The 72,089-nt window shown below is 39.3% G+C and overlaps 2 protein-coding genes and 1 long non-coding RNA gene across 6 annotated transcripts; 2 read left to right on the top strand and 1 right to left on the bottom strand.

Moving 5' to 3' along the window:
- Nucleotides 1–43,133: 43,133 nt before the first annotated feature.
- On the top strand, nt 43,134–44,782 carry LOC145059401 (uncharacterized). Its single transcript, XR_013686761.1, has 2 exons — nt 43,134–43,742; nt 44,599–44,782. It is a non-coding gene; the product is annotated as an uncharacterized LOC145059401 (long non-coding RNA).
- Nucleotides 44,783–50,210: 5,428 nt separating this feature from the next.
- Nucleotides 50,211–54,097, top strand: SFR2 (Glycosyl hydrolase superfamily protein). 4 transcript variants are annotated; one of them, XM_079005650.1, is made up of 10 exons: nt 50,212–50,526; nt 51,144–51,456; nt 51,541–51,679; nt 51,855–52,021; nt 52,112–52,333; nt 52,405–52,573; nt 52,712–52,945; nt 53,032–53,181; nt 53,399–53,528; nt 53,743–54,097. In XM_079005650.1, the coding sequence occupies exons 1-10, from the start codon at nt 50,337–50,339 to the stop codon at nt 53,934–53,936; spliced, it is 1,908 nt and encodes a 635-aa protein (XP_078861776.1). In that variant the 5' UTR covers nt 50,212–50,336; the 3' UTR covers nt 53,937–54,097. The 4 variants fall into 4 exon arrangements, with proteins under 4 accessions (XP_078861774.1, XP_078861773.1, XP_078861776.1 ...); XM_079005649.1 differs by having other exon boundaries at nt 50,213–50,526; nt 51,141–51,456; XM_079005648.1 differs by having other exon boundaries at nt 50,211–50,526; nt 52,405–52,945.
- A 13,336-nt stretch (nt 54,098–67,433) lies between these two features.
- LOC145059400 (protein AGENET DOMAIN (AGD)-CONTAINING P1-like) lies at nt 67,434–69,700 on the bottom strand. The gene is made up of 4 exons (XM_079007250.1): nt 69,093–69,700; nt 68,254–68,742; nt 67,681–68,147; nt 67,434–67,490 (listed from the first exon to the last, which is right to left on the bottom strand). Exons 1-4 carry the CDS (start codon nt 69,552–69,554, stop codon nt 67,442–67,444), a joined length of 1,467 nt encoding a protein of 488 aa, XP_078863376.1. The 5' UTR covers nt 69,555–69,700; the 3' UTR covers nt 67,434–67,441.
- Between the last annotated feature and the right edge of the window lie 2,389 nt (nt 69,701–72,089).

Genomic DNA, 72,089 nt, shown 5'->3' with positions numbered 1-72,089 from the left:
ACCTGAAACACATATCACATAAATGGTAAGCATAAATGCTTAGTGAGTTCCCCAAAATGCCACATAAGCACATACGCCACTCAAGGCTAAAGCTCTACAAGACCTTCCGGTCCATGTGTCTCAGGGGACTTCCGTCCCATAGTCCTGGTAGACCTTCCGGTCCCACTTCTCTGAACTTTCGTTCCGTACCATCTTGACCTTCCGGCCCATATATTGTTGACCTTCCGGTCCATATCATAATACTCATAACATAACATAGCACATACATATCATATAACAGCATGCATCATATACTCATCATAACACATAAGACCTTCCGGTCATACATAATTACCACTCTAGGTAAAGTATAGTGAGAAGACTCACCTCGTACGATGTCGGATAACCTCTCGTGCTTGATAACTCAACCTAGACTCCTCCTATCAACATAACAACATCTCTAATCAATACTTTCTCTTGTCCTCATTTCTAAAGAATGGGTAGAAGACCATTCTACCCCTCCCTGATCTCTCTTGAACCAGCTTAATCAAAACCCTAAGGTCAACTGAAGTCAACCCTAGTCAACAGTCAAACTTTGACCAAAATCGTTGAGTGCACTTGTGTGACTCGGCGAGTCCAGGCATGTCCTCTTAATCCTAATAAATCCTCACTCGACTCGTCGAGTTAACCTTTCACTCGACGGGTTACCACTGGTTACGTATCGCGGGGCAACCCGACTCGACTCGTCGAGTCCCCTTATGGACTCGGCGAGTTCCCTCCATGGCAACACTCAAAAGACCTTCTGAGGTCAGATCTGCTTCTCTAACCTATAGAACTGACCTTCCAATACACAATAATCATGTAAAGGTCCAACCTTTACACTCATGCAACACTCATAGGGCTTCTTTTGGTGAAATAGCTTATAAAATGGCAACCTAGGTTCATATCTGCAAAGGAATAGCATAAAGTAGGATAGATAGGACTCTCTGTACCTCTTAAGGTCCAGATCTAAGTAGAATTCCACCTTGGGACCTCATATGCTTCGATTCCAAGCTAAAGAAGGCATAAGAAAACCTTATATTCAAGTAGATCACCATATACACGAGAATGGGCATAGAGTTATACCTCTAGTAGCCTCTTCTGACCAAATGGTAGTAGATATGAGCTCCTAAATTTGCCTAGCTTGCCCTCCTTCCTTCTTTCTTGCAAAATCACACTAGAAATGAAGAAAAATGGCTTCTTTTCTCACTCACAATGCTCTCAGATTCTCTGGTGCTCTCAAGGGTGAAGGTGGCTGCAAATGAGGGCCATAAGATCCCTTAAATAGGGTATAGGCCCGAGGATTTAGGGGTTTTATCCACAGCATGGACTCGTTGAGTCAACTTGCCGACTCGTCGAGTCCATTCCTTAAATCCAGTCAGCAATCGCGATCCTACTCGACGAGTATAACAATGTAAATTTTCAAAACAATTTTTCATTTTTAAATCATATTTTCAATCATCAAAACAATATCAAACAAATTGTATCTAATGTCATGATAACAATCAAATCCCAGAATCTCAAAAGATCTCAAATACATAAATCCCCTCAGTGTGTACGGATCATGCCGGCGCCTTCCCACGGTCCTTGCTAGTACCTGAAACACCCAACACAACAACTGTCAGCATAAATGCTTAGTGAGTTCCCTAAAATATTACATACAACACATACCCCTTTCCAGGCCATAACTCTGTGGGACCTTCCAGTCCAAGTGTCTTAGGGGACTTCCGTCCCAAATCCCGGTATACCTTCCGGTCCTACCCGTATCGACCTTCCGGTCCGTAACCTCCTGACCTTCCGGTCCATGTCCTCTTGACCTTCCGGTCCATATCATCTTGACCTTCCGGTCCTTATCATACATAGCATACATAACGCGTACATATCACATATCAGCATATAGCACATACATCTCATAGCATATAAGACCTTCCGGTCACACATAGGTACCCTTCCAGGTACAGTATAGTGAGAAGACTCACCTCGGCTATCTCGGATAATCTCCCACATGTATACACTGATCTAGCCTCCTCCTAAACACATAAACAATTATCTCAAATCAATAACGGCTCTCCAGGCTAGACTAGTCTCTTTCATGTCCTCTAAGAAGGCTAAAAGACCATTTTACCCTTCAAATGGTCCACAAGTCCAATTGTTGACCAAACCCAAAAATTCAACAAAAGTCAACGATCAAACTGTGACCAGACTCGTCGAGTGCACTCGTGTGACTCGGTGAGTCCATGCATGTCCTCTTCGCCCCTGGTCCTCACTCGACTCGCTGAGTCAACCCTACACTCAACGGGTTATCACAGGTCGCGAATCATGGGGCAACCCGACTCGACTCGTAGAGTCCCTTATGGACTCGGCGAGTTCCTCCCATGAAAACACTCAAATGATTTTTTGAGGTCAGATCTGCTTCACCAACCAGTAGATCTAACCTTCTAACACTCGAAAGTCACGTAAAGGTTCAAGCTATACTTTCATGCAATGCTTATAAGACCAAAAATGGAGAAATAACCTTTAAAATGGGGTTCTACTCTCAAGGCTCACATGAAACCTCATAAAGTTGTAAGCTTGGGACCTTTTGGACCTCTCAAGGTCCATATCTATCGTCTATACCCAAAGGGACATCATATGCTTCACAATCTAACTCAAAATTGTGCAAAGAAAACCCTAGATTCAAGGAATCTATCAAATACATGAAATGGGAAGGAACTTGTACCTCAAAACGTGAATCTCAGTGTGAACAACACAAATCCAAGCTCCACAAGCGATCTAGCTTGGATTTTCCCATTCCTTCTTGCAAGATCACACCAAAGGATGAAGAATTAGCCTCCAAAATGCTCTCTAAGATCTCTTTGCTCTCTATGGTTTTCACAGGGGAGTAGTGGACGCAAATGACGGCCATAAGGGCCTTTAAATAGGGCTAAGGCCCTGAGATTTAGGGTTTCACTTTACAGCGCGGACTCGCCGAGTCCACACATCGACTCGTCGAGTCCGGTCATTAATCCAGACAAGAATTCGCGATCCTACTCGGCCAGTCTGAGCGTCTACTCGCCGAGTCCCTCCATAAAACTCAAGATGAATAATTAAAATAAGATACCTAGGAATCTGGATGTTACAATGAGTCTAGGAATCAACTCGTCAAGTCCCTCTTCTTGTCACAAACTAAATAATTAAAATATGATACCTGGAATTCTGGATGTTACACCATGTATGACAACAACGTTTGGAATTTGGTTGATAATGCACCAGGTCATAAGACAGTTGGGTGCAAATGGATCTTCAAAAAGAAGACAGACATGGATGGAAAGGTACACACATTCAAGGCTCGACTGGTTGCAAAAGGTTTCACACAAACCCTGGGGGTTGACTATGATGAGACCTTCTTGTCAGTAGCTAAGATTAAATCTATTAGGATATTGCTCGCCATAGCTGCCTTTCATGACTATTAAATCTGGCAGATGCATGTCAGGACTGCTTTCCTTAATGGGAAGTTGGCTAAGGATGTTTATATGAATCAACAGAGGGTTTTTTTGATGCAAAGTTTCCTAATAGAGTGTGCAAGATGGAGAAATACATTTATGGATTGAAACAAGCATCTCGTAGCTGGAATCTTTGCTTCCATGAGAAAGTCAAAGAGTTTGGTTATCTAGGAGTGAAGATGATTTATGCATGTATATCAAGGCTTGGGGGAATAGTAACTTTTCTGGTGTTATATGTCAATGACATATTACTCATTGGTAACAATGTTCCAACCTTGAAAGATGTTAAGTCTTGGCTTGGAAAGTGTTTTGCCATGAAAGACCTTGGAGAAGCTGCCTATATTCTTGGGATTAGAATATTAAGAGATAGAAAGAAGAGACTAATTGGACTTAGTCAGAGCACGTACTTGGACAAGGTACTAAATAGGTTTAGTATGGAAAATTCCAAGAAGGGAGAGCTACCTATCCAAAGCAATACCAAATTGAGTAAGACTCAATGCCCGAGTACAAATGAGGAAATAGCTGACATGAGTCGTGTACCTTATGCTTCCACTGTCGGATTGATCATGTATGCTATGATATGTACTCGCCCTGATGTGGCCTTTTCTTTGAGCATGGTGAATCGCTATCAGGGAAATCTAGGTATAGCTCATTGGATAGCGGTCAAGAACATACTCAAGTATTTGTGAAGAATAAAGGATTGGGTCCTTGTACTTTGTGGCAATGATACCTTGAGAGTAGATGGTTACAGTGATGTCGGCTTTCAAAAAGATAGAGACAACTTCCATTCTCAATCTGGTTGGGTATTTCTACTGAATGGAGGAGCAGTTACTTGGAAAAGTTCCAACTAAGATACGGTGGCTGATTCTACTTGTGAATCAGAGTACATAGCAATGAGTGAAGCGTCGAAAGAAGCATCTTGTGAAACATCCCAAAAATACAACCCAAAATTTTTTGTTTTAAATAATAATAAAAGTCATAACACTGAATATCATATAACAAAAACCATACGTTGGGTAACTCAAAAGCCATAATAAAAGTGTCGTATCAAAAACTGTATCAAATCATATCTAAGTATTTGAACAAAACTCCCAGGAATAAAGTTGAACTTGTGGTGTGTGCGATGCCATCATCCCGAGCTCTTCCCTTTACTTGCGGAAGTACCTGAAACCAAAACTGAAACTGTAAGCACAAAGCTTAGTGAGTTCCCCCAAACTACCACATACCATACAAACATATAAACAACTACTGGGCCCCGCCCACTACATCGGACCGAAGTCCGGAACTAACCAGGGCCTTTCTCTCTACATCGGACCGAAGTCCGGAACTAACTGCATCGGACCGAAGTCCGGAACTAACTGCATAGGACCGAAGTCCAGAACTGACTCCATCAGACCGAAGTCCAGAACTTCTGAACATAACATAGCATACACGTATCAACTAGCATAACAACATAGACTACATATTGAGTCGGGCCAAACCCGAAACACATAACACACAAAACCTGTCTCAGCCACGAAGACATCAAACATACTAACTACTGCATCAGACCGAAGTCTAAAAACTACTGTTAACTAAACGGGTCGGCTGTAACGCCCGGGTTTCAGGGCTAAGCATATTTGTCAATGTAATTGTCTAGGTCAACTATTGTAACTCTTTTTGAAGTAATAAAGATGAAATATTTGAGTATTATGTGAATTATGTGTGTTTATGTGTTTATTGTTTAATTATAAATGTATAATTAATAAAGAATAAAAATAAGCGTCAAAATTAAAGTGTGAGATAAGTCCGATATCTTTACATAAAGTTGTAGTGGTCGAAACAAGGATTCCGGCGATATAAGGAATGCCGAAATCCAAGTTATAACGAAGAAGTTATGACCTGTCGAAGTTTCACAACGGAACCGGCGCGACACCGGGAAGCGTAAATAGTGAACTTACGATAGAGCGACTTTTAGCCTTAGAAATCTAAATGAAAGTCGTAGAATATGTTAAACTAAGAGTGTCCATAAAAAGAACGCCCAAATCTGACTTCGTATGAAGAAGTTATGAGATTTTAAACAAACCAATCATGTCCCGGCCTGTTAAAAATATAACTTTAAAAATAAAGTCAAAATTAGTTGATGGAGTCTAAACGAAAGTTGTAGAGTACGTCTCCACCTACGCGTGGATATAAAGAACGTCAAAAACGAAGTTCGTATGAACGAGTTACAAATTATAATAGCATATTTACGTATTAAAATAAAGTATAAATCATGTATACGTACACATATATATACATATGTATATATTATTAGAAAGGTATCGACGATGCGGTCATTATAAGACTAATGTTGAGTTCTTTCGACATTAGTTTAGTACAAATATCATTAAATCCATTTAAAATAGTATTATAGAAGGGTGTTTAGTTGTTTATATAACTAAAAGGTCATTAAGTAATTATGGAGGGTAGTTTTTGAAAATTCAATTAGTATAAATAAGAGCCCTGGGCTCTCATATTTCTTGCACCATTCTCTTGATTCAAGAGTCTTTCTCTCCTTATCCCCCGAGCATTTCGGTCCCTCGTGATTCGACTTCTCTTTCTGTAGTTTAGTATAGTAAGGTGAGCGCTGAAGCGCTGCACGAATCTTTCTTAGAAGGATTCAGCGACGAAGTTCTGCCCCTGCAGAGCCCGACTCCTAGCTAAAACCCCCTTGTAAGTAAGTTATGCTTACCTTATTTTAATATAGCTTATATTTAAAATTAGTATTGTTATTATGAACTTATAATAAATATTTGAGCTATTATTATAACTTATATAAGTGTCGTTATAATATTTTTTTAACTACTCGCGGTACGGGGAATCTGGTTTAAAGGGCCGCATAGGGTTGTTGGATTTCAGAAGTGCTATATGCCAAAATGGTCCTGCCCTCCGGTGTTTTATGCCTGGCCCCTGTCTGTACATAGTGGTTGGAAAATATTGTTTAACACTTATATAATAATAATAATACTAAGACTAATAGTTGGTCACGGTAAATATTAGACTAAAATTTAGCGGTAATAATGCTAGGTTTCGTCGAAGGAAAATAGAATCGTTAGAAGCAAGCGCTGCCCGATTTTGGAATCATCACTTTAACAAGTGAGTGCATAGTTTTTTTCAGCTTACACATAGATATGAAGTATTTTATATAAATTACGTGCTATGTGTGCATATTATCCGAATACTTGCTATCTATGCCGGATGAACATTGTTATACATGTTTTCAATGATTTAAACTGTATATGTATTTTATATCTATGAAAATGTTGGGGTAATACATGGTTAGATGTAATAGGTGATGTGTGATAAAATGATGAGAGCCCTCGATGTTGGTGTTGTTGATTCTGTCATCCAGCGGAGTATGGATGACGACCACGGACTCTTCTAGACAATCCATTGGAACACTAGCAAGCTCGCAACCTGTAGGTGTTTGTGAACGATGTGTTCACCGGTGTACTCCATCCCCCACATGGTTGCCTTTAGGACATTTATTGTTGAGGAATCCCCTTAGTAGTAGTGTCCGTCCCGATAATGATCCTTAGGCTAGGTCCCTTATGATAGGTGTTTAGGGACGTAAAGTGAGGATAACGGGAACGGGTAATCGGGTTATTGTTGATTGATGAAATTAATAAACTTATTTATTGTGGGTTGAAAACCCTATGTGCTCACCAGGCTCCCAAGCCTGACCCACTCAGTTTTATGTATTACAGGTAGTGGCGCTTAAGCATAGATATGATGTTTGGACGAAGGATTACGGATATAGGCTTGTAGATATGAAATAATGTAGTAAGGCTTATATTGTACTGTTTATGCTTTTGATCTGTATGAACATGACATCCCAAGTCTTTTAATGAAATACATTTCTATGGAAATGCTTTTGATAAATCTTTATCATATTTTGTTTTGGGACAAATTCCGTAACACTTTTATTTAAAATGTTACTCTGATTTTTAAACAAAGCATAAACAAAATCGGTCTTTTCTGGCCGTGATTTTGGGGATGTCATAGTTGGTATCAGAGCATTAGTTTAAGCGAACTAGGAATTTGTAGGATTTCTAGACTTAAACTTAGAATGCTAAGCGATGATTGTGAGGTGTGAGCACTAGCTTATTTTAGGAATTGTGCGTAAAATGCTTTTATGTGCTAAATGCTTTGTGCCTGATATGCTACTATTCGTTCGGATCTATGGTCTGTTGCCAACCGGATCTGGAAACCTTATGTGTTTAGGATTCTAAACGTACGACTAAGATATTAGAACTAGCATGTAAACGTTTTGGAGTGATAAGGACGATTTAAACGTCTAACCTAAATAAAGATCTAAATTCACCTTATTCGGTGTATAGATCAAGATGGCAAGGACCCGTAGCAGAAACGTGAACGCAAATGGAGATACGAACCAACCCCCAGTGGTTCAGCAAATACCTGTTGTTGAAGAAGTTGCACCTGAGCCAGTCACCATGGCTAGAGTTCAAGCCATGATTCAGGCTATGCTAGCTGAACAAAAAGAAGAAATGAGACGGATGCTCCATGAAAATAGGGACGAACCTACCATACATGTTGAACCAACGGAGCCAGTTCCCGAGCAATCTGAGAAAGGGAACTACAGCCGCCAAGTGAGTCAAGTAGGGACTCAAGGTGAGCGAAGGGATGTCCCAGAAGGGAGAAACAACAAGGATGGGTGGATGTACAAAAATTTCTTGGGTGCGAAACTACCAAGTCTCTCAGGATGCCCAAAGCCTATTGAGACTATGGATTGGATCTCCGAGATGGAAATGGTGTTTGAGAGCTGCGACTGTAGCAAGAAGCAGAAGATTGTCTTCGCTGTGAGAAAATTGAAAACTGGAGTCTTGAGCTGGTGGAAGCTATTGGCAGATACAATGCCACGAGGAGAAGCTCTGAAAATGTCATGGGATGAGTTTTTGGAACAACTGAAGACGCAGTACTGTTCAGAGATAGATCTGATTGATCTGAACAATGAATTCCAAAATTTGAAGAAGGGGAGAATGAGCATCGATGACTATGTTGTTGCATTTACGGAAAATATGAAGCTGTTTCCATACCTAGTGCCAACCGAACTTTCCAAAATTGATAAGTTCGCAAACGGACTGTCGGCTGACTTTGGCCCAACAGTTAAGATGGCAACCACTCTGAAATCAGTCGTTCGAGCAGCTAAGAATGTGGAGACCCAACAAAAGAAAAGAGGTCTGGAAAGGGCTGAGGTTGGTGAGAAACGGAAGTTCGATGGATCCTCGAAGTCCAACAAGAAGAGTAGATTCTCGAAGTCTGGTTCGAGAGGAGGAGGATCAGAAGCGAAGTGATGTGACAAGTGCAAGAAGAAGCACTCTGGAAAGTGTGACGGAGGGGTCACTTGTTTCAAATGCGGAAAGCTTGGGCACTACGCCAACGAATGCACGTTCTTTAAGAAGGTCTGTTATGAGTGCAACGAGGAGGGGCACATTTCAAAGGATTGCCCGAAGAAGAAGGAGGCAGGAAGACCCAACATACCACCAAAGCCGAAGGCGAGAGCCTTCCAGATGACGCTCGAGGTTGCGAAGGAGGCAGCAGACATCGTTTCAGGTACCTTTCTTGTAAATGGTTTGCCTGCAAATATACTATTTGATTCGGGAGCCAACTACTCCTTTGTGTCGCATAAATTCGGAGGGAAATTAGCATTACCTGTAGAAAAACTAGATAATGCCCTGATTGTAGAAGTTGCCAGTGGAAAATTCGTACCTGTTAGTAATCGTATTAGGAACATCGTCATCGACCTAAACGGAAACGAATTCCACAAAGAGCTATTACCCATAGAGTTAAACGGTTTCGACATCGTTTTGGGTATGGATTGGCTTAGCGCCAACGATGCTGAGATTCAATGCCGAAAGAAGATAGTAAGGGTGAACCCACCCCGAAAGGAATCATTCATGGTGTACGGGGACAAACGCATAGTGAATTCTGGAATCATCTCCCTGATGAAAGCCAGGAAATGTTTGTCCAAAGGATGTGCATCATACTTGGCATTCGTAATCGATGCTAAGAAAGAGAACAAAGAGGTGCAGAATATACCGGTTGTGTGTGATTGTCCGGAAGTCTTTCTCGAAGATCTTCCCGGATTACCACCTGATAGACAAGTGTAATTTCGTATAGACTTGTTAGCAGGAACAACACCGATAGCAAAGGCACCTTACCGATTGGCACCGACGGAGATGAAGGAGCTTATGATGCAACTTCAGGAGCTGTTGGACAATGGTTTCATTCGACCTAGTTCATCACCCTACGGAGCTCCGGTGTTATTCGTGAAGAAGAAGGACGGAAGTATGAGAATGTGCATAGACTACCGAGAGCTGAATAAGGCAACGGTGAAGAACAAGTATCCATTGCCGAGGATTGATGACCTATTCGATCAGCTGCAAGGTTCGAGCTACTTCTCAAAGATCGATCTTAGTTCGGGATATCATCAGCTCAAAGTGAGAGATCAAGATATCGAGAAGACTGCATTCAGAACGAGATATGGACACTACGAGTTCTTGGTTATGTCGTTTGGACTAACCAATGCTCCAGCAGCATTCATGGATTTGATGAACAGGGTTTGTAAACCATTCCTCGATAAATCTGTGATAGTGTTCATCGACGACATTCTCATCTACTCGAAAATCCAAGAGGATCATGGCAAGCATCTACGGGAAGTGTTGGAAGTGTTAAAGAAGGATAAGCTTTACGCTAAGTTCTCCAAGTGTGATTTTTGGATCCGAGAAGTCCAATTCTTGGGTCATGTGGTTAACCAAGAAGGGATAATGGTTGACCCAGCAAAAATCGAAGCTGTAATGAAGTGGGAACGTCCAAAGAGTCCCACGGAGATCCGAAGCTTTCTAGGATTAGCCGGATATTATCGACGATTTATCCAAGGCTTTTCTTTGATAGCTGCTCCATTGACAGCTTTGACCCACAAAGGAGCCACATATATATGGAGTGAGAAACACGAAGAGGCGTTCGAGAAGCTAAAGAAGAAGTTATGCGAAGCACCGATACTTTCTCTACCCGATGGAGTTGAAGACTTCGCGGTATACAGTGACGCATCTGGAGTCAGGTTGGGTTGTGTTCTGACCCAAAGAGAAAAGGTGATAGCATACGCATCTCGACAATTGAAAGAGCACAAAAAGAACTATCCCACTCATGATTTGGAGTTGGCAGCGGCAGTATTTGCCTTAAAAATATGGAGGCATTACCTCTACGGCATGAAGTGCAAGCTCTTCACTGATCATAAGAGTCTCCAGTATCTCTTTAACTAGAAGGAGTTGAACATGAGGCAACGACGCTGGCTAGAACTACTCAAGGACTACGACTGTGAGATACTTTACCACCCAGGTAAAGCAAATATTGTTGTTGATGCTCTCAGTCGGAAAGTCAATCTTGAAAGGAAAAGGCCAAGAGCATTAAGAATTGAAGTCATCTTGACGATTGTGGAAAGTATCAGGAAAGCTCAAGAAGAAGCTTTAGAGAAAAATGACCGAAAGGAAGAACATTTGGGCAAAACGTTAGTGTTCGGTACAAACAATCGAGGACTAAAGGTATTCCAAGATCGAATTTGGGTACCTAAGATGGGAGGAATAAGAGATCTTCTGATGGAAGAAGCCCACAAGACCATGTACTCGATTCATCCCAGTAGCACTAAAATGTATAGCGACCTAAAACCCTACTACGGGTGGCCGACGATGAAGCTCGATGTTGCGAAGTATGTGGCCGAGTGCATGACATGTGCGAGAGTTAAGGCACAACATCAGAAACTGTATGGGAGTTTAGAACCTTTACCTGTACCTATGGGTAAATGGGAAGACATCACCATGGATTTTGTGACTAAACTGCCCAGGACGAAGAACGGGCACGACATGATTTGGGTAGTCGTGGATCGTTTCACCAAGAGTGCACACTTCATAGCAGCCAACGAGAAGTGGTCTATGGATAAGCTCGCAAATGGTTACGTGAAGGAAATTGTAAGACTTCACGGTGTTCCTCTTACGATTGTATCAGATCATGATAGTCGCTTCACGTCGAGGTTTTGGAGGAGTCTACAAGAGGAGTAGGGTACAAAGTTGTGTTTGAGTACTACTTACCATCCGCAAACTGATGGCCAGAGTGAAAGAACGATTCAGACACTGGAAGATATGCTGAGAGTATGTACCCTCGAGTTCCAAGGGAACTGGGACGAGCACTTACCTCTGGTAGAATTTTCGTACAACAACAGTTTCCACTCGAGCATCAAGATGGCACCTTACCAAGCTTTGTATGGACAGAAGTGGCGTACGCCGTCTTGTTGGCTTGAAGCTGGAGTGAAGCAGTTTATGGGCCCCGAGATAGTCCATGAGACTGCTGAAAAGTTGAAGGTGATTAGGGAAAGAATGTTAGCAGCTCAGGATCGTCAGAAGAGCTATGCTGACAAGAAAAGACGACCGATGACCTTCGAAGTTGGGGATTCGGTTTTACTTAAAGTCTCACCATGGAAGGGACTTATAAGATTCGGGAAACGAGGAAAGTTGATTCCAAGGTTTATTGGACCCTTCAAAGTTCTTCAGAAGACTGGGAACCAAGCTTACAAGCTGGAATTGCCCGAAGAACTCAATGGTATTCATAACACCTTCCATGTGTGTTATTTGAGGAAATTCACGGGAGATGTTCCCGAAATAATTCCAATCTCATAGTTAAATATGGAAGAGAATAAAAGGCTGATCGAAGAGCCCGAGGCAATTGTTGACCGTAAGACTAAGAAGTTACGACGCAAGATGGTCGACTTAGTGCTAGTCCGATGGAAACAATCGAATGGGTCGAATCTCACTTGGGAAACAGAGGATGACATGATGAGTCGCTATCCACATCTGTTTGCTGATGCATGATTCCAGGACAAAATCATCCTAAGGGGGAGAGAATTGTAACGCCCGGGTTTCAGGGCTAAGCATATTTGTCAATGTAATAGTCTAGGTCAACTATTGTAACTCTTTTTGAAGTAATAAAGATGAAATATTTGAGTATTATGTGAATTATGTGTGTTTATGTGTTTATTGTTTAATTATAAATGTATAATTAATAAAGAATAAAAATAAGTGTCAAAATTAAAGTGTGAGATAAGCCCGATATCTTTACATAAAGTTGTAGTGGTCGAAACAAGGATTCCGGCGATATAAGGAATGCCGAAATCCGAGTTATAACGAAGAAGTTATGACCCGTCGAAGTTTCACGACAGAACCGGCGCGACACCGGGAAGCGTAAATAGTGAACTTACGATAGAGCGACTTTTACCCTTAGAAATCTAAATGAAAGTCGTAGAATATGTTAAACTGAGAGTGTCCATAAAAAGAACGTCCAAATCTGACTTCGTATGAAGAAGTTATGAGATTTTAAACAAACCAATCATGTCCCGGCCTGTTAAAAATATAACTTTAAAAATAAAGTCAAAATTAGCCGATGGAGTCTAAACGAAAGTTGTAGAGTACGTCTCCACCTACGCGTGGATATAAAGAACGTCAAAAATGGAGTTCGTATGAACGAGTTACAAATTATAATAGCATATTTACGTATTAAAATAAAGTATAAATCATGTATACGTACACATATATATACATATGTATATATTATTAGAAAGGTATCGACGATGCGGTCATTATAAGACTAATGTTGAGTTCTTCCGACATTAGTTTAGTACAAATATCATTAAATCCATTTAAAATAGTATTATAGAAGGGTGTTTAGTTGTTTATATAACTAAAAGGTCATTAAGTAATTATGGAGGGTAGTTTTTGAAAATTCAATTAGTATAAATAAGAGCCTTGGGCTCTCATATTTCTTGCACCATTCTCTTGATTCAAGAGTCTTTCTCTCCTTATCCCCCGAGCATTTCGGTCCCTCGTGATTCGACTTCTCTTTCTGTAGTTTAGTATAGTAAGGTGAGCGCTGAAGCGCTGCACGAATCTTTCTTAGAAAGATTCAGCGACGAAGTTCTGCCCCTGCAGAGCCCGACTCCTAGCTAAAACTCCCTTGTAAGTAAGTTATGCTTACCTTATTTTAATATAGCTTATATTTAAAATTAGTATTGTTATTATGAACTTATAATAAATATTTGAGCTATTATTATAACTTACATAAGTGTCGTTATAATATTTTTTAACTACTCGCGGTACGGGGAATCTGTTTAAAGGGCCGCATAGGGTTGTTGGATTTCAAAAGTGTTATATGCCAAAATGGTCCTGCCCTCCGGTGTTTTATGTATGGCCTCTGTCTGTACATAGTGGTTGGAAAATATTGTTTAACGCTTATATAATAATAATAATAATAATAATAATAAGACTAATAGTTGGTCACGGTAAATATTAGACTAAAATTTAGCGATAATAATGCTAGGTTTCGTCGAAGGAAAATAGAATCGTTAGAAGCAAGCGCTGCCTGATTTTGGAATCATCACTTTAACAAGTGAGTGCATAGTTACTTTCAGCTTACACATAGATATGAAGTATTTTATATAAATTACGTGATATGTGTGCATATTATCTGAATACTTGCTATCTATGCCGGATGAACATTGTTATACATGTTTTCAATGATTTAAACTGTATATGTATTTTATATCTACGAAAATGTTGGGGTAATACATGGGTAGATTTAATAGGTGATGTGTGATAAAATGATGAGAGGCCTCGATGTTGGTGTTGTTGATTCTGTCATCCAGTGGAGTATGGATGACGACCACGGACTCTTCTAGACAGTCCATTGGAACACTAGCAGGCTCGCAACCTGTAGGTGTTTGTGAACGATGTGTTCACCGGTGTACTCCATCCCCCACATGGTTGCCTTTAGGACATTTATTGCTGAGGAATCCCCTTAGCAGTAGTGTCCGTCCCGATAATTATCCTTAGGCTAGGTCCCTTATGATAGGTGTTTAGGGACGTAAAGTAAGGATAACGGGAATGGATAATCGGGTTATTCTTGATTGATGAAATTAATAAACTTATTTATTGTGGGTTGAAAAACCTATGTGCTCACCAGGCTCCCAAGCCTGACCCACTCAGTTTTATGTATTACAGGTAGTGGCGCTTGAGCATAGATATGATGTTTGGACGAGGGATTACGGATATAGGCATGTAGATATGAAATAATGTAGTAAGGCTTATATTGTACTGTTTATGCTTTTGATCTGTACGAACATGACATCCCAAGTCTTTTAATGAAATACATTTCTATGGAAATGATTTTGATAAATCTTTATCATATTTTGTTTTGGGACAAATTCCGCAACACTTTTATTTAAAATGTTACTCTGATTTTTAAACAAATCATAAACAAAATCGGTCTTTTCTGGCCGTGATTTTGAGGATGTCACATCGGCATTGTGGCCTTAGACCCGTTCCTACTGGAAGGAAACTCACCTCGTACGCTGGCTGGTAAATGAACTACTCTGGAAACTGTCTGCTGCTCCGGTATCTCCCCGACTACAATTTCCATAACACACTAAATCAAATACTGATAACTATATTGAGGGTAAAATGACTATTTTACCCCTGGTCAAAGTCAATCCTATTGGTCAAAGTCAACATACAGTTGACCTGACTCGTCGAGTCCTCACCCTCACTTCCTTGCTTATGCTCGCTACTACTCGTCGAGTTTGGCATAGACTCGACGAGTTCCTCTTCGATGCTATCACTTAGTCAATATGCATCCGACTCGCTGAGTTGTATGAACAACTCGTCGAGTCCTCCGTCAACATATGAACACTCTGGATGTGACTCGCCGGGTTGTATGAACAACTCGTCGAGTCTGATCTTGAGGTATGAAGATTGCCTTGGACTCGCCAAGTCAGGGCATTGACTCGCCGAGTCCCTACATGAATGAGTCTGCCAATCAACTCACTGAGTCCTCCTCACACTCACTAGTTCCACTCGTATAACTCAATAGGGGAAACTTCGGGGACTCGCGACTCAACTCGTCGAGTCCGAAGAATGACTCGCCGAGTCGCATGCATGCAATTACTATTCAGATGATTCTTCTCAAAACCAACGCATCCAACCGACAGATCTGGGTTCCTAAGGCTTGGTTTGCACGTAAAGATTCCATCTTTACGTGCACATAGACTTCTAAAGAGTTTTAAAGGCTTAAAATGCATGAATAAGGTTAGATCTAGGGCTTATATGCAACAAGGTTCAATAAAGGCATTAGATCTGGGTTTTAGGATAGAAATGATGGGTTTTGGTCATAAGAACATCCTATGTGCTCATACAAACCCTAATGCTTGGATCTAGGTTTCTCTATTGTACATGCAAGTTATCCAAGACTATAAACCCTAGATCTAGAATATGATAACCAATATAACATATAATTAGGGTTTAGATCATACCTTGATTGTTATATAGCAATAACAATCCCAAATCCTCCTTGTATTGACTTTAGAAAGCTTAGAGTCACAAATGTCACTCCTCTAATGGTTCACAAACACCAAGAGCAACAGGATGGAGAGGAGAGAGGAAGGAGGCTGCCCTAAAACGTGTGAAACCCTAGAAGGATGCTTAGACACGTTTTTGGGTCATAAGGGATGTATATGAACGACCCAAAGATCAAACAACTTATCAAACAATGACAGAAAATAAGAACAATAAAGATTCACAAAGAAAAACTTTTCACTAAGAATGATAATCTCACAAAGATATTATCGTATGCACAAAGCGGCAATTAGGGTTTATGAAAACGCGTAACTTATTACAAACTGATACAAAAGATTATATACTACTATTCTAGACAATCCCTATAAATCAGGGATATGCCAGCTAACTAATTTACGCTAACTATGGAAACAAGATAAATACAAAAACTATTACAACGTGCTGAATAAAGATATATACTGATCAACTGAGATGCTGATGTTGATGCTGACGCTGAGTCATGCGCTGACGCTGATAGACTAATTTCAAACATCATCGTATTTCAAGGTTTGACCTTACAATCTCCCCCAATATGATGATGTTCAAAACCTACTAGATTAGAACACCTCTAGACTAGAATTCTTCATACTCAGCTTCAGCTTGTACTTTTACTGGCCAGTAGGGACTGTCCAGCAGCTCCTGTCTTCTATTCAGCAATTCCATAGCAATTAGAATATGAAATTCTCCAGAAAGATCTTGATGGCTCATGCACATTTGTCTTAAGCCAACGAGATGAGTTCTTGGAGTCCTTGGAATCTCAGCAGTTCACTGAAAACACATTTTTCTGTTTTTGTCGAGATAGAACATTCCGCGTTCAGGAACAGAGATAAACCGATCTTGAACAGGCTCAACACCAATGGGAAGAGAGTTGTTTAATTCAATAGCACCAAAATTCAGAACCAACACATATTCACCATCAACCTGAAACCTGGTTCTTCTCTTTCTTGGAATTGAAGAGCTTGAGCCTTGCTGCTGAGGACGTTCTTGGGGAACTAGGTCTAAACGCTGAACTTTCTTAATCAGCAAGTGGAGAGCTAAACGCTGAACTTTATTAATCAGCAAGTGGAGAGCACAAGTCAATTCTGATGAATGAGCTGAAGTTTGCTTGGATGCCAGCTCGAGCAATTCCATCCACTCAGAGAGACCATATTTAATCAGCTCATACCTCTTGACAACTTCAGTGTATGGGTGTTGAGGACCTTGACGAGTGATCAGTAAAGTGAGAACTTTCTCATTACGAGGCTTTGATGCTTTGACTTTAATGATCTTATCACTGCTCACTCTTCGTTTATGAACATCTTGAAATCTCTTCCGATCAATCCTGTCGAGAACACTATCAATCTTAGACTTACTGCTGCTAGGAGGAGGCTGAGAAGATTTAGATTTGGACTGATATTCTAAGAATTTCTGCATCTGAGCTTCAAAGGATCCTTTGGCCTGAATTTTATGGTGAATGAGAGATTCATCAGCTTGAGCAATATTCTTCAGAAGCTGAGCTTTATTGGCTTCATCAAGAATTTGCTTAACTTGATCAGGAGACATGTTCCATTCAGCTGCCAAATTGGATATGTTGACAATAGACTTAGGTTTCTTGCTGGGAGAAGGATTGTCAGCGTGTGAATCAGAACATACAGTATCAGCTACTTTACGCTTTCGAGATAGAGGAAGAAGATCCTTACTAACAACATCGGAGTCTTCACCTTGAACTGGTACTGTGGGATCAATGAAATTCATGTCCAACATCTGACACTCATCATCTTGTTCTTCTTCATCATTAGGCTCACTATTTTCAGTAGATTTTTCAGTTTCAGCTTCTATTTGTTTCTCAGACACGTGCACAGGCTGTGGTAGCTCGGTCTGTTTCAGCACGTTCCCCTCAGATACATTCTTAACAGAATCAGTTTCTCCCCCTTTTTGAGCATCATCATCATTTGGGCCAGGGGTAGGAGTTGACAGAATAACTCCTTTCAGTTGTTGAACATCAGCTTCAATATGAAGGAGACGCTGACTCATGTCTCGAGTCAGTGTAAGAAGCTCATTAAAGGCTGAGGATGGGATTTGGATGAACTGAGTACCTGAAAGCTTTTGTGATTGATGCTGCTCCCCCTGAGAAGGGTTCTCCCCCTGAGATGGTTGCTCCCCCTGAGCAGATGGCTCCCCATGAGCAGATGGTTCCCCATGAACCGAGTGAAGTTTTTCAGTGACAGAGATGGTATGGTGAGAAAGCTGAGGAGAGATTTGACCATCTCTTGGACTAGGATCATCTGCAATGTCAGCATTAGTTTCGTTTATATCATCAGCTCCTTCGTCAGTGTCAGCGTTCAATGATGGAACTATATAAGGATGTGCGATCCACCCTCGCATTCGATCAGAAATGTCGAGGTCATTGGCTAGAGGATCATCTTGGTACATTCGAACTGACATTCGTGGACATGGGATGGGGTTTCCAGAGTGTGAGTAATAGGCCTCAGTGAAAAATTTGTCCAGAACAAGAGCAATCCAACGAGGAAATGGAACATGATCAGCTCTTACATTGGCACGAAGAAGTTGAACAAGCTGATCAAAGAAGAAGGCCCCATAATCAAGACGTTTGTTGATAAGAAGAGAACATGCCACTTGTTGCTCAAAAGCACTCAGTTGATCACCACTACAAGATTTGTGGCCCACGCACTTGCAAAGTGCTCCGGTGAAGAACTTCCATCCTGGAGTCATACACTGACACAGAATGAGATTTGATCGAGTACCAGCTTTGGATTGATCGTATCCCAATTGATCGAAAAGGCGTCGACAGCGTTCAATGGATGGGAGCTCAGAGAAAGGTTCAAAGATTGGCAACCTGAGAGCAGCACTAAGAAGATCAGCAGTGATGAATACTAAGTGACGGCCACGCCCAACGGTGCCGAAGATAGCGTTGTTGTCGTTATTGACTGATGCAGAGTAGTAGAAATCGCATATTTGTTCTGGAAAGAACTCTGATGGAACCTCACTGATAGCGTATCGAAGTCTGCAAGAAACTAGAAAGTTAACAAAATCTTCGAGTCCAAGACCTCGATGAACATCTGGTATATCAGGGTTGAAAACGACATTAGTGGCTTTGATGTATATGGGAAGAGGAGGAGAGTTTGGAGCAGGGATTACTCTTCGTGAAGTGGATGAGAAGGTAAATAGAGTTGCCGCCATTGAAGAAGGTTTGGATTCTAGGGTTTTGAAAAGAAACGAAGGAAATTTGGATAATGGAAGGAAGGCTTGAAAGAGAAGGGAGAGAGGTTTAAATATGGGACAAAACGGGTTTTAAAAGGTAATGATTATCTTCTTTAAAAATAACTGCGTATCGTAACAAACTGTCAAATCAGAAAAATAGCCGTTGGGTAAAAAGAGTCGTTGAACTGAAGATGAAACGACAATCAGTGTCTGCGGAAGCGCTGAGATCAGTGTTACGAAAGTTTCATGCTGAAAGATGGTTTACCGTCAATTCAAGGTACAACTTGCTTGTTTAAGGTTAGCAAGGTGGTTGGTGCGTGTGATAGATACTAGTTTGATTATCTAACCATCGGCACAGAGTGTTGTGTCTTTATCAGTGAGTGGTTCGTCTTATTGAATCATTAGACACTGAGTGAGAAGAAGGTGAAGAGAAGATTGTTGTGTGTGATAGACCTTGGTGTTTTGGTCTAACCATCGGCAAAGACTATTAGACTCTCATCAGCGTGTGTTTTGTCACACTGAATCACAGAATCAGTGTAAGATTGGTAAGAAAGGATAGTTGCGTGTGATAGACCTTGGTGCTTTAGTCTAACCATCGGCAAAGAGTTTCAAGTTGTTATCAGTGTATGGTTTAATACAGTGAATCATTCAACTTTAGTTTAGAAGATTTGTAGAAGAGATAGAGATAAGAGATCAAACCAAGTACTCAGCATGAGAATATCATCAGAATATCATCATCAGTAAAATATACATCAGCTTATAATACAATAGCAAACATTAGCAAAATTAATTACAAAGTAATCATTCCAAGTTCTCCAATAATGTGAGCAGTTGTTTGAGTGTCCAGGGCCTTGGTGAAAATATCAGCTAGTTGATCTGAAGTCTTGACATGTTCAAGAACAACCTTGCCCTTCTCAACATTATCCCTGATGAAGTGATGTCTGATCTCGATATGCTTTGTCTTTGAGTGCTGAACAAGGTTCTGTGTGATTTGAATGGCACTGGTGTTATCACAGTATATGGGAGTCTTAGTGAATTTGAGCCCATAGTCTAGAAGCCGATTCTGAATCCATAAGAGTTGAGCACAGCATCTTCCAGCTGCAACATACTCAGCTTCTGCAGTCAAAATAGCTACTGATGTTTGCTTCTTGCTAGACCAGCTGATAAGACGATTTCCAAGGAAATGACATCCACCTGATGTACTCTTCTTGTCTAAGTTGCATCCTGCATAGTCTGAATCAGTGTATCCAAAAAGTTCAAATGCTGAGTCACGAGGATACCATAGTGCCAAGTTCTGAGTGCCCTTCAAGTATCGAAAAATGCGCTTTACTGCCATGAGATGAGACTCCTTGGGACTAGCTTGGAATCGAGCACAGAGAACAGTTCCAAACATGATATCAGGATGACTTGCAGTGAGATACAGAAGAGATCCAATCATTCCTCGATAAAGAGAGTGATTGACATCAGCGCCAGTAGGGTCAGCGTGTAGCTTACCAGTCTTGGACATCGAAGTGGAGGCCGGTTTGCAATCACTGAGAGAGTACTTAACAAGCAGGTCAGTAATATATTTACTTTGACAAATTGAAATACCTGATTTTTGTTGCTGAACTTCAAGACCTAAGAAAAAGGTCATCTTCCCCATCATGCTCATTTCGAACCTTTGAGACATGATCTCAGCGAATTCCTTGCTCAGTTTCTCACTTGGAGAGCCAAAGATGATGTCATCGACATAGATTTGAACAAGTATCATGTCTGAGCCTTTGTTTTTGATGAAAAGAGTGTTATCGATTGCTCCTCGTCTGTATCCATTTTCAAGAAGATACGAAGTCAGCGTCTCATACCAAGCCTGGGAGCTTGCTTCAGTCCATAAACAGCTTTGTCTAGTCGGTACACATAATCCGGGTGATCTTTGTCTACAAATCCTGGGGGCTGACTGAGAAATACTTCTTCTTCTAACACACCATGAAGAAATGTTGTTTTGACATCCATCTGATAGACAATGAAATTCATGTAGGATGCATATGCGAGAAACAGTCTGATTGCTTCAATACGGGCAACTGGAGCAAAAGTTTCCCCATAGTCAATAGATTCAATTTGAGTGAACCCCTGAGCAACAAGTCTTGCTTTGTTGCGAGTAATAATACCATCTTTATCAACCTTGTTGCGATAGACCCAGCGTGTTCCGGTGATGGTCTTTCCTGATGGTCTGGGAACAAGAGTCCAAACCTTGTGCCTTTCGAACTCATTCAGCTCGTCTTGCATGGATTTAATCCAGTCAGCGTCTTGAAGAGCTAGGTGTATCTTGTCAGGTAAGATCATTGAAACGAAATTAACATACATGCAAAAATTATTAGATACACGAGATCTGGTTCGGACACTATCATGAAGATTCCCAATAATTTGATCAACAGGGTGATCTCGATGTTCAGGAGCTGATACTGATTCCAATGGATTTGACGCTGAAGTGTTGTTACTAAGAGGGTCATCAATTGCAGTAGACCCTTCAGCTTCAAGGGTTTCATCAGCATCAGACAAATGAGTTGTCGAGCTGACCATAGTACCTTGATTTACAGAACTTTGGACTGGAACAATGGGATCAGGAATAATAGCTTCTTCTTCAGGGTGAGAAACTTCATCATATGGGCAAGAGAGCAGCTCATGAAAGATAGAAGAGGAATAAGCTACCTTTTCATCAGTGAATGATTCTTCATCAAACTTTACATGAATGGATTCCTCAATGCACTGCCTGTTCACATGAAAAACACGAAAAGCCTTTGAAATATATGAGTATCCAACAAAAATACCTTTGTCATCCTTAGGCTCAAATTTAGATCTAGAATCGCGTTGATTGAGAATATAGCAAACACATCCAAACACGTGAAAGAAGGATACGTCTGGCTTTCGACCTTTCATCATCTCATATGGTGTCTTCTTGTGAATTTTGTGAATTAGAGAGCGATTCTGAGTATAACATGTTGTATTAACAGCTTCAGCCCAAAAAGACATAGGAAGACCAGCATGTATCATTAAGGTTCTTCCTGCTTCAATCAGAGTTCGATTTCCTCGTTCAGCAACTCTGTTTTGTTGAGGAGTGTGAGGAGCTGAGAAGTTCTGCCTAATGCCTTTAAAATCACAAAAGTCTTCAAGAATTGAATTTCGGAACTCAGTACCATGATCACTCCTTAGCTGCTTAACTTTGAGACCAGTCAGTGTCTCATTTTGACGAATCAGTGAGATAATTTCCTATGCAGCATGACCTTTCTTTTTCAAGAAAACCACCCATGTAAATCGAGTAAACTCATCTACAACCACCAGAGTATACTTATTTCCTCCTAGGGAACGAACATGAATAGGACCAAACAAGTCCATGTGAAGTAAATGAAGAGGAACGGATATGCTCGAACATGACTTGGGCTTGAACGAAGACTTTGTTTGCTTTCCTTGTTCACACGCTGAACAGACTTTATCTTTGACAAAACTGAATTTTGAAAGACCTCTGACCAGATCTTGATTGGATATCTAAGACAGATTTTTAAAATTCAAATGTGAGAACCTTTTGTGCCAAATCCAGCTGAGATTGGTTTGAGATTTGGTAAAGAAGCATTGCATCAGTGCCTTGTCACTTGAGAACATGTCGAGAACATATATATCATCCTTTCTGTTTGCTGAGAGTACGATGTTCTTGTCAGTGTTGATGACTCTACCTTCCTTCTTTGAAAAATGAACTTCATAATCAGCATCACACAATTGACTGATTGAGATAAGGTTATGTTTGAGCCCCTTTACATATGAAACATTCTGAAACACCACATTGTTGCATTTGATGTGCCAATATCCTTTAGTGAACCCCCTTCCATTGTCTCCGTATGTAACTGCAGGACCACTTTTCTTGACATAGTCTTCCAGGAGAGACTTGGATCCTGTCATATGTCTTGAGCAACCAATGTCTAAGTACCAAAGATTTTCTTGACCCTGCAGTGCTGAGAAACTAGTTAGAACACACTGACCCATTGTAAAATGGGTCATTCATAAAGTTATTCGATAATAAATTATAACACTCTTTAGGAAGACAGTTTAAAGAATTTGACTTAAGAGTCCATTTTTCATTTCTAACTTTGATGTTATCAGCTCTTAAAGATGTTTTATCAAATGAGCATTCACTGATCTTATGAGAGGTATCACCACATCTGTAACAAACTCTAGTACCAAAGTTCTTCTTGGTAAGCATATTTCTAGACTTAACACATTTAGATTTATAAGATCCACCAAGTGAACTTTGAGTCCTTTTGTTTGTCATTGAATTATGACTGAATTCAGTGTCAGGTAAATTATGATCAGTGATAGATGAGGAGTTGACATCAGTATCTGATTTGGACTTATTCACAGAAGCATTACAATCAGGAAAATGCTTAAGTTGTTCATGAACAGCGTGAAACACTCCATTTGAGATAGGGAAGGCAATAATATTCTTAGTGAGAGGAGTTGATCTCACAAGATGTGCAGGGTAAGAAGTAGGATCAATTCTGGTAATTTCAATATCACACTTAGTGACACCATTAGAATCAGTAACACAGTATTCATCAATTAGACTCTGATTAATAAAAGTGTTACTAATAAACTTGCTTTTGAAATTATTTTTCAACTCATTCATGGAATAAAATTCAGATTCTTTTTCTTGAGATTTAAAAACCTTTTCAGCTTCTACAAAATTACTCCCAAGAATTTTCTCACAAGAGTGTGGTATTTGAGCAGAAATAATATAATTAGCATTTTTGTGAGATTTAGCCCAAATTTGTAGCACAGTTTGTTCTTTGTTCAAGAGATCTTTAACAGTATCAATTCCAGCAGACAAAGATGAGTTTGACAAACTAATGATTCTAAGATTTTCCTGAGTAGAATCAATAATGTTATTTTTCATGGATAATTCAGATTTAAGAAGATCAATTTGATTTTGCAAATCCCTTATTGTTTGATTCTTCTTAGAATTAAGAACACCCAAATACTCAAACATTTTGATTTTTTCATTCATTGAATAGGAAACAAAGTTTTTAACCTGATACATTAAAGGAGAATCAGTGTTGTGCTTCCTGGAATTTTCAACCACAACAGACATATCAGCATCAAATGAATTTGTGTTGTCTTCACATTCATCAGCATCTTCTGTTTTAGCCATCAGACATTTAACTTCATCATCTGATGACTCCTCATCAGTCTTCCATTTTTCTTCTTCAGCAACAAGAACTTTATGTTCCAAGTTCTCTGCTTTCAGCTTTTCAACCAATTTGTTGTACTTCTGCTTCCAGTATTCGTCCGAGCTTTGGGTTCTTTGCTTGCATTCTTTTGCAAAATGGTCAGTGCTACCACAGTTAAAGCACTGAGCTTTCCCTTTCTTTTCAGTAGCAGGTTTCTTGTCAGCATCTGACCTTTTAAAGGATTTCCCTTTCATCTTCTTCTGAAACTTTGAGAAATTACGGCCCGATTTCTCAAAAGTCTTCACAATGAACGTCGCACTAGCAACAACCTTTTCCAAACTATCAGTATCACTTTTAGTAGAATCAATGTCTGAAAAGGATTCAGTGTCTGACTCGGATTCTTGCCTTTTGGTTGAAAACAGTGCCACTAATGAATCACGTTGAGCATCTTTCATCAGCTCCTTTCTTTGGAGCTTTGATTCCTCATAGTATCGAAGATTTCCATAAAGACTTTGTAAATCCATTGTGCTGATTTTCTCACTATTTTTCAGCACATCAACATGATTTTCCCAACCTGCACCCAAAGAATCCAAAAACTTCTGCACTAGAACAGTTCGATGCTTTGACTGATCTAGTCTTCGCAAATCATTAACAAGAGTATTAAATCTGTTAAAGGTTTGAGTCAGGGTTTCACCTTTCTTAGCAAAAAAATGTTCATACCTTCTGTTTAGATCATTTATCTGGGTAGCCTTGACTTCCTCAGTACCTTCAAAAGACACAATCAGTGTGTCCATCATTTCTTTTGCTGATATGTAGTTTTGAACCAGCCCAAAGATATTGTATGGCAAAGCATAGCTGATTGTTGCCCGAGCACGAACATCAAGCCCATTCTTTCTTTTGTCATCAGATGTCCAGTTTTCTTTAGGTGTTTTCTTCATGACACCATCAGGAGCATTGTTTTTCAGAAGCTGATACATCGGAACATATGGACCATTATTGACAATGTCCAACATGTCTTCATCTACAGATTCTAAAGCATACAAAGCTTTGACTTTCCACATAGCAAAATTGTTTTCATCAAATGGAGGAATTTTAGTAGAAGAATGATTTGAAGAGTTTATAGAAGATGATGATGAATCCATTTGTTTGATAAGAGAAAACTGCTCTGATACCAGTTGAACGACCCAAAGATCAAACAACTTATCAAACAATGACAGAAAATAAGAACAATAAAGATTCACAAAGAAAAACTTTTCACTAAGAATGATAATCTCACAAAGAGATTATCATATGCACAAAGCGGCTATTAGGGTTTATGAAAACACATAACTTATTACAAACTGATACAAAAGATTATATACTACTATTCTGGACAATCCCTATAAATCAGGGATATGCCAGCTAACTAATTTACGCTAACTATGGAAACAAGATAAATACAAAAACTGTTACAACGTGCTAAATAAAGATATATACTGATCAACTGAGATGCTGATGTTGATGTTGATGCTGACGCTGAGTCATGCACTGACGCTGATAGACTAATTTCAAACATCATCATATTTCAAGGTTTGACCTTACAGTATATATAGTTAGACTATTAGGGTTATCTAACAAAGAAACCCTAAATTGGATGCTTAAGCCCTAAGCAACCCATGGATCCCTTTCCTTAAGGCCTTGGACGATTTCCTTATGGGTTTCCCCATAGAATTCGTCCACTCCTTAATACAAGGCAATCCATGGACCAATTGCAATTATCTTATAATTACAATTCCAGTCCCATAAGTTTAATTAATCTCTTTTAGTCACAAAACTAATTACCAATTAATTATTGACTAATATTAATTAAACAATATGATTTCTTCTTTAATATATTATTCTCATAATATATTAATAAATCATATTTAATCCTTTCTCTCCATAATTCATCCTATCAAGTTGCTTTGGTGAAGGCAACCCAAAAGGACCATGCACCATCGGGTCAAGTACATACCAAAATAGTTATGGACTTAGACACTAATCCAACAGAAATATGATTAGATCTGAAAGCTATACCACTACACAAGCTCCTTTATTAGGTTAAGCTCATAAATGGGCAAAAAGGTAACCTAAATGAGATTTCTAAAGAGAAGCAACCAAAGAACAGAAGGAATCTGATGATTACCTCAATTGACTATGAAATAGATGAAAGATCTTGGTTCTTCTCTTCTCCTTTGGATCTAGCCTTCCTCTTCTCTTCTAATCTTCAAACTTCACACAAAAATGCCCAAAATCACTCAAGATAGGTTAAGGTGTTGCTATGAAATGTTCTGAGGGTGAGGGAGGCCATATTGGTAGGGACCAGGGTGATCTCAGTTCATCCGGAAGGCAGATAAGGAATAGCAGAAATTTCCAGCCAGTAGCAATGCTGGTAAGCAGTCTATGGTGAAATTCAGATAGTTGGTCGTGGGGTGCTCAACACCAATTATAGTAGAAAAAAATGCCCAGTGGATACTGGCGATAATGACCCGTACTGGAAGTAGCGAGAGTAATGGATTTGGTGAAGATAGAATCTTCACAGTAGCAAGGGAGATAGTTGTTTTGGGGCATCACCTTGGGAAGGCAAGGGAATCGCGTGAGGAAAGAAGGGGTGAATCCCCTATGGGTTCAGTTGCAGTACTCGGAGAGTACCAGAAGGTTGTCGGCTGAGTAAGTTGTGTTTCCAGAATGATCAGGGTCAGAGTTGACCCGAAATGATTATCCGCAAGGATTTGTGTTAGTCGGAATGACCGAGCGGGAGGCCAGCGAAGGTAGGCAGCTGGTGTTGGATTAATTGGTGAGTTTTTGGAGGCAGATCGCAGGCGGTGGACCATAGCAAACTTCGAGGACGAAGTTTAGTTTAAGTGGGGGAGAGTTCTAACACCCAAAGTTTTGAAGGCCAAGAAAGGAAAGAAAACCCTAATTTTTAGGGGCGACTTGGCGAGTCCAAGGAGGAACTCGGCGAGTCCGAGCGGGATCCGGGTCGAGGAGTAAGTGACCAACTCGATGAGTCGGGCAAGTGGACTCGGCGAGTCTGGTCTGTGCCAGGAAAACCCTAAATCCGGGACTTTAGGCGCTATTTAAGCTCCTTATTCTCTCCATTAGGGTTCCTGAGAGCCTCCCTCATTCAGAAAGCGAACCCTAAGCCTCCATTGTTGTGCATTCAAGCTTCCAAGCCATTTTTGGGTGAATTGAAGGAAGAAGAAAGAGGGGAATCAGTGAAGCTTCAAGGATTGGCTTCAGATCTGGAGTTTGTGGAGCCTTTCTGAGATATTGAAGGTAATAAGTCGTTTCTCTCCTTTAGATCTTCCATGGTGGTGAGATTTGGGGCTTTTAAGCCATGGTTTGTCACCCATTCGAGTTAGAAGCCGGATCTAGAGTTGCTACTTCAGATCCAAGTGTGTTATGGACTAGAGAAGCATAAAGTATCAGCCCTTGAGTCAATTTTGAAGCCCCTTGGCCTTAAACCCTATTTTATGGTGTATTTTGCCTAGATCTCCATCTCTACACGTAAAGTTTGCAACTTTACGTGAGGAATAGGCATGGGAAGGGTGGATCTACAATTTGGAGTCCATGCATGACTCAAAATTCCTCTGCATGTTTGGAGATCTGAATGGACTCGGCGAGTAGCATGAAGACGAGGAGGAACTCGACGAGTGGGATGAACAGCTCGTCGAGTCAGATGATGTTGGGCAGGAACTCGGCGAGTTGTATGAACAACTCGGCGAGTCTGTTGAAGGTTGCCCTGGACTCGGCGAGTCTGATCTTGGACTCGGCGAGTCAGGTCGCGAAACCCCAAACCCTTCGAGTTGAGACTCGAAACAGTGAGTCGAATGGAGACTCGGTGAGTTGGACAGGTCAGGACTCGGTAATCGGTAGACTCGGTGAGTCATGGACTGACTCGGTGAGTCAAGTCGCTAAGAGAAGGACTCTGAACATATGAACTCGGCGAGTCAATAGGGTGACTCGGCGAGTAGGGTTGACCTGGAAGGTTGACTTTGACCAGGACTTTGACCTTGACCAGAGTTGACTTAGTTGACTTTCGGGGGATAGTTAGACTAAGTGTTGCATTGATATTGGTAGCTCGGGGAGCTAGTGGAGCAGGAGTTCAGAGAGTTGTCGGTCAGCAGCCAGAGGATTATCAGCAGAGTTCAGCAGTGCGAGGTGAGTCTCCTCACTATTTGTATGGGTCTAAGGCACCAATGCCGGCCCATTTAGAATATGCATGAAAGACCAGGGGCAGCTCCTGGCACACAGTATGTTATTATGTATGGTAGGAAGACCCGGGGGTTAGCCCTAGGCAATATGCATGAAAGACCACGGGCGGCTCCTGGCACACAGTATGTTATTATGTATGGTAGGAAGACCCGGGGGTTAGCCCTAGGCAATAAGCATGAAAGACTAGGGGCGGCTCCTGGCACACAGTATGTTATTATGTATGGTAGGGAGACCCGGGGGTTAGCCCTAGGCAATATGTATGAAAGACCAGGGGGCGGATCCTGGCACACAGTATGTTATTATGGATGATAGGAAGACCTGGGGTTAGCCCCAAGCAATATGTATGAAAGACCAGGGGTGGCTCCTGGCGCATTATATGCTATTATATATGAAAGACCAGGAGGTGGCTTCTGGCACATTGTATGTTGTTTAGCTAAGTAGAGTAGTATGTACGGTTGTCTTTGTGATACTTGTATAAAAGACCAGGGGGTGGCCCTTGGCACATGTCTGTAAGACCAGGGGGTGGCCCTTGGCACTTGTCTGTAAGACCCAGGGAGTGGCCCAGGCTTGACCAGGAAGACCACACGCGGCTCATGGCATAATGGCAAGACTATGTTTGGCACATAGCACCTACTTGATTATGGATATGTCGATTACGTATGGTACTTGGCTATGAATGGTTTGTATGGTATGTGGTATCTGGGGAACTCACTAAGCTTCGTGCTTACGTTTTTCAGTTTTTGGTTTCAGGTGCTTCCTGTAGCGGATGATGGAGCTTGGGATGATTGCATGGCACACACCATAGATTAGTCAGCCTGGGAATGTTTTACTCTGATAATGAACATGTGTTTTGAAAAATAATACTTTGTTTATGTTTTGAAATGATGATTTTACTTTAAGTAATATTTTATTAAAAGAAATTTTTAGTCTTGAATTTTGGGACGTTACAAGTTGGTATCAGAGCCTTGGTTTGAGGGATTCGGACATGCTCTCGAGCATGTCTGAACTCAAACTGAGGGATTGGTATAAGAGTTTTCAAAATGAAAAGACAGTTTTGTAAAAGAGAGTTTTGAGGAAGAAAACGGTTTTAGAAAAGCAAAAAGAATTCAGAAAGAAAAGAACTTTGAAAAGAGGTGTGGTGCATGCAATCAGCCGAGCTCAAGTAAGTACTCCAAAATACCCATACAAGTCTATGTTTTGATTATCAGTTAATAGAACAGCATGCTAGAATAGGACTAAGGATCTAGGGATGATGCCTTATGTGCCTATTATATGTGTTTGAGCTGCATAATAGTGCTGATTAGACAGTAGTAGGATAGCCTGTTTAGGTTATGCCTGAGTTTATGAGTTTGTGTTGCATGCTAGTTCAGATTCTTGCTATTTGGATATGATTGCTTAAGTATGTTGTGGTTAGATTTTCCCCTTGTCCGAATGCTGCTTGCTTTGTGCATTGTGGGATTTTGAGTGATGGGAGTTAGCCATTAAGTGGATACGCCACGTCACATGTGATCAGGGTTGAATAATCTTAGACTGCTGGATTTGGCCCTATTGCGCAGCTCTTGTTTGAGTCCAACCATTGTAGGGATGAGTCTTTTACTTGAAGGATTATCTGAGCCTCGTCACATGTGATGATATCCAGGTGATGGCTAATTGGCATCACAAGGAGACCTTCAGCAGCTGAGGACTGGTTGAGTTGAGTCAGAGGTTTCCCTAGGGTAAGCCTAGGATGAGATAGTGCTAGGAGCAGAAGTAGTAGAAAGGGACCTGGTGGAGTCAAAGCAATTCTTGAGGAAAGTACGGATAGATGTGGAAGGTAGTATGGGCCCGTACTACTGAAAGCAGAGGATCCGTACTCGATTCGGGAAGGGCCGAGACAAGACCGGGAACCTGGTAGTGCGTGTGTTTGGTCTCGCAGCAGTGATCAGTATTCTGATAGTGGTTGTGTTATATTTTCAGCATGGTGACGTTGCGAGAGAGACCAGTGGGCGAGTCAGGATCCGGTTCAAGATCAGGTTCGGGCGCGGGATCCGAACCAGTTGATGATGGGTTGCGCGAGTTCATCGCATCTGAGATTACGAGAGGCATCCTTGAGGCGACCCCGGTCATTTTCGGGTCGATCAAGGAGGGGATCATTGAGCTGATGGAGGATCGCCTCCGAGCTTTCAGGAGTAATTTGGCGTCTGGCCAGGCAGGTGCGCGCACGCTGTCCTTCAAGGACTTCATAGGGTGTGGTGCACCGGATTTTCATGGGGTGAAGAACCCCATTGCTGCCAGGAGATGGATCGCAAACATTGAGTCTGCACAGTTGACGAGCTTCTGCCCGGAAGGGTCGAAGGTCCGCTTTGCGGCGGCATGTTTGAGAGACAGAGCTAGAGATTGGTGGGAGTCAGTTGGAGACTCATTGGGAGCTTCGGTCGTCGAGGCTATGACCTGGTCAGACTTCGTGACTAGGTTTAGGGCGGAGTTTGCACCGGCAGTGGAGCTTCAGCAGCTGGCCAGAGAATTCCTAGACATGAGACAGACGACAAAGTCGGTGGCGGAGATTACCGACAAGTTTCGGGAGAGGGCCCTATTAGTTCCTCAGTATGCAGGGGATGATGAAATGCAGAGGACCCGCTATCATGACATGTTAAGAGCGGATATTCGGGAGCATGTCAGCTTCTCGGCATGCCCGACCTTGGACTCTATGATTGCCAGAGCTAGGGAGAGGGAGATCGATCTGGAGCACATTGCGAAGAGGAGGTCAGATCAGACATACACTTTGGAGGGTCCCGGGAAGAGACCCAAGACTTCAGATCAGCGATTAGTGGGTCAGCAGGGCCGAAGTCAGTGCAGCACGTGCGGGAAACCGCACGAGGGAGTGTGTCGTTCCAGGGGTTCCGGCTGCTACAAGTGTGGCAGTGATGGTCACGTCAGCAGGGACTGCCCACGGGGGGCAAGCCCATTATGTTTTCACTACAATCAGGTGGGCCACAAGAGGACCGACTGCCCGACGATGAGGGGAGGAGCAGGGAGTGCGCCTGCCCCAACGACTATGAGGTTTATGGATGGGCGAGAGGGTAGTACCTCGCAGTGACAGATGCGGAAGATCTGGATTACAGCAAGGAATGTTGCAAGTACGTATCTGATATGTGCATAATTAGTTAATTATTTAACATATATTCTTAGTTATTTTTGATTAATTATGAGAATAATGTGGACAAAAGGTACTTAAAATGTTGTGAATTGTGTTTTCAGTCCAAAAGATATGCTTGGAGGCAAAAAGGAGAAAAGGAAAGCAAGTGAAGATAAAAGAGTGAAAGAAGGAGTTCTACTCGGCGAGTAGATCGACCCTACTCGGCAAGTGCATGACGATATGCCAGAAGATAAATACGACTGCTAATTCAAGACGGATAAGTATGGACCTACTCGGCGAGTTGATTCTGCTACTCGCCGAGTACCCTCTGTTTGGGGATATCTATAAAAGACGAATCTTTATCCCATGAGAAGGTATTCCTGGCGATTTTTGAAGGATCAGCTGCGACTAAAAGGTTTAGAAGGCGCTAAGGAACCCTAAGCTTCAAGAGTTGGAAGAATTCAAGCAATTAGGTTAATTCTACCACTTAGACTTAGGAATTAAACATGTTTGCATTAATAAACTTTGTTTTTGTGTTTGTTTCTACTGCAACTATGAGCTAAATTCGTTTTTGTTTCTGTTTGGGGAATACCAAAGAACTCCTATGGTTTAATTATTGATTTTTGCTTAATTGTCTATTGGTGATTTATTAAATTAAGTTTGTTAAAGAACCTTATGTATTAATCACTACTATTTTCTATTAATTGGAAGGCAATTAGGTTGCATGAACATCACTTAATTGTTAACCTCATATGTCTATGTGAATGCTAAAACATATGCTTAGAAGTAATGATTATGAAACTAAGATTAATAAGAAAATAGGAAGATTAACGTGTAAGCTTGTTTGAGAAACCATCAACAAGAGGTTAATTGAATTAATAACTTAATTAACCATTACAAATCTTATTTAATCCAAATAATTAATCTAGGGAATTAATTAGTTTAAACACTTGATCAACGCTTAAATTAGTTAATTGTCTAAGGGTTAGGAGTAATGAATATGAACCTAACTATTATAATTGGTAACCAATAGCAATTAATCCATCTTAACTTAAATAACCATAGGAGTGAATTGGTTGAACCTAAATAGAAACATCTTTATTAAATTTGGTGAATAGTTGTTGCTTTAGTTAATTAGTTAATTTAGTTTGTCTAAGTTTCTAGTCTTGCAAAACTAGAGAAAAACCCTTTACTTTTATTATTTGTTTTAGTTAAAATTAGCTATTAGTTTAAATGCCCGTTCCCTGAGTTCGATACCTCACTTATCAATCTATACCACTTAAAGACAGGTTCACTGCCTTTGTGTGCTCAAATTATTAATAAAAAGTAGGGATAAAACTAGTTGAATTAACACACATCAGTATTTATGGCTATTTTCATTCCTATGTGAATTAGGGAAGTTTTTACCTTGGACTCAGGCGATTTTATGTATGATTTGTCTCTCTGCTTGTATTTGGATTGTATTTTGGAATTGTCATATGCCAATTGCATACCAGGAGCTATTAGTAGCTAGTGTAGGTCATCTTTCACTTCGGGTTCGAAGTGTTCAGTATCATCTCGGTTACGGTTGAAAATGATTCGGGAAGTGGTCAGCCACCATCATCAGGGTTTTATGGTTCTAATCTGGGCGTTCGGGATGGCTTTCGGAAGCATCAAGGAAAGTGGCTTATCACCAAGGAGTTTGTGCCCAGTTATTCGGACTATAAGGACAGTAGTCAGAGCTTAGAGGATTTTTTTTTTTTAGCATCAGGGATGCGGGAGGTGTTCATCTAGTATTCGGTAATCATACGGTAGTTGGAGTGGGCTAGAGGCGGATCGCTAGCAGGGATAGGGCGATGGTGGTTATCATGACTATCGTGTAAGGAAGGAAGGAATGGAAATCTTCGGGTTTTCGCAGGCAGTAAAGACTTAGCTGAGGCTAAGTGGGGGAGAAACAATCAGGTTATGGGAGTAGAAGGGGTTTTGAAACTAGGACAAGTTTCGCTCTCCTGTTAAGAAGAAAGACGGCTCAGGTGACTGTATGATTGGAGGATAGTGTAAATTGGAAGTTGGGAAAACTTGTCAATTGTGAGACCTCATTCTCGAAATTTCTGGTCGTGGATAACATAGGAATCGGTTGGGAGTTCCATTTGGGACATGAGTACCACTTGGGAGTACTCGATTGTGTTGTATGATCAACTATGGGTTAGTCGTAGCATCCACTAGCAGCTAGTCGGTGTGGAAAGGTGTTGTCAGACTACCGGATGGTCGTAGCAATCCACCAGTGGCTAAATAGTAAGAGAAGTATATTAAGACTGTGGTGTGGTCCGTATCAATCATATGTGAGGATGATTAGTAAGACTGCGGTGTGGCCTGTAGCATTAGATTAGCAAGACTGCGGTGCGGCCCGCAACAATCGTATGAGAGTATGGTTAGACTACGGTGTGGCCCGTAGCACTGGTTTAGTAAGACTGCGGTGTGGCCCGTAGCATTAGATTAGCAAGACTGCGGTGCGGCCCGCAGCAATCGAATGAGAGTAGGGTTAGGCTACGGTGTGGCCCGTAGCACTGGTTTAGCAAGACTGTAGGGCGGCCCGTAGCTTTGGTTGGCTGGCAGCATAGAAGTGTTCTAAGACTACGGGGTGGCCCGTAGCATTCATCGGTCCCTATTCGTTAGAGCGAATGTATCAGGTGTATGATTTAGTGGCAGAGTGGATTGAGCGGTTATTGGTGGTCGAAGTTTCTTCGAAAGTCGCTGGGAGCGACTAGGAGTTGAGTTGGGGCTAGCGACCGGTGGGAGCCGGTAATCCAGATATTGGTAGATTGGTAGGGACCAGGGTGGTCTCAGTTCATCCGGAAGGCAGATAAGGAATAGCAGAAATTTCTAGCCAGTAGCAATGCTGGTAAGCAGTCTATGGTGAAATTCAGATAGTTGGTCGTGGGGTGCTCAACACCAATTATAGTAGAAAAAAATGCCCAGTGGATACTGACGATAATGACCCGTACTGGAAGTAGCGGGAGTAATGGATTTGGTGAAGATAGGATCTTCACAGTGGCAGGGGAGATAGTTGTCTTGGGGCATCGCCTTGGGAAGGCAAGGGAATCGCATGAAGAAAGAAGAGGTGAATCCCCTATGGGTTCAGTTGCAGTACTCGGAGAGTACCAGAAGGTTGTCGGCTGAGTAAGTTGTGTTTCCAGAATGATCAGGGTCAGAGTTGACCCGAAATGATTATCCGCAAGGATTTGTGTTAGTCGGAATGACCGAGCGGGAGGCCAGCGAAGGTAGGCAACTGGTGTTGGATTAATTGGTGAGTTTTTGGAGGCAGATCGCAGGCGGTGGGCCATAGCAAACTTCGAGGACGAAGTTTAGTTTAAGTGGGGGAGAGTTGTAACACCCAAAGTTTTGAAGGCCAAGAAAGTAAAGAAAACCCTAATTTTTAGGGGCGACTCGGCGAGTCCGAGCGGGATCCGGGTCGAGGAGTAAGTGACCAACTCGATGAGTCAGCCAAGTGGACTCGGCGAGTCTGGTCTGTGCGAGGAAAACCTTAAATCCGGGACTATGGGCGCTATTTAAGCTCCTTATTCTCTCCATTAGGGTACCTGAGAGCCTCCCTCATTCAGAAAGCGAACCCTAAGCCTCCATTGTTGTGCATTCAAGCTTCCAAGCCATTTTTGGTTGAATTGAAGGAAGAAGAAAGAGGGGAATCAGTGAAGCTTCAAGGATTGGCTTCAGATCTGGAGTTTGTGGAGCCTTTCTGAGATATTGAAGGTAATAAGTCGTTTCTCTCCTTTAGATCTTCCATGGTGGTGAGATTTGGGGCTTTTAAGCCATGGTTTGTCACCCATTCGAGTTAGAAGCCGGATCTAGAGTTGCTACTTCAGATCCAAGTGTGTTATGGACTAGAGAAGCATAAAGTATCAGCCCTTGAGTCAATTTTGAAGCCCCTTGGCCTTAAACCCTAGTTTATGGTGTATTTTGCCTAGATCTCCATCTCTACACGTAAAGTTTGCAACTTTACGTGAGGAATAGGCATGGGAAGGGTGGATCTACAATTTGGAGTCCATGCATGACTCAAAAGTCCTCTGCATGTTTGGAGATCTGAATGGACTCGGCGAGTAGCATGAAGACGAGGAGGAACTCGACGAGTGGGATGAACAGCTCGTCGAGTCAGATGATGTTGGGCAGGAACTCAGCGAGTTGTATGAACAACTCGGCGAGTCTGTTGAAGGTTGCCCTGGACTCGGCGAGTCTGATCTTGGACTCGGCGAGTCAGGTCGCGAAACCCCAAACCCTTCGAGTTGAGACTCGAAACAGTGAGTCGAATGGAGACTCGGTGAGTTGGACAGGTCAGGACTCGGTAATCGGTAGACTCGGTGAGTCATGGACTGACTCGGTGAGTCAAGTCGCTAAGAGAAGGACTCTGAACATATGAACTCGGCGAGTCAATAGGGTGACTCGGCGAGTAGGGTTGACCTGGAAGGTTGACTTTGACCAGGACTTTGACCTTGACCAGAGTTGACTTAGTTGACTTTCAGGGGATAGTTAGACTAAGTGTTGCATTGATATTGGTAGCTCGGGGAGCTAGTGGAGCAGGAGTTCAGAGAGTTGTCGGTCAGCAGCCAGAGGATTATCAGCAGAGTTCAGCAGTGCGAGGTGAGTCTCCTCACTATTTGTATGGGTCTAAGGCACCAATGCCGGCCCATTTAGAATATGCATGAAAGACCAGGGGCAGCTCCTGGCACACAGTATGTTATTATGTATGGTAGGAAGACCCGGGGGTTAGCCCTAGGCAATATGCATGAAAGACCACGGGCGGCTCCTGTGTAACGCCCGCAGATCCGGGCTAGTCAATTTAGAGGCAATAGGGGTCGAAAACGACTTTTTGACAAAAAGATTATTTAGAATAAATAATCTTAACCAATTTGTAGAATATGTCACAAGGTTTCCGTACATATAAAGAACGCTGAAATCCGAGTTATAACGAAGAAGTTATGACCCGTCGAAGTTTCGCGTCGGAACCGGCACGGCGCCGGGAAGCGTAAATAGTAAATTTATGATATATAGAGATTTAGCCTTAGCGCTCTAAACAAAAGTCGCAGAATATGTTAAACTAAGAACATCGATAAAAAGAACGCCCAAATCTGACTTCGTATGAAGAAGTTATGATTTTTCGAAGTTTCGGATTAGCGGTGTACAGCCCGAAATTCGAATTTTAGATCGATTGATTTTTAGCCGACACAACCTAAACAAGAATCGGAGATCTCGTTATTAGTAGCGTAACGATAAAAATACAGACGAAAATGGACATCGAATAAAGAAGTTATGAGATTTTAACGGACCAATCCTGTCCCGACCTGTTAAAAATATAACTTTAAAAATAAAGTCAAAATTAGCCGACGGAGTCTAAACGAAAGTTGTAGAGTACGTCTCCACCTACGCGTGGATATAAATAACGTCAAAAACGGAGTTCGTATGAACGAGTTACAAATTATAATAGCATATTTACGTATTAAAATAAAGTATAAATCATATATACGTACACATATATATACATATGTATATATCATTAGAAAGGTATCGACGATGCGGTCATTATAAGACTAATGTTGAGTTCTTTCGACATTAGTTTAGTGCAAATATCATTAAATCTATTTAAAATAGTATTATAAAGGGGTGTTTAGTTGTTTATATAACTATAAGGTCATTAAGTAATTATGGAGGGTAGTTTTTGTAAATTCAATTACTATAAATAAGAGGCTTGGGCTCTCATATTTCTTGCACCATTCTCTTGATTCAAGAGTCTTTCTCTCCTTATCCCCCGAGCATTTCGGTCCCTCGTGATTCGACTTCTCTTTCTGTAGTTTTAGTATAGTAAGGTGAGCGCTGAAGCGCTGCACGAATCTTTCTTAGAAAGATTCAGCGACGAAGTTCTGCCCCTGCAGAGCCCGACTCCTAGCTAAAATCCCCTTGAAAGTAAGTTATGTTTACCCTATTTTAAATATAGTTTATATTTAAAATTAGTATTGTTATTATAAATTTATAATAAATATTTGGGCTATTATTATGACTTATATAAGTGTCGTTATAATATCTTTTAACTACTCGCGGTACGGGGAATCTGGTTTAAAGGGCCGCATAGGGTTGTTGGATTTCAGAAGTGCTATACGCCAAAATGGTCCTGCCCTCCGGTGTTTTATGTATGGCCCCTGTCTGTACATAGTAGTTGGAAAGTATTGTTTAAACGCTTATATAATAATAATAATAATAATAATAATAATAATAATAATAATAATAATAATAATAATAAGACTAATAATTAGTCACGGTAATATTAGACTAAAATCTAGTGGTGATAATACTAGGTTTCGTCAAAGGAAATTATTTTAAAGTAAACGAAGCGCTGTCCGAGTACCGAGTCACCACCTTCTCAGGTGAGTGCATAGTTACTTTCAGCTTACACATAGATATGAAGTATTTTATATAAATTACGTGTTGTGTGTGCATATTATCTGTATACTTGCTATCTATGCTGGATGAACGTTTTATACATGTTTTCAATGATTTAAACTGTATATGTATTTTATATCTACAAAATGTGTTGGGTAAAACATGGGTAGATGTATTAGTTGCTGTGTGATAAAATGAAATAATGAGATGCCTCGTTATAGATGTTCTTGATGATCTAGTCATCTAGCGGAGTATAGATGACGACCACGGACTATTCTAGACAGTCCAGTGGAACACTAACAGGCTCGCAACCTGTAGGTGTTTATTCGAACTTTGTGTTTAACCGAACTGTGTGTTTATTCGAACTGTGTGTTTATTCGAACTGTGTGAACTGTGTGCTCACCAGATATACTCCATCCCAATGATAGTCCTTTGACTAGGTCCCTTGTGTTAGATGTTTTAGGGACGTAATGTGAGGATAACGGGAATGGGTAATTGGGTTGATTGTTTGATGTTTAAAAATAATAATTATATTATTGTGGGTTGAAAACCCTATGTGCTCACCAGGTTTCCCAACCTGACCCACTCAGTTTATTTTTATCACAGGTGTTGATATGAAGTCACAATACACTGAGAGATTTAAAGAGATGTAGATCACTAGTGTAAATAATTGTAAGTTCTGTTTATGCTTATGTTTCTGTATTAACGATGACATCCCAAACGTTTTAAAATGAAATAAATACGTTTCATCGAAAATGTTTTAATAACGTATTTACCATGTTTTTCTGGGAACAAATTCCGCAACATTTTTATAAAATGAAGTACTCTGATTTTTATAAAGCATAAACAAAATCGGTCTTTTCTGGCCGTGAAAATGGGGATGTCACAGTTGGTATCAGAGCATTAGTTTAAGCGAACTAGGAATATGGATTTATTTCTAGACTTAAACTTAGAATGCTAAGCGATGATTGTGAGGTGTGAGCACTAGCTTATTTTAGGAATTGTGCCTAAAATGCTTTTATGTGCTAAATACTTGTGCCTGATATGCTGTTAGTTGTTCGGATCTATGGTCTGTTGCCGACCGGATCTGGAAACCTTATGTGTTTAGGATTCTAAACGTACGACTACGATATTAGAACTAGCATATAAACGTTTCGGAGTGATAAGGATGATTTAACCGTCAATCCTAAGTAAAGATCTGGATTCACCTTATTCGGTGTATAGATCAAGATGGCAAGAACCCGTAGTGGAAACGTGAATGCAAATGGGAACGGACACCAACCCCCCGTGATCGAGCAAATACCAGTTGTGGAAGCCGCTACCGGACCAATAACGATGGCCGGAGTGCAAGCGATGATCCAGGCAATGTTGGATCCTCAAATGGAGGAAACTAGACGTTTGCTCCAGCAAAATCGTGAGGAAGCCACTATTCAGATCGAACAGCCCAAGTTGAACGAAGGGCAGACTAAGGAAGGAAACTACAGTGGGACTGTTGGTCAAGTCAACCCACCAATAGTTCGACAAAACAACCAAGATGACAAAGTCGAGAGGAATGGATGCAAGTACAAGGATTTTCTGACTTGCAAGCCATCGACTTTCACTGGAAAGGAGGATCCGATCGGGGTCATGGATTGGATCTCGGAGATGGAGTTAGCCTTCATGACATGCGGTTGCAGAGGGAAGCTACAGACCACATTTGCAGTGCGTCAGTTTCGAGGAAGTGTTGTACGTTGGTGGAATACCTTGGGGAAGACTCTGAGCCCTAATGATCCCCTGCAACTGACATGGGCAGAATTTTTGGTGCAATTCAAACGAAAGTACTGCTCAGCTCAAAACCTGCTTGAGCTAGAGAACCAGTTTCTAACCCTGAAGAAGGGAAGCATGTCAATCGATGAATACACGAACAACTTCACAGAAAAGATGGAGTTTGCCTTGCGTCTTGTTCCGGATGAGCTGACGAAAATTGACAAGTACGCAAAGGGACTTCCATGGGAGTACGCGGTGCCAGTGCATCAGGCTCCTACTCTGGAGGCAGCTATCTGGGCTGCCAAGTCTGTGGAAGATATGATTAAGGGAAGAGCTGCCAACAAGATTGAGGTTGGCGAAAAGAGGAAGTTTGAGGAATCTACGAGGCCCAATAAGAAGATCAAGTCTGGTTCAAAGGAGTCTAGCGGAGGAGGAAACAAAGTGAAATGGTGCGAGAAGTGCAAAAAGAATCACTTTGGGAAATGTAGCGAAGAAGTGACTTGCTACAAGTGTGGGAAGACCGGACATTACGCCAACGAGTGCAAAAGGGTGTGTTATGAATGCCGTGAAGAAGGGCATGTTGCTAAGGATTGCCCGAAAAAGAAAGAGGCGGAAAAACCAAACATTCCGCCAAAACCGAAGGCAAGAGCATTCCATATGATCCTAGACGAAGCAGATGACAATGCGAGGATTCAGGAATGACGGCTTGACATCCAAGGATCGAGTTATAATGTAGCCATAGAATCATATGATTTAGCCTGTTAGAGGCATAGTCTAGGGTGAACTTGAACACCTATGTAATCGTTTCAAGAAATAATATGAAACCTTTGTTTTGTTATCTGATGTGTTAAGTTGTTTTTTTTCGTGTATGGTGACTTGGAGAGACTGCGGGACAATACTTGGGACGAGTATGAGTAGGTGTGAATGGTAGTAGAGGCCTATACTACCGGAAGCACAGGACTCACACTTGGATCAGGGAAAGTCACAAGGTTACCAAGAAGCTAGTAACTGATTCTGTTTTTTTTTCAAGTATGTCATTACCATCGTTTCGATAATGACTAAAAAGATTGTTGATTTCCGACCCTAGTGGTCATACCGAATTGAGTCTGACTACGATGAGTATGTTGCGTGGTTCAGAGAACCAAGTTTGATGTAGCGTCCGACTTAAACCAAACGATTGAAATCAAAGCAATCAATAGAAGTATCGCGTTCGTTGTTAAAGAAGTTGGTAGCCAGAAACGCTACATGTTAAAGTGTGATTATATCACATTAGAACATGAAGGAAGGCATAGTCTATTTTAGAATTTAACTCTAAGAGACCTAAGTCTAAATGTGCATCACATGATGATAGGTCATAATTTGAAGTCTAGCCCGAGGTAGAGAGCAGGTGCACGATCGAGTACTGCTTACAGTCAATGAGTCTAAGAGATAGACTTGAACGAATATAGAAGTTATAATTATTAACTAGGATGAAAAGATGACGTATGGAGTCATTATACGAGCCCTGTTTCGTTGATGATTCCGGGACGTAATCATCCTAAGGGGGAGATAATTGTAACGCCCGCAGATCCGGGCTAGTCAATTTAGAGGCAATAGGGGTCGAAAACGACTTTTTGACAAAAAGATTATTTAGAATAAATAATCTTAACCAATTTGTAGAATATGTCACAAGGTTTCCGTACATATAAAGAACGCTGAAATCCGAGTTATAACGAAGAAGTTATGACCCGTCGAAGTTTCGCGTCGGAACCGGCACGGCGCCGGGAAGCGTAAATAGTAAATTTATGATATATAGAGATTTAGCCTTAGCGCTCTAAACAAAAGTCGCAGAATATGTTAAACTAAGAACATCGATAAAAAGAACGCCCAAATCTGACTTCGTATGAAGAAGTTATGATTTTTCGAAGTTTCGGATTAGCGGTGTACAGCCCGAAATTCGAATTTTAGATCGATTGATTTTTAGCCGACACAACCTAAACAAGAATCGGAGATCTCGTTATTAGTAGCGTAACGATAAAAATACAGACGAAAATGGACATCGAATAAAGAAGTTATGAGATTTTAACGGACCAATCCTGTCCCGACCTGTTAAAAATATAACTTTAAAAATAAAGTCAAAATTAGCCGACGGAGTCTAAACGAAAGTTGTAGAGTACGTCTCCACCTACGCGTGGATATAAATAACGTCAAAAACGGAGTTCGTATGAACGAGTTACAAATTATAATAGCATATTTACGTATTAAAATAAAGTATAAATCATATATACGTACACATATATATACATATGTATATATCATTAGAAAGGTATCGACGATGCGGTCATTATAAGACTAATGTTGAGTTCTTTCGACATTAGTTTAGTGCAAATATCATTAAATCTATTTAAAATAGTATTATAAAGGGGTGTTTAGTTGTTTATATAACTATAAGGTCATTAAGTAATTATGGAGGGTAGTTTTTGTAAATTCAATTACTATAAATAAGAGGCTTGGGCTCTCATATTTCTTGCACCATTCTCTTGATTCAAGAGTCTTTCTCTCCTTATCCCCCGAGCATTTCGGTCCCTCGTGATTCGACTTCTCTTTCTGTAGTTTTAGTATAGTAAGGTGAGCGCTGAAGCGCTGCACGAATCTTTCTTAGAAAGATTCAGCGACGAAGTTCTGCCCCTGCAGAGCCCGACTCCTAGCTAAAATCCCCTTGAAAGTAAGTTATGTTTACCCTATTTTAAATATAGTTTATATTTAAAATTAGTATTGTTATTATAAATTTATAATAAATATTTGGGCTATTATTATGACTTATATAAGTGTCGTTATAATATCTTTTAACTACTCGCGGTACGGGGAATCTGGTTTAAAGGGCCGCATAGGGTTGTTGGATTTCAGAAGTGCTATACGCCAAAATGGTCCTGCCCTCCGGTGTTTTATGTCTGGCCCCTGTCTGTACATAGTAGTTGGAAAGTATTGTTTAAACGCTTATATAATAATAATAATAATAATAATAATAATAATAATAATAATAATAATAATAATAATAATAAGACTAATAATTAGTCACGGTAATATTAGACTAAAATCTAGTGGTGATAATACTAGGTTTCGTCAAAGGAAATTATTTTAAAGTAAACGAAGCGCTGTCCGAGTACCGAGTCACCACCTTCTCAGGTGAGTGCATAGTTACTTTCAGCTTACACATAGATATGAAGTATTTTATATAAATTACGTGTTGTGTGTGCATATTATCTGTATACTTGCTATCTATGCTGGATGAACGTTTTATACATGTTTTCAATGATTTAAACTGTATATGTATTTTATATCTACAAAATGTGTTGGGTAAAACATGGGTAGATGTATTAGTTGTTGTGTGATAAAATGAAATAATGAGATGCCTCGTTATAGATGTTCTTGATGATCTAGTCATCTAGCGGAGTATAGATGACGACCACGGACTATTCTAGACAGTCCAGTGGAACACTAACAGGCTCGCAACCTGTAGGTGTTTATTCGAACTTTGTGTTTAACCGAACTGTGTGTTTATTCGAACTGTGTGTTTATTCGAACTGTGTGAACTGTGTGCTCACCAGATATACTCCATCCCAATGATAGTCCTTTGACTAGGTCCCTTGTGTTAGATGTTTTAGGGACGTAATGTGAGGATAACGGGAATGGGTAATTGGGTTGATTGTTTGATGTTTAAAAATAATAATTATATTATTGTGGGTTGAAAACCCTATGTGCTCACCAGGTTTCCCAACCTGACCCACTCAGTTTATTTTTATCACAGGTGTTGATATGAAGTCACAATACACTGAGAGATTTAAAGAGATGTAGATCACTAGTGTAAATAATTGTAAGTTCTGTTTATGCTTATGTTTCTGTATTAACGATGACATCCCAAACGTTTTAAAATGAAATAAATACGTTTCATCGAAAATGTTTTAGTAACGTATTTACCATGTTTTTCTGGGAACAAATTCCACAACATTTTTATAAAATGAAGTACTCTGATTTTTATAAAGCATAAACAAAATCGGTCTTTTCTGGCCGTGAAAATGGGGATGTCACATCCTGGCACACAGTATGTTATTATGTATGGTAGGAAGACCCGGGGGTTAGCCCTAGGCAATATGCATGAAAGACTAGGAGCGGCTCCTGGCACACAGTATGTTATTATGTATGGTAGGGAGACTCGGGGGTTAGCCCTAGGCAATATGCATGAAAGACCAGGGGGCGGCTCCTGGCACACAGTATGTTATTATGGATGATAGGAAGACCCGGGGGTTAGCCCCAAGCAATATGTATGAAAGACCATGGGTGGCTCCTGGCGCATTGTATGCTATTATATATGAAAGACCAGGAGGTGGCTTCTGGCACACTGTATGCTGTTTAGCTAAGTAGAGTAGTATGTACGGTTGTCTTTGTGATACTTGCATAAAAGACCAGGGGGTGGCCCTTGGCACATGTCTGTAAGACCAGGGGTGGCCCTTGGCACTTGTCTGTAAGACCCAGGGAGTGGCCCAGGCTTGACCAGGAAGACCACGCGCGGCCCGTGGCATAATGGCAAGACTATGTTTGGCACATAGCACCTACTTGATTATGGATAAGTCGGTTACGTATGGTACTTGGCTATGAATGGTTTGTATGGTATGTGGTATCTGGGGAACTCACTAAGCTTCGTGCTTACGGTTTTCAGTTTTTGGTTTCAGGTGCTTCCAGTAGCGGATGATGGAGCTCGGGATGATCGCATGGCACACACCATAGATTAGTCAGCCTGGGAATGTTTTACTCTGATAATGAACATGTGTTTTGAAAACTAATACTATGTTTATGTTTTGAAATGATGATTTTACTTTAAGTAATATTTTATTAAAAGAAATTTTTAGTCTTGAATTTTGGGACGTTACATTTGTGGTGCTAAGCTTCCAAGAAGATCAAGAGATGCTTAAGCTACAAACCTAAGAAAAGGGTTATTTTACCCATTATAGTCATTTCAAATTTCTTAGCCATTACTTCAGCGAATTGAGGACTCAACATCTCATCGGTTAATCCAAAAATGATGTCATCAACGTAAAATTGAGCAAGAATGATGTGAGACCCTGAATGCTTGATGAACAAAATGTTGTCAATAGCGTCGCGCTTGTATCCATTCTTCAGAAGATAATTAGCCAGGGTGTCATACCAGGCTCTGGGAGCTTGTTTCAAACCGTAGACAACTTTATCCAGACGGTGCACATGGTCTGGAAAATCTTCACTCTCAAAACCGGGAGGTTGTTTCAGAAAGACTTCCACTTGAAGATCGTCATGCATAAATGCAATCTTGACGTCCATCTGAAAGACTTTGAATTTCTTGAAAGAAGCAAATTCCAGAAACAACCTTATTGCCTCAAGTCTTGCAACAGGGGCAAAAGTTTCATCATAATCCAAGCCTTCCAACTGACAGAATCCATGAGCAACCAATTTTTCTTTTTTTCTTATAACAATCCCATCTTCATCCAACTTGATCCTGAAGACCTAGTGAGTGCCGATAATGGTCTTTCCTTGAGGTCGTGGAACCAGCATCCACGCATAAGGACGTTCAAATTCATTCAACTCATCTTGCATAGTCTTGATAGAGTCAGCGTCCTTGAGAGCATCAGCAACTTTCTTAGGTTCAATCAAGGAGAAAAAATTGACGAACATGCAGAAGTTACTGATGACCCTGCTACGAGTGAGAACTCCTGGGTTGACATCTCCAATGATTTGAGATTGAGGATGATCAAGAATAAGTCTGTGATTAGCATTATCATTTAGTGGCATATTATCTAATATTGATTCTTCATGAGTAAACGAATTACCAAAGACAAGTTAATATCCCAAGAATACTCCTTCATCATCTTTGGCTTCAAATTTTGAACATTGATTCCTCTGATTTAGTATATAGCAGTCACATCCAAAAACATGAAGGTAGGAAATATTAGGTTTTCTCCCTTTCAACAACTCATATGCAGTTTTCCCATGATAGATCATTTTGAGTGTAACAAGTTGTACTGACAACTTTAGCCCAGAAGGATAGTGAAAGAACAGTCTCAACAACCACAGTTTGCCCAACTTCAGTGAGAGTCTGATTTTTTCTCTCAGCAACTCCATTTTGCTGAGGAGTTCTAATAGCTGAGAAATTTTGAGAAATTCCCATATACATACAGAAATCTTCTAAAGTGGAATTTCTGAATTTAGTTCCATGATCACTTCATAGTTGCTTGACTTTTTGATCATAAAGAGCTTCCCATTGCTTGATGAGAGAAATAATCTCATCAGTAACATGGTTTTCTTCCTTAGAAAAATCACCCAGGTGAATCTTGAGAATTCATCCACAATGAGAAGAGTGAACTTCTTCCCAAATCTTGATTTGACTGGAAAAGGTTCTAACAAGTCCATATGAAAGAGATGAAAATGATTGTTTATGGAAGAACAAAACTTTGGCTTGAAGGAGGACTTTGTCTGCTTTCCTTTTTCACAAGCTGAACATAGCTTATCCTTAACAAACTTCATCTTAGGTATTACTCTCATGAGCTGATTTATAGAGATCTTGGTGATGTTTTTGAAGTTCAAATGAGAGAGTCTCTTGTGCCACAACCAGTTTAGATGGGATTGAGTATGAGAGAAGAAGTAGTGTCTAAGAGAGTTGTTAGCGGAAAACATGTTCAAGACATAAGTGTCATATTGTTGATTTGTAGTGAGCATCGAGATGTTCCTTTGATCAATCACATTTCCTTCCTTCTTATTGAAATGGACTTCATAATCAGTGTCGCATAGTTGGCTAATTGAAATGAGGTTGTGTTGGAGGCCTTTAACATAGGACACATTCTTGAACACAAAATATTAACACTTGATGGTGTCATAGCTTTTTGTAGCTCTTTTCCTATTGTCTCCATATGTAATGGTAGGTCCATATTTTCTAACAAAATCATCCAGAGGAACTTGAAGTTGTTAATGTGCCTTGAACACTCGCTATCTAAATACCAAATATGCTTTTTACCCTGAAGTGCTAAGATATACATTTAGTCCACGCTGGCCTATTTTGCAATGGGTCACTTAGAAAAAATATCATAACAATTATCAGGGAGACAGTTTAAAGAGTTTTCCTTTTTAATTTTTTTTTTTTTTGAGCAATGATATTATCAACACGATTAGAACTCACTTCAAAAGTGCAGTTACTGACTTTGTGAGATGAATCTTCGTAACGATAACATACCCTAGTTCCAAACTTCTTTCTTTTAAAGTTTGAACATTGATTACTCTTAACATTTGAGTTGGAGGAATTTTGTTCATTTAAATTGAAAACTCTTTCTTTAGTTCTGTACCAAGGTGAATTGTCGATGGTTACATAGTCAATGCACTCATAGGAGTTATAAGAAACATCAGTGAGAGAAGATGTTGAATGACAGCCGAAGTCAATTTTACTGATGGAACAATTAGGGAACTTGCTAAGAATTTCATTCACGAAGTGACCTTCACCATTGGATATGGAAAATTTTAGCAAGATTTTAGTTGAAGGCAACACATATTCACAGAGATGAGGTTGTTGAGAAGGATCAAGAGCATATAAATAAGACATACATTTAGTATTACCATTTGAGTCAGTGATGCAATGTTTATCAATTAAGGTTTGATTTATGTAACGGGTACTGACAAATCTAGTTTTAAATTCTTTCTCAGGATCATCAGCATTGTAAAAAGTTTGTTCAGTTTTGATCTTTTTAAATAAAGAGACAGCATCATCAATATCACCACCAATAATTTTCTCGCATTGATCAAGAATTTGAGAGTTGATAATCTTAGTTATGTTAAAATCAGAATGTGCCCAATTATTTATGATAAGTTAAATGTTATTGGCATGTTCATCAGATTTTTCTTTTTCACAAAGGATAAATTTGTTAGTCAGCGAGAGACAGGAATTCTCTTTACTCATAAGAGAAAGAGAGTTCTCAGTGGCAAAGAGCTTTTCTTTTAAGTACTTCAATTCATCTTTAAGATAGAATTTTTGTTGATTAGATTTAGAGAGATCGAAACGAAGATAATCAAACATGTCAGCCTTTTCATTAGAAGAATAATTGATATAATTCTTTACCTGAAGGATGAGTCCCAGTCCTATGACTTTGAATCCTTTGTTGCTCGAGAAAGATCAGCGTCAAATGTGGTGTTGTTGTTGTTGGACTCTTCAGTGTGAAGATCATCAAGTCAAGCCATAAGACACTTACCTTTATGGAACTCGTTGTCAGAAAGCCCTTCTTTTTTAAGGTTGTTGTTAATGTAATCATCATCTCTTGAGCAGATGTGCAGTTTTGAATCAATCAATAAACATGATTGGGAAGAGAGTTCCCTATAGCAATCCTTGCCTTCACGTCTAGATTTAAGAGTCTTTTATCTTCCTTGTTGTAGCCAGACACATATTTCTGCTTTAGTCCACCGGAGGGCGCATCCTCACTTGTAGAATGATGCATGGAAGCTATAGGACCCTTATTAATGACATCAAGCATGTCATAGTCCATGATTTCGAGAACATCCATAGCCTTTGATTTCCACATAGAAAAATCATCTTCATCAAACGATGGAATTTTGGAAGGGGCAGAGAATTTTGGATAACATGAGGAAGACATGATAACTTGAATGTATCGAAGAACCTGCTTTGGTACTAGTTGAAGGTTCGCTTGATCGGATACAAACAAGTATAAACACAAGAAAAGATGATATAGAAGAACAGACGAACAAAAGAACAACAATGATCACAAAGATGGTTTTTCACTAAGAAAAATGTTCTCACAAAGAGAACGGGTGCACAAAGCAGTCACAAAGATGGTCATGCCACACATTAGGGTTTAACCCTAATGCAAGACTATATAAAAATACAATAAACGGAATTCCCTTTATTTAAGGTTTGTAATCTAATCTACGTATAGTCTGATCCTGATCACTAAGATTACGGATCGGATATCTATTTCTACAAATACAAAGTTATCTATAATTACAAAGTGTCTGACCGACTAATATACAAAAGTATCGGACTATTATACAAAAGATCACGTTGTCGCTGATACTATGCTGACACTAATGTTGGTGCTTATGTTGGTGCTGACGCTGGTGGACAGCGTGTGAATGATGTTTGATTCATCAGATCATAAGGTGTGACCTTACAGAAAGCTTCATCTTTAAAAGACTGTTTTCTTATACTATATGTAAAATGAAAGGCTAGTAGGTCTTTGTTCTAATATTCTTGCTTAGTAATAGTCCTTTGTTTTTCAAGTCTTTAGTTTGACCTAGAATCCAGTTCCAATCTTTGTAAGGCACAACCAAGTAATAAGTTTCAAATTTCTTTTATATCTATTCTCAAGTTCTATTATGAAAAAATTAAATAATTGGATTTTGCAATGAAATGGATCAATTTTTTATAATTAATATCAACATATGAAGCTTCATACGTTTGAAATACTCAACTTTCTAATAATTTACTTACACTTTGGCTGATAGCAATTAAGCATCAAAGAAAAAGAAATGGAAGAATAGAGAACGCATTATAGGTAGAGCGGTAAATTGAAATCCTTGAAGAAGATGAAGAAGAATTTAAGAATAGGATTTGCAACTTTGATTTCAATTTTGTAACTAGACAAAGAAGACAAGCAGAGAAGAACAAATAACCAAATTCAAGCTCTAGTAGATCCTCGATCAAATGGTAAAAAAAACATAAACATTGATGAGTTAGAGGGTAATTTTAAAGTAAACTTTTTTTGGTACGCCTTGATTGTCGATGTCAATGTTAAATGGCAGTAGAATTATGAAAATAACATTAATTAAAAATTTAGAAGATATTAGGTTAATTGGTTGCATGAATTAGACCTATATTAAAACATTTTTGTATATTTTGTATAAGTTAACGGTTTTAACTTTTCAGTTAACATATATATTGCATTATTTGGTCCTCTTTTAGAACTTCCTTGGATCTTTGTATAAAAATAAATATTGTTTGCATAAATCGGGAATAAAACAAAACTTTGTTGCATAAATATGTAATTAGCCCATAAATAAACTTTAGAAATATATTTTTTTTCTAATGTTTATGTGGAAGCCATGTCAATACCGCATGGACTGGAATTTGCCTCGTGACATTTCATATATACGAGTAACCAAAAAAATTGAGAAGGCTTGTCTAAACGACTAGCTCAATACATTTTGCAAAAGTTCATACAAAATATTGTGAATTCTTTAGAGAATCCTTTTTAAGTTTTAAACAATAAAAACGTAATCTTCAACTCCAGCTTTATACGACATCATTTTAATGAGCCTATCTCTATCCTTGTGACTTCCATCGAATGGAGTCGTGACTCGTGAGCATTTAGCCATTTACGCCTTTACGGAGATAACATATGTCCACGTGTCACGTATCTTCTCTCTTGGACAATCATCCAGGTTAATGGCGCCCATACCTCTCTTGGTGACGGCAACGAAGCTCGCCGGAGTGTTAGTAACTATCACCGTAGCCGCCAACGCCGTCTCCTTCTCCCGTTACAGGAAGAGAAATCTCGCTCCGTTTGACTCTCCTATCGATGAAACCTCCGACACTCTCGCCATCTTCAACGTCAATTGCTCCGACTCCGACGACGGTAAATTATATTTCCGCTCTTCCTGAAACTTCAATTCATATATTAACCATCTGTTGGAGCATTTTTCTGATATGAAGCGAGAAAAGAGGACTAGATTACGGCGCATAGAAAATTAAGTCCGAGACTTGATGCATTCGGTTTTGTAAGCTTCTCTTCAATTTTGACGCATCCTAACTTGATTATGTATCGACGCAGATAGCCTTCACCTTTCAGCTTAAACTTTCGAATCATCTGAACAGTTGATTTTAAGGGGTTTTTTTTGGATGCTTACTCGAATAGTAATTTTGTGACTTCAAAAATAATATGTGTGGATATCTGACATCAAACAATCAGAATTACAGTCGCTATTACTCAAACACTTAAAACGGATTCACAGTAATCAAATAAACACTCAAACGTCCCCTTAAATTCATTTTCATTTGCTCATTTAACATGTTTGTGCCCCCCAATGCCCATTTTAATGGTGTCATCTCATATGAAAGCTAGTACAAATGAACAGAACTTTGATTCCATCATGCTAGAACTTGGAGCTTCTAATGCCTATTTACTGGTTTCCATTGTTGCTTGAATTTTGTGGTATTGGCCTTAATTTGCTGACTAATAACTCTGTGTAGAAGAGGAGGAGAGTTTCTTTTTCGGGCTGGCAACAGCACCAGCTCATGTTGAAGATGGACTCAATGATGCTTGGCTTCAGTTTGCACAAGATGAGGTTGTCAACAAACAAGACCCTACAACAGATACAGATACAGTAATGGCCTCTGCAACTGGTGATGGTGGATCTCAGCAAGCTGCTGGACCTTTAAAGAGGAAGAAGTCTCTCAAGATAGCCATGGAAGCAAAACTTAGAGGGCTCGTGAAGTATATTGAAGATGAAGAATCCACCAGTGAAGAACAACATAATGTAGCTGCATGGCACAATGTTCCAAACCCGTAAGACTTAAAAACCACTTGTGTCAATGAGCTTCCTTTTTATAAGCAGCTAAATTATAAGAGCATATGGTTTGATCTTTTCAGGGAGGAAAGGCTACGGTTTTGGTCTGATCCTGATACTGAACTAAAGTTGGCTAAGGATACTGGTGTTAAGGTCTATCGAATGGGAATAGATTGGACACGAATCATGCCAAAAGAGCCAGTTAATGGACTTAAAGAATCAGTAAGCAGTATAATCAGTCAGTTAATTCATTTTGTTCTATTACATCATGCTTTCAAATGAAAGATGATTGTTTTGTTGCCACAAAAATATGGAAGATCACTTAAAATCGTCTATACTTTTTCACATTTTTCAATCTTGGTTTTTTTTTTCCTGGAACTGAATTGGTCTGTATAAGATTAATTATGCAGCACTGGAACGATACAGATGGATCATTAGCAGAGTGCAATCTTATGGTATGAAGGTTATGTTGACTTTGTTCCACCACTCCCTGCCGCCATGGGCGAGTGATTTGGGAGGATGGAAGTCGGAGAAAACAGTAGAATACTTTATGGACTTTACTAGGTTAATCCTAGTGTTTTATTACAGCATATTTTAGTTTGAAAGTATTAGGTAACAATAAAATAACATGGTAGGGTTTTAAATGTGTTGCAGAGTGGTTGTTGACTGTGTGTTTGAACTTGTTGACTATTGGGTGACATTTAATGAGCCTCATGTGTTCTGTCTTTTGACTTACTGTGCTGGTGCTTGGCCTGGTGGTCATCCTGATATGTTGGAGGCTGCTACTTCTGCTTTACCAACCGGTGTTTTCTATCAATCCATGCATTGGATTGCTGTTGCTCACTCTCAGGCCTATCACTATATCCATGAACAAAGGTATCCCTTCAAATTTAAACAATGACTTTCATTTAGCCCTATGTATTAGTATTTCATCTTATTGATTGCAGTGTATTGTTAAACCCAATTGTGGGAGTTGCACATCATGTCTCTTTCATGCGTCCATATGGCCTCTTCGATGTTGCTGCTGTTTCAATAGCTAATTCTATGAGCCTCTTCCCATTTTTGGATGATATATCTGAAAAGCTCGACTTTATAGGAATAAATTACTATGGTCAGGTAATCTTGATGTTTATATTAAAAAAAAATAAAAAATTGGCTCTACATTCTCTATTTCATTTCTACTTTGTTTACTCATTTCTTTTTTTTTTTTTATCAATTTATCCAACTTATAATGTTTCTATTTTATTTTATCAGGAAGCGGTATCTGGAACTGCATTAAAATTAGTTGAGTCAGATGAATACAGTGAATCTGGACGTGGAGTGTATCCAGATGGCTTATTTCGCGTTCTATTGCATTACCATGAAAGATACAAACATCTCAAAATTCCATTTATTATCACTGAAAATGGTGTATCTGATGAGACAGATTTGATACGCAGACCATATATTTTAGAACATTTACTTGCAGTTTATGGAGCAATGATGATGGTACTTGTCTCAAATCTGTTTATTAAATGCAAGAAATAGCAAAATATACTTCCATTCAATTCATATGTTTACTTGGTTGATGGTAGGGTGTTCGAGTGCTGGGATATTTGTTCTGGACCACTTCAGACAACTGGGAATGGGCTGACGGTTATGGTCCCAAGTTTGGGCTAGTGGCGGTCGATCGCTTCAATGATCTTGCACGGATCCCACGTCCTTCATACCATTTGTTCTCCAAGGCAAGAAACAATATGAGGAGGGCATTTTCGTCTTTTTAACAGACAATAGACTAAGAACGAATCCATGTTCCACCTTTTTCTGTCGGACAAAAAAATTGCAACTTTTGTCCCATTGACATCAATCACAGTCTCAGTCCAATACATGTCAAATCCAGTTCTGTCAAGGGGCCGTGTTGATGTCTTTTTGTTTTGAGTTGTTGGTTTTTGGTGAAAGTAGGTGGCCACTTCAGGTAAGATTACACGGCAAGACCGAGATAAAGCATGGTACGAACTTCAAAAAGCAGCTCGAGAGAAGAAAACAAGACCATTTTACCGTGGCGTAAATAAACATGGGTTCATGTATGCTGGTAAGTGGGGCCCTCTATTTGTTACAAAAATTTGTAATTTTTATCCCACTACTAACATCTATCTAATCTCTAAGTCGAATATACATGTGAAAACACAGTACAAAAGAGTTTAAAAATTTTCTTTATCAATTTTGTGTACTTATCTGATACTTAAAAATTAAAATCGGGACTTTTTGGTATCTTATTGGGTTTAATAATCAAATGTATGTTACAGGAGGACTTGATGAACCACTATTTCGACCATTTATTGAACGCGATTGGCGTTTTGGACACTATGAGATGGAAGGACTACAAGACCCATTAAGCCGTTTTGCAAGATTCATCACTCGACTTATCTCCTTCAGAAGAAAGAAAACTGAAGAAGATGAAGAGATTGAGTACGAACAACTTCTTTTTCAGCCAGCTTAGCCGCATTTTCCTCTATTTCTTTTCATGTATATACGACCAGATTTTCAAACAATGAATTCACTGTCGTAAATGAATTTTCTTATTTCCAATCCTGTAAAAACTAATTGGAGAATACTACATCTACGCTTGATCGTTTATGAATAGAATGCAAAATTACCGGATTTTGCAAAATCAAATATAATGAAATTAATGACGAAAGTGTTAGAAAACTGTTCGATTAGATGCTAACAATTGTTGGAGGAACTTGGCCAGACCTATGGTTGGGGCCGTGTGGAAAAATGTCAAGTTTTGCAAAATCCAAAAAAAAAATCAAGAATCTTATAATAATGTTTAATTAAATTCTAGTCTAGTAAAGGAGCTAGCAATTTGGATATAGAAATACGATTATAGTCGAAAATTGAATGTAAATTTTGTTTAAAATGTTTAAACATTTAATGTGTGTTCAAGTCAAATGGTATATGAGATAATTATGATTGTATACCTTTATAATAAGGGATTATAAAGAATCATATATAGGAAACTAATTTACACATCACAACCCTCTATGGCTCTCTTCTACACAAATATAATATCTTGAGTCTTGATTGTCTAACATTCCCCCCTTAAGTTAAGACTTCTCAATATGTTGACACTGGTGGTTTGGTAAAAACATCAGCAGTCTATACATCAATGGAAATGAACTATACATCGGTGGAAATGAACTGAATGATGAGCTTCCTTGCAACAACGTTTTCTCTAACAAAATGAAAATCCACATGAACATGCTTTGTACGAGCTTGGAAGACAGGGTTTACGGACAAATACGTAGCGCATAGGTTGCCACACCACAAAAAAAGGAGCAGTAATCAAAGAAACACACAGTTCTCACCAAAGAGCTTCGAGTCATGTGATTTTAGCCACCGCTTATGTCTTGTATTCTGCTTCGGTGGATAACCAAGGGACAGTCTTTTGCTTCCTAGCGGACCATGAGACAAGTTTAAACCAAGATAGATAGCATCCCCCCCCCCCCTCCTTTTCCCCCGATGAATCATCGATCATCAGGACACCTAACCCAGTATGCGTCCGGAAAGACAGTGAGATTGGGTGACTGAGCATCAGTATATGCATGCAAGGTAGTAGTCGAGGAACGTTAAATAAGAAGACCAAAATTAGTTACGCGTTGTTGATAATGTAGGATGAGTTTGCGTCAGACTAGTGATTTTCAGTTAGGGGGTTCATGAACTGGCAGACTTTGTTGACTGCATATGTAATACTTGGCCTAGACAAGATGGCATATTGCAATGCATCGATCACCTATCTGTATCGAATTAGATTTTAAAATAATGTATCGTCACCAAGAGCAAGGTTAGTAGACATAGTTATGGGCGCTGTGACGGGTTTGGACTAAGCAAGACCAGCCTTCATAAGAATTTCCAAAATATATTCCTTTTGTGAGAGAAACATGGCTAACCCACGGTAGGTAACATCAATGTAATGTTAAAAAAATTAAGGCCAAAAATTTCGATTTTTATATTAATAAAACCATTGTCCATAACAATATCATAAATCCATAGTGAAATCAGAGTAAATCAAAAAAAACATCCATTGACATCAGAGTCATGTAAATTGCGGAACAATGTGGTGTGAGTGCAGTCATCCCGAGCTTTTTCCCTTCGAACCAGAAGTACCTGAAACATAAACTGAAAACCATAAGCACAAAGCTTAGTGATTTCTCTAAAATACCACATACCATACATATCAAACATATAATGGGCCCCGTCCGGCATCAAGCCCCGCTCGGAACAGATTTGTTAGTCATCAGGCCCCACCCGGTATACATACAAACACATAAACACATGCAAAAATCACAAAGATAAATAGCATACAATATAATCATCAGGTCTCGCCCGGTAAACATATTAGAAAACATACATGCAGAGTCACACAGACAACTAGCATCCTAATCATAATAAACCATGGGCCAACATTGGTGCATTCAACCCGCTAAACACAGTGAGGAAACTCACCTCAAGCTGGTGAATCTTTTGAATAAAATCTCAGTCTGTTGATCCAGAAAATCTTCGCACTAACACCATCAAATAATATTCAATTAATAATTGGATCTCGACCCATAATCAAGAATCTAAATTACTTGTCCAACATCCAGGGTGAAAGACATTTTACCTTTTTCTTTCTTGGCCCAAAACCAAGGCCCAACCCATTTGCTCAAAAGGGCCAAATTCCTAAATGGCATCCCAAGGCCCAAAATGGCCCAACTTCCTAATTAGGCCCAAAAATCATCATGGGCCTAATCCCAAGAAAGCCCATAGTCAAGCAATGGCCCAACAAGGCCCAACCACTAAAAGTCAACCGAAGTCAAATTGCTGAGTACGCTAGGCGTACTCAGACTTATGCTTAGCGTACTCCTTCTGGATCCAGTACGAGCTAGGTACGCCCCGCTTACTCCGCAGACAGCCAATCCAACCCATTAAACACTTAATCGGTTAAGCCATCCTGTCAAACTCTTAGATCTAATCCTAAATGGTGACTTAATACGTAAAGGTGGCAACTTTACTCCCATGCATGTCTTAATAAGACCCAAAACTCAAAGAGAACCATAACAAAGAACCTAATACATACATGGACCAAAATAACTCATAAAGGTTGCATTTTTATAGACAAGGGACCCCAAATGTACTAAGATCTAACATTCATGTGTAACAACGTAATTTTTCAAAACGATTTTTCATTTCTTTAAAACATAATTTCATTCAAAACAAACCATAAAAATCCAATATAACGTAGTTATAATACAAAACATGTCAAATCCCAAGATCAACTAAATCCAAATCCGCCTGTGGGTGTGTGTACGAGTCATGTCAGCGCCTTCCCACGGTCCTCGCTAGTACCTGAAACACATAACACAACAACTGTAAGCATAAATGCTTAGTGAGTTCCCCAATATACCGCTTACACATATACGCCTTTCCAGGCCATGACCTTTCGGTCCATGTGTTTCAGGGGACTTCCGTCCCAACCCGGTAAACCTTCCAGTCCTACCCGTGTCGACCTTCCGGTCCATAACTCTTTGACCTTCCGGTCTACATCATAATGCCTTCCGGCCCATAACATAATGCCTTCCGGCCCATATCAAGCATAACATACATAATGCATACAAAACAGGCAACTAATACCATACAATGCATATATCTTATAGCATACCAAACCTTCCGTTCACACATAGGTACCCTTCCAGGTACAATATAGTGAGAAGACTCACCTGGTATGATGTCTAGTGTCTCACGTGCTCGATATCTCTGAATCTCGCAACAACGACCTAGCCTCGCCTAATCACATCAAGTAATTATTCCAAATCATTAACGACTCTCAAGACTATACTATATTCCTTTCTAAAATTCCACAGAAGGGTAAAAGACCATTTTACCCCTCCTTGACCCAAAATTCACATGTTGACTAAAACCCTAAAAGTCAACAACAAGCAATACGCGGGGCGTACCAGATCCTGTACGTGGGGTGTACCCTTGCATTTCAAAAACGGGGTACACGATTACGCCCAACGTAATGCCCAGTTTCTTTACCCAACACATTCAGGTCTTAATCGGTTAAGACTTGCATCCAAACTTCAGATCTGACTCCTCTAATAGGACTTAATCCATAAAGTTGAAACCTTTAAGCCTTTGCATGGCTGTAAAGGTCACTTTGTGCTCAAAACACCTTTCCTCTTTCCATAATGAGACTATAACTCATGCATGACACAAGATCCACGTCCAAGACTAGATTTTTATGACTCCTCAACACATATTACACTAGAAAAGGTCAGATCTAAGCTTATGGAGACTCTTTGCACATAAAGTCTCCAACTTTGAACCAAAAACCCTAAAAATGGTCCAACAAGCAAAACTTATGAAGAACAAGGAAAGCTTTGAGCTTTTTACCTCAGAAAGGATCTCCAACCATTATAGAACTCGGATCTACACTTGTTCTTCAAGTTCTAGCTCCAACAATGGCTCCTTCTTCTCCTTCTTTACCTTGAAAAGATAACTCCCAGCTCACAAACACACACACAAGCTAAAGCACGAATCTCAGCTCTTCAAGGACTCACTCAAGGGTGTAAGGTGGCTAGGGCAAAGGACTACATGTTCCTTTTATAGTGCAAGGCCAGGAATTAGGGTTTTGCATCTGGGCCGGTTACGCCCGACGTAACCTTGGGTACGCCCAGCGTACCCGGATGAACCCGCGTACAAAATAAGCGCGCAAGTACGCGCGGCGTACACCCCAGTACGCCCAGCGTACTCACCAAATCCACCTTTCAACTTTAAGGGACTAATTTGCCAACTCTCCAAAATAGAAGGGTCATGAAGCTAACCTAGATTTCGGGCTGTTACACCATGGCTTCAGGATTAGATCATAATCTCAAATTTGGCTTAAAAGACCCAAAAATGCACAAATAACACCCTAAGTTGGATCTAGCATAAAGAGCCATCAAGATGAGAGCTTTCTACCTCAAATGGCTTGCTAAGATGAAGATGAATTTGGATTTACAAGCTCAAGCCACTCCAAAGCAACCTCCAAGTGTTCTTCTTCTTCTACTACTTCACCAAAACTCACTTTAAAGCTCAAATCTCACAAATGACAATTAGGGTTTCGATCTTAGGGTATAGAGAGATGAAGGTTCTTCATTAGGAGGTACAAGGGTGTCTTAAGTTGTTTAAATAGGGCACAAACCCTAAAAATTAGGGTTTGCCCCTGCATTACGTACACCCTGCATACTCCCACGTATGCCCCGTGTACGTGAGTGCATCCACGATCCATCAATGAGCTAGTATGCTAAGCGTACTCATAGAGTACGCCTAGCGTACTAGCTAGGAACTAAAATGATAGAAATTTTTACAATAAGGGCTAAAAGAACATACCAAATAATCTCGAATGTTACAATTCTCCCCCACTTGAATTAGACTTCTTCCTCGAATTCTGTTGCCCCAAATAACTTTGGGTAGTGCTCCCTAATATCATCCTCTGAGTCCTACATCCATTCTAAACCCTTGTGGTGCTGCCACTGAACTTTCACCAACTCAACAACCTTGTTCCTCAAGGTTTTCGTCTTTCTGTCAAGAATCGCCACCGGTTTCTCGATATAATTCAGGCGATCATCCACCTGAATATCCTCCAACGGAACCACCGCAGAATCATCCACTAAATATTTCCACAACTGAGAGACGTGAAACATGTTATGGATCTAACTAAGCTCCTTGGGAAGATCCAAAGGATAAGCAACCCGGCCCACCCGGTCCAAAATCCTGAAAGGACCGATGTGCCTGGGGCCTAACTTGCCTCTCTTCCTGGATCGGATGACACCTTTCCAAGGTGTCACCTTCAGGAAAACCATATCCCCAACCTGGAACTCTAGATCTGATCGTCTCTTGTCTGGCATAGCTCTTCTTCCGACTCTGAGCTATCTGGAGTCTACCCTGAACCTACTGAATCAACTCGATAGTCTTAAGTACCACTTCGGTACTCCCCATGACTCGCTGACTGAACTTAGCCAAACATATTGGGGTCCTGCATTTCCTCCCATAGAGCATCTCAAAATGGATGTCGATCAATGTTGGCATGATAACTGTTGTTATACGAAAACTCCACCAAAGGGAGATACGTATCCCAACTCCCACCGAAATCCAATACACACGCCCGAAGCATATCCTCCAAGTTCTGGATAGTCCGCTCGCTCTATCCGTCAGTCTGCAGATGGAAGGTCATGCTGAAATACAGGCCGGTACCCAACTCCTCGTGGAACCTCTTCCAAAATCTGGAAGTAAACCGGGCGTCCCTATCTAACATCACAAAAAGGCACCCTATGTCGTGCCACAACTTCCCTAATGTATATGTCGACCAACTTCTCTGCAGAGATACTCTTCTAAATCTGAATAAAATGCGCGCTTTTGGTCAATCGATCCACAATGACCCAAATAGAATCCACTTTGCGCGTTGTCCGAGGCAACTTCATAATGAAATCTATGGTAATCTCTTCCCTTTTCCAAACGGGAATGTCTAACGGTTGCATCTTGTCGTGAGGCCACTGATGTCCGGCCTTAACTTTCCTGCAAGTCAAGCACCTCTCCACATACCAAGCTACATCACGCTTCATACAAGTCCACCAATAATCAAGACAGAGATCTCTATACATCTTCGTCGCCTCGGGGTGAATGGAGAATCTCGATTTGTGCGCCTCCTCCATCAGAACTTGATGCACACCACCCCAATAAGGAACCCACACCCTCCGATGGAGAGTCAATAACCATCAGCTATCATAATCGAAGGAAGTCACCTGATCCACTATGCATTCACTCTTCCAGTACTCTTCCTTCATAGCCTCAACCTGATCCTCTCGAATCTGCTCCATGAGTAAAGTAATCACTATCATCCTCATACAAATATCCATCATTGGAGCCATAACCGCCTTGCTGCTGAGAGCATCGGTCACCGCATTGGCCTTCCTCGGATGGTAAAGGATCTCACAATCATAAACCTTCACCACATCTAATCACCGGTGCTACCTTATGTTCAGATTTGGTTGATCCATCAAATACCTCAGGCTTGCCACAGTCCACGTAAACGCTACCAAGGATTTGTCATATTGCTTCATATTTTTGTCATTTACAGGGCGTGGACTGTCATGCTAATATTTTTAAAAAAATTAATATTAAAAATTAAAATTTCAAACAAATCATTTTTATAAAACCTAAAACTTCATTAAACTAGAAAATAAAATTAAAACACAACAAAAAACAACATAATATTTAAAATCATAAAACCTAGAAATTTAAGACATAAAACATAGAAATTTAAATAAAGAAAATCTAGATATTATATTTTTTCGCAATCTTAACTTTGGCTTTTAACATCATTTCCTTTTCACGTCCAATAAGTTTGCTAGTGTTTCTTGTTAAGATCGTCATGACACGGTTTTTTTCTTTCTCTTGTGCGACCACCAAGAATTGTTCTAACGTCAACTTCAAGTTGTCCATTTTGGTTGTTAGATGCTCGATATCACCCGAACCATTTTTCGTCGCCTTTCCCTTTCGCTTTGCTTGGTCTCTTCACATGGAACAAGTGGCTCTTGGAACCTCAAGAGACTCTTCTTCATTGATTCAATCCTATCATGCGCATCAGACCATTGGCTATGAGTTGTTTCGGAAGTTTCAGTTCTTTTAGAAGAACCACCCGTGAACGTTTCTGAACTTTCGATATCTTGCCACTTTTTTGAAATCTTCACGACATTTAACATAAGAAGAAATTTGAAAGTTGCCCATTTTTTACTCCGTAAAAATGCTAGAGCTTTTTTCAAAATTGATTCGCCATTTGCACCACTTTGTCATTGTCGTTTCACAGTCGAAAACACTGTATTAAACTTAAGCACAACTTTGTTTACTTTTTCCCCACTTCGATTATATTTGATCGTTTTTCCTATAGTTTCCACGATTCATTTCTGCGAGAAAACACCTAGTAATTTTTCGTAAAAAAAGTGGGCAAGTCTTGGTTTTTTCCGATCTTCGTATCTTCAAAAACATCTATCCAGGCACGAGCCAACGCCGTTTCTTCCTCCATAGTCCATGATTGTGGAGATGTCTTTCCTGTTTACTTTACTTGGGTCGTTGTCGAATCGCTTTCGGCTCCGAATTCGTTTCGAGTACGACTTCGGGTTGTGATTGAGTTTGGAATTGGGTTTGGGTTTGGATTGGCAAGTCGGAAAGATGGTCAAATGGGTTGAAGTCATTTTCCATTTATGATTGGATTTGAGATAAGAAGTTCATTTGAGGTTGGTTTTGGATATGATATGGATAGTAGGTATTGGTATAATGGAAATTAGGAGTTGAATAAATAGGTCGATCACTTTGACTTTGAATGAAAGTAGGTGATGAATGTGAGATTGAGTTTGTGTGTTTTGGTGTCTTTTTTTTGTATTTTTTTAGAGTTCTTAAGTTTGAATGGGAAATTATTTTTCACAAAAATAAGAGTTTTTGAACGAAAAATTGAAGAATGTAATGTGGTATGAAATGTGGTAGTATTTAGATAGGGTTAAAAAAAGTAAAATTTGAAATTTTTGAAAATATAAAGGTAAAAAAAAATTAAAAATGGAGTATCTCAACCTCTCTCTCATCGGCTAATCCCCACCAAGTTTGGCCCCCGAACTCGGCATGCCGAGCTAATTGGTGGGCCAGTGTGTTCACCGAGTCCACATCGCCTTTTGCCAAGACTCCAAAACCACTTCGCTAAGCCTTGCAGCTGCACACATTTTCTAAAAGATACAAGCCATTTGTGCTCTTAAAAACCCACTTGCTACTCCATGATAACACACGTTTCTTGCAAATACATTTTGCCAATATGATCATAATGAGAGGACTATATATGTAATTTTGAATCACTACTGCATCAAAAATTGCTCTTCAGTAAACCTTGATTCTTTAACACAATTTGCTAATATCACCATAACAATTCCTTATAAATCTTCAATAATCATAGTTGATAAAAATTCTTTCGGTAGAATCCTCTTCAAATTAAGATGGATAAAATAATCTAATAGGAGAACATAGTTATTGTTTTGTACATGTTTAGTCCTTATTAATTTTTTTTATAAAATAAGCTCTTGAATTTATTGTTGTTATAAACATTTTGTCTTTATGACCGACTATTCCAGATTAAGTTTTCAGTATACATATTTAGTCCTTAATGTTATTTTTGCAAAATAAGTCGTTGGTTTTATATACATTCAGTCATTATGATAAGTTTTTTCAGGTTTTTGTTCACATGGCATTCTATGTAGGACAATCATTAACGAGATGTTCTCATGCGTGGCTCATCTGGAAAGTCAATGTTAGATCTATATGTTCAAAATTCATTATTGAATGATCTACATCATGTGAAAAAAATACATTATCTATAATGATTTCAAATGTTGGAGATGATGTCCACGTTCATAAATTAATAAAAGTTATTTACATGAGAGTTTATTGGGGATGCAATTTGTTAAGTTATTAGTGATTGATAAATTAATAGAATAATAAAAGTGTGTGACGTGTCTCCTTAGTCCTCGCAATGGAACCCTAATCGTTCTAGGCTTTTAGTATTTTGTGATTCAAGGTCGTTGAGACAGTAAACCTCCTCTCTAACAACTGCAAACTCATTTTCAAAATTAAGGGTCAATTTGAAAAGAACAAAAACCTATTTGCTGAAAAATGATCAAAATCGACAAACCAAGGAATTAAGGAAGACGCTAAACTTTTTTTTCAGGGTGTTATATTATCTTGAAAGTGCAAGTTCGAGTTGGGAGAAAGCAATAATAAAGAATCTCGTTGTCTGCTATGGAGATAGACAAAACAGAAATCAAAGACATCTTCTTCTTGGAGAAAATTAAGACACCAACATTATTTGACCAATATAAGTGGGAGACAAGTCATGTATGAGTGATTATCCCACGTAAGATATCATATGAACAAAATCCAAGGAAAATCGGTCATAAGGATTGTATGTGTACAAAAACCAATGACTTATTTTGCAAAAAAAAAACAAAAAAAAAAAACAAACAATAAGGACTAAATGTATACAAACTGACAAGTTAACCTTGAGTAGTCGCTCATAACCTGCAGTAACCAGTCATAAATATTGCATATGTACAAAACAATAAGTTAAAAGGCTTATTTTACAAGAAAAAAATAAAAAATAAACGAGTACAAAACGATAACTATGTTATCCTATTAGGTTATTTTCCCAATTAAGATGCATCAATTAAGACTTTTTAGGAATCCATTTGAGATTGAAAATTAGAGAAGATACCTTGCAAATCCTTTGTTCTTTAGAAAAATACAAATTAAATATAAAAGAACCATTTTCATACTTCTGAGAATAAAATGACATTTTTGGCTCTTTGATAGGAACACAAAAATTATTAAATATCACATTGTACCGACCATGAAACCATTTTTCTTTTTTCCAACTTCTAACACCTCCATAAGAACGAATTCGATAAACATGTCTTCTTTCAACATTTTTAGCTTTGAAATTTGAATTCATAACAACATTATAAGACTTTTGCTTAGGCACACAACTTTTCTTGACTTTACTCTTCCTCTTCTTTTTCGAAATTCGGGGCTTCAAAACTGAATTTCTAATACGAAAATGTTCATCACACTTTGTAATCTGAGCACCATAAGCTTTTGCTACCCAAACTGTAACGACCCGTTCCCGGTATGATGATTCCTTGGTATTTATTTTGAAGTTTTGTAAAGGGACTCGGCGAGTTCATAGCCTGACTCGCCGAGTAGGGACGGGATTTCGAGCACGTGTTAGCTGGCGACTCGGCGAGTCCATATTCTGGACTCGGCGAGTCTGTCCGTCTGGGAGAAACCCTAAATCCCCGGGTTGCCCACTATTTAAGCCACCTTATAGCCCCCAATCTCGCCTCCTTCACCCTCTAAAGCTGTGAGAAAACCCTAATTCGATCTTGAGTGTTTGTTTTAGTGATCTTGTGTGCATTTGTGAAGGCTTGAAGAAGGAGAAGAAGAAAGGTGCAAGGAGAAGGATTCCAGAGCAGAGATTCAAGGGGAAAACAAGAGCTCTTTGAGCTGGGGAGATACCGGAGCAGCAGCAGTTAGCTTCCAGAGCCATACACTCAACAGCCAGTTCACGAGGTGAGTTTCCTTTCAGTAGGAACGGGTCTAAGGCCACAATGCCGGCCCGTTTAGCTAGCAGTAGTATCCGGATTTCGATCCGATGCAGTAGTTAGTATGTTTGTCGCCTTCATGGCTCAGATAGGATTATGTGTGTTTATGTCAGTGATATGTTTATGCTATGATCAGTCAGCTTCGGACTTCGGTCCGATGTCAGCTTCGGACTTCGGTTCAATGTAGGGGACAAGGTCCCAGTTAGCTTCGGACTTTGGTCTGATGAGAGCTTCGAACTTCGGTACGATGTAGGGGGCAAGGTCCCAGTCAGCTTCGGACTTCGGTCCGATGTCAGCTTGGACTTCGGTCCGATGGAGGGGGCAAGGCCCCAGTCAGTTAGCTTCGGACTTCGGTCCGATGTAGGGGACAAGGTCCCCGTCAGTCAGCTTCGGACTTCGTCCGATGGAGGGGGCAAGGCCCCAGTATGTGCTTGATATGTTATTGTTTGGTATGTGGTAGTTTGGGGGAGCTCACTAAGCTTCGTGCTTACAGTTTCAGTTTTGGTTTCAGGTACTTCCACCAGCAGAGGGAAGAGCTCGGGATGATGGCATCGCACACACCACAGCTTCAGCTTTTATCCTGGGAGTTGATTTAGTTCTTGATTTTTTATATGATATGGATATGATACAGTTCTCCGCACAGTGTTTTATTTTTATTTTGAGATACATCATGTATGGTTTTATGATATGACACTCAGATTAGGGTTTTTGGTTATGTTGAAAAACGAAATTTTTGGGTCGTATTTTTGGGGCGTTTCACAAACATTTTGAATTTGGTACATTTGAACATCTTAAATGATGAGCTTTCTGTAAGACACCATACCTTTAAAAGAATTATTAGAACATGAAGAATCGTCAATTTGAGTTCCCGTAGAGCATCTACTAACACTTTACACTTAACACCTTCACTTTCAAAATTCCAGGAGATTTGCTTTGAGATTCACCATTTGAAACAACAAATTCGGAGTGTAAAACTTCTAAATCACATGAATTTGCTAAAACACAAGACTCCCCCTCAACAAAAGCATCAGGGGTCTTATTTTTCTCAGAAACATGAAGAACATCATGAACACCAAGAATATCTTCATGAATATCTTTATGAAGTTTAAGAACACTTGAATTTTCAGAAACACAAAAATCTTTTCTCATAACATCTTTTTTTTCTTCTCTTTCCATCTCTAATTTTTGTTGTTTATTTTCCAGATACATCTGAACTTTGATAATACGAAATTGTCTTAATAAATTCTCATCAATTTGTAACCAATAATAGCTATATTTACCATACTTATACTTTGTGTGATCATATATCTTCCTATCAACATAGAGATTATACACCCCAATAGCATCTTACAACAGAGATTCACAAGGAACATCCAACGGCTATTCTTTTTGAAGATGAAAATTTGAATATGTAATCTTTAATCCTGGTTGGTGCTCTAATGGAAGTTAAAAACTCTGACACGTCCATTAAATCTTCAACAAGAAATCAGAATTGAAAAGAGAAATTAGATCTAGAGAGATTTCTAGAGAGAGAAACTCATATGAGCACAAATCTCAAAACAAAAGTTGAATATCTTCTTCTACTTCACTTCTCAAACATGAATTAAGAACAAATCTAGAGAAAGAACGTGTAGAGAACAATAACTCTAAACAAAAACTTTGAATCTAGATTGGATTTTGTAAATACAAGAGATATTTCATTTCTACTTTAGAAAACTTACAAAACTTAAAGAACATAATGACATTCATAAACGAAATTCGTCATTTCTAATTGTTTTTTGCAAAATTCGCTTAGATCTACCACTTGTTGGATCCCAATATAAAATGACATGTGTGGAATAGTATTCAGAATCATGAATCAAACTATAAATTGCAAGTAATTTAGTGAAAGTTCCAATATTGATGTAGATCTGGAACATAGGAAGCTTCAGTTAGACAAACTAAGCTAAAGACTATTTATAACGGTTAAATACAACATTCAAAAATATACTAAGTCAACCACTAAGCATAAAATACTTTAGTCTTCAGAAATGCCAACTTCAGTTTCGATATTTTCAACCCAACAAATACATGGCTTGAATCGGTGTTTCAAAGCATGGCATTGAATACGCGCCTTACCATCATAGTGCGGCTTTTGTACCAATCAACAACGAGGATGACGACAATCATAATAATAAGAGGTTCAATATCTTCCTACAAAACACCTCCTATTCGCCGGATCATAAGAAATGTCAAAATCAAATGATTGCATGAGGAAAGAAAAATAATGAATTAAACATTTTAATTGTTGAATATATAGGAGATAAAATAGAAAGGATAATATAGGAGGATATTTTATTTTTCTAATAATAATAATAATAATAATAATAAAAGAAAAATGAGAGAAGAATTAGAAAAACTTTTTCTAAAGAACGATTGGATGGATAGTATTTACTAGCCGCCATGCCATTTGTCAACCCGAAAGACCATTAGTTCAAGCCTCTATCTCTAGTCAAGTCTTTAATCATCGCTTCAAGCCAATACCCTAATCTCCCCTTTATGTTTTCTTTCACGTCTCTCTTCACTTATAACATCATTTTTTTTTTCACTCACGGATATCAGCATTTCATACGTATTTTGATCCAACCACAAAATAAAATAAATTGCCTACAATGGTAAAAACAAGGAAAGTAGTTGCTATCAAACTCATTAAATTCCAACTCTTGGATTAAAGATAAGATATTTAGCCTTTTTCAAGAACCAAATTTACAAAAATATACAACTTAACTTCTAACATAATTTTCAAATATTACATGAAAAGCATCCATCTTCCTTTACGTTGCTTGTAGCCGTGATTCCTGAAACATGAATTCAGCTTAAACGTAAGAAATAGCAACCTACTTTCATCACATCAAAGTCGGATGTTCCATTACACAAATAAACAAAAGTACATTGGTATTTGTTGCATTTTGCCCCATAAGTCGGGGGCATTTGCAGATTATTTTGTTATTTTTTTTATATGAAAATGCATAACAAAGGGAATTATACCATACACCATCAATGAAATCTTGATGCAGCCTCAGATAGTCATGCCTGTATTCAACCACACTCTTTGTTGCCCAAAAATAAACCGCATACTTAAACTCCTTCATGGTTTTAAAAACTTGACCCGTTTGCCACCCGTTGAAATCCCAAGCATCGACCCGATCATTTACTTGAAATTGATTGGGTGATTGAATGATAGGTGGACAAGGTCTCATGGACATCACATCAACCTCTTCTTTTAAAAGCCCATTATTATCTGTTGTTTTCAGTGTCCGATATTCCACCAAGTATTTACCTTTATTTACCGGGCCTAGAATCACTGCAGGGTACCAGGTGGTTAAAAATCCGTTTTCACCGTGTGCTATTTCTACTTTCAGCCCCCGTAAAAGACCTACCATTAATGTTCTTCCACCACCTGTTTGTAATTTTACTTTTTCAGGTCGGGGAGGTTTTTCCAAAAGTTTCGGTCTCTGCATACACTCAAAGTAACCTAATTTAATACTACATTATATATACATGCATTAAAAAGTTACCTCAATCAATGTTAAAAAAAACAATATTGAATGCTAGACTTACCAAGAAAGAAGCAACCCATTTTTCATTGATCAGTTCTTGATGAGGTCTTAACTCGGAATGTAGGAACTCATATTCCTCATTGGTTATCCAAAAGTAGACAGCATACTTCAATCCACCAAGAATTTTTGAAACATGACCTACCCACCATCCATCATTATACCATGCATCCACTTCTTCATGCATCTTAAAACGATCCATTCGATGGATTGTTGGAGGAAGAGGCCTTACATTTGAAGCATCCGCCATTTCCACAAGTGGTTGCATTTCATCATCTGTTTTTAAGGTTTCATATTGCACCAGAATCTTGGTTTCATCTATTGACCCGACCACCATGGCAGCATACCAGGAACCTTGGTACCCTTCTTCATAGCTTCTGACCTCCACTGGTGTACCATTTGGGAAGGGATCAGGTCTTAAACTTCTTGATTTACATACTATCCTCAACTTTGTTCTTTTGTTGGATTGCAAAACCAGATGAGATGACTTTTCCTGTGGTTAATCATCATAGGGTAACATCAATATGTGTATCTATTTGATTGATTGTAACATGTAAGCATAAATAAATAACCTAATTCGTACTTCATAACAGGAAGTTAATCAAGTTATCGACAGCTCAGGTTGCCATTGTTGGCCATGGACTCAAATGTGAAATAGGAAACTTCGGCACATTAAACTCCTCTCGTCTCCTTTCTCTTGTTGAATACCAAAATCCTAATTCTAGGATCGAGAAGGAATAGGATTTCATTCCTTGGATTGGACATACACATGTAAAACATAAATGGAATCTACATAATGAAAATGGTGAACTACAGAGAACAATAATGGTTTGGTGTTATTACCTGTGGTGGATCAAGAGTAGAAGGAAAGGAAGATCTATCACGATAAACCCTAACCCTCGATTTCTCCACCACTACTTCAACCGCACCACCAATCACCACCTTATACATGGAATTCTCCAATACTTCCTTCACTTCACCCCTCCGCCACCCATTCTCGTGAAATGTCTCCACCTCTTCCCCAACAGCGAAGCTACGGTGTGGCTCCGCCTGTGTCACCGGCCTCCTAACTCCGTCAATTACGTTGACGTAATCCCTGATTTTCTTTCTCTTCCGTTTCCCATCCTTACTGTACCGTTCCATATATAAGGTAGTGAACTTCACATGTAGAGTCCCCTCCGGAGACGGAGAGTTCATTGCGGTTGCTGGAAACCAGACTGGAACGTCACCGTCGTCGGTTTTTCTAAGGACCTCGATCTCGTCACCTTTTTTGAAGTCATGGTTGCAGCTGCCGTGAGTAGACATTGATTACCGTGGTGTAAAACCCTAGGAGAGAGAAACCTATAAACCCTAGAGAGAAAATTTAGGAGTAGGAAGTGGAAGGGAGAAAGAAATCAGTCTCCAGCAGTAATGTGATGATGTCCATGGCCGTAAATGGCGACTTGGATGACCGTGTATGCCTCCAGGGGTGAGGTGGCTACGTGGTGTACTGGTGTTGTTTCGTGAATATTTTAAAACGGGTTATTTTCGGTAACTAATGTTTTATAAAATATTATCTTATAGGTCATGAAAATCAGGGTTATAAAATTAATTAATTAAATTTTAAAATTATTAATTAATTATTTTAAATAAGTTATTAGTTAAAGAATATTTTTAGTTATATAAACTTATAATCATTGATTTAAATAAATACATGAAATTATATCATATATATATATATATATATATATTATTTTTTATTCTAAGATTATTAATTTAATGTAATTAGAGTGTGAAATTTAAAACAATATCAAATATTAATTTAATGTAATTAGAGTAGAAATTTTAAAATTTAAAATTTAAAATGGAAAATTAATAGGTTTATATGTGGCATATAATATTAATGATGATTTCTAATGTTATTTGTTATTAATTTAGTGTAATTAGAGTGTAAAATTTAAAATTTGAAATTTGAAACGAAAAATCAATTATCAAATATTAATTTAATGTAATTAGGGTGGAAAATTTAAAATTTAAAATGGTGAATTAATAGGTTTACATATGACATATAATATTAATGATGATTTCTAATATTATGACACTTATTAATAGGAGAATAAACTTATTTATTTATTAGAATAGGAAGATATATTCAATTTCATTTGAGAAATTTGCAAATATAACCAAAATTTTTAATTCTTTTTAAAAATTAATAAATTATACAAACTAGCTATAAAAATCGCAGGTTATTAGGGTCATATGAAATCGGAAGTCAAAAAATCAGAATGTAAAAGTCTTAATGCACGGCCTGCGGATAAAAGAGTGGTAAAATCGAAGAATGACTTCCATATGTTATTTGATCAGGTTTGTCTATGATGGAAAAGCCAAATATAAATACCATTTTTTTTTTTTTGGAAACCCCTCATTTTTCCATATTCTAAGTTGGGAAAACTTTCTCAAAATCATTTATTGAAGAACGATGGACGATATCGTTTATTCTCCCAAAAACATGGTAAGATCTCTACTTATTCAGTGTTATAATCATCATTTACAAGGTTTTATATAATTTATATTCTGCTTCTATATGCTTTTTTTTTTGCTGAAAACGGAAGTATATGATTTTTGGTAGATTAATTATTAAAGGTATTGCTATTTTCAAGTATCTAATTGTTAGCCTTAGAATTTTTAGAACATTTCATAGTTTTGTAGATTTGCGATTGTAATGTATATGCACAATATATGTTATGCGTTCAAATAAGAATATACAAGTTTCTGATGTAGTAGGCATGCATCATGTGGTTGTACATTCACATGGTGCTTCATGAGAACCTTGTACATTCATAATATATGATGAGAATGTACAAGTTTCCGATGCAATAGGCGTGTATTATGTGGTTGTACATTCGCATGGTGCTTCATCAGAATCTTGTACCTTAGATTTTTTTAGTGAAATGTTTATTGTATGTTTATTGTGTGTCTAATTTATAATGTAGGAGTGTTAGTGCTTAGTTTTTTTAATTTTCAGTATAATTTAGTAGTTTTAGTGTATATGATTGTATGTTTATTGTATATTTACACATTTCAACAACTTCTTTTATTTCGGTATGCCTCCCAAAATTTTAAAGTTGTGGTTAATGTGAAAGGTTCCAAATGTAAAATATGGAAAGTGTTTGAAAGATTACAGGTTGTACGAGAAACATTCTGAAGAAGTATTTTTGGTTATTTGTTGGACATACATTCATTTCAAGGAGACGGCTTGCTTATACAATTGTTTGTAATCTATTTTATGTTAGTAATGAAGTCTATGTAATGACACGTTAATCGTTTTTCACAATTGATGTAGCACCTGGTTCTTGGTATGTATTCTATTATTAAATCTTCATTTATTTTTGCATTTTTGGCCTTGGACTCGGTGAGTCAAAGGACTGACTCGTCGAGTAGGAGCGGGATGAGGCGCAGGGTTTAAGTTGCGGACTCGGCGAGTCGAGTCCCAGACTCGGCGAGTAGCCGTTGCTTGGACAAAAACCTTAATCCAGGGGTTTGCACCCTATTTAAACAACCTTATGCAACCTCCTTTCCCCCTTTATGCTCCCAAACACTCCTCATAGCAAACCCTAGCCGTTTTTGAGAAGATCCAAGGCTTTTTGAGTGATTCTTGTGAGTTTTGACCTCAAGGAAGAAAGAAGAGCATAGGAGGATCAAGAAGTCACTGAAGGATTCGAGTTTGGTTCATCATTTGTAGTCTTTGGAAGGTATAAAGTTTGAACCTTGCTCATTCATTTATTATATCCCTCTTTGAGGTGATTTAGGGCTTTTATAAGCCATTTTTGGTGGCCAACCATGTTTGCAAACATGGTTGGG

This window comes from Lactuca serriola, chromosome 6 (genome assembly GCF_051521515.1).
Source record: "Lactuca serriola cultivar US96UC23 chromosome 6, Lser_US96UC23_V15, whole genome shotgun sequence".
NCBI classification, from domain to species: Eukaryota; Viridiplantae; Streptophyta; class Magnoliopsida; order Asterales; family Asteraceae; genus Lactuca; species Lactuca serriola.
The sequence above is the reverse complement of the archived record's forward strand: the minus strand, read 5'-3'. Positions and strand labels throughout refer to the sequence as shown.

What these genes read in the sequence shown, in the direction of transcription:
- SFR2 (XM_079005647.1), top strand. Translation starts at nt 50,337, where the DNA reads ATGGCGCCCATACCTCTCTTGGTGACGGCAACGAAGCTCGCCGGAGTG. An exon ending in TGGCACAATGTTCCAAACCC is followed by an intron (nt 51,457 to 51,540) that starts GTAAGACTTAAA and finishes TGATCTTTTCAG; the next exon opens with GGAGGAAAGGCTACGGTTTT. An exon ending in CACTATATCCATGAACAAAG is followed by an intron (nt 52,334 to 52,404) that starts GTATCCCTTCAA and finishes TATTGATTGCAG; the next exon opens with TGTATTGTTAAACCCAATTG.
- LOC145059400 (XM_079007250.1), bottom strand. Translation starts at nt 69,554, where the DNA reads ATGTCTACTCACGGCAGCTGCAACCATGACTTCAAAAAAGGTGACGAG. An exon ending in AATGGGTTGCTTCTTTCTTG is followed by an intron (nt 68,148 to 68,253) that starts GTAAGTCTAGCA and finishes GAGTGTATGCAG; the next exon opens with AGACCGAAACTTTTGGAAAA. An exon ending in GATTTCATTGATGGTGTATG is followed by an intron (nt 67,491 to 67,680) that starts GTATAATTCCCT and finishes TTCATGTTTCAG; the next exon opens with GAATCACGGCTACAAGCAAC.